At 31.4% G+C, this 72,089-nt stretch overlaps 1 protein-coding gene across 4 annotated transcripts; it reads left to right on the top strand.

Annotated features, from left to right (window-relative positions):
* Nucleotides 1-22,854: 22,854 nt before the first annotated feature.
* Nucleotides 22,855-71,715, top strand: LOC134684270 (paired box protein Pax-6-like). 4 transcript variants are annotated; one of them, XM_063543547.1, is made up of 11 exons: nucleotides 22,855-23,279; nucleotides 33,987-34,074; nucleotides 36,894-36,935; nucleotides 47,466-47,812; nucleotides 54,612-54,828; nucleotides 63,553-63,702; nucleotides 64,429-64,511; nucleotides 64,958-65,124; nucleotides 65,793-65,899; nucleotides 70,077-70,193; nucleotides 70,578-71,715. In XM_063543547.1, exons 2-11 carry the CDS (start codon nucleotides 34,023-34,025, stop codon nucleotides 70,688-70,690), a joined length of 1,395 nt encoding a protein of 464 aa, XP_063399617.1. In that variant the 5' UTR covers nucleotides 22,855-23,279; nucleotides 33,987-34,022; the 3' UTR covers nucleotides 70,691-71,715. The 4 variants fall into 4 exon arrangements, with proteins under 4 accessions (XP_063399617.1, XP_063399614.1, XP_063399618.1 ...); XM_063543544.1 differs by having other exon boundaries at nucleotides 36,894-36,983; XM_063543548.1 differs by lacking the exon at nucleotides 22,855-23,279 and adding an exon at nucleotides 33,081-33,522.
* Nucleotides 71,716-72,089: the final 374 nt, after the last annotated feature.

Here is a 72,089-nt window from a genome sequence, read left to right as displayed (position 1 = left end):
ATACTAGTTTGTCTAGATTTGCTTTTAGAATAAACGTGTTTGATGTCGACATGAATGATGAAACATTATAAACCAGCATTCAATAGTTTTGAAACATCGTTTTCAATAGATACTAGTGATCACTAGTAGGCTGGTAGTTGATATTTGAGTCATCTGCATTTCAAATAGACAACATTAAGCTTCATCAGAACAAATTTACCATCCGAACAGGGCTGATTACCCTCTCCAAATTCAATTGCATGAAATTGTGAAAAATTAGCTTTACATCTTGTAGAAGCCGGGAGAGAAATTTTCCGCCTGGTGAGGAACGATTTAATTTCGGTATCTTGCCCAATAAGACGTGAAATTTGGGATGTAATGAAAACTCATTGATACTGTACGACATCACATCCGCACGTCTTTTCTACGCTTCAGTGCTTATTTCATCTTCAGGCTCACAGAGAAATTTTCTTCAGGCAATTATTTCGTATTTGTAAAATTTCCAAATTATTCCGCAAAAGGTTAGTCGTGAAACGTTTCATGACCATTCATCTTTTAATAGGTTACCCAACGTGATGTTATATACAAAGACTTAATCTCCTCTGGTCATTTGAGTGTTTTACACATTAAGAGATCATTCTCTTGAGTAAAGATCATTTAAACCACGATTAATCAATAACTGTTTTAATCGTAGAGATTTTTCTGTAATATCTTTTCTTCTTTTTAATAAAGAGCTGTGAACTTCCGCGGGACGTAAATCATACCATCTTCCAATTTACAGACTGTAAAATATCGCAGCACATGAAATTAACATGGTTAATAGGTATCAGCGACACAACTGTACAGCAATTTCTACAAAATTTCGATCCCTTAGTAGCGTTCAAATAGCTTCTCAAGTAGTCGTAAATCTTTATTTCAATTGTGTGGAAATTTGTTTTCTTAAGCGAACAACATTAACCATCATAAAACAAATAAATTGCTACATAACTATGGGAATTTATTACATTTCGTCGACTTTCTTGACCAGGAAATGAATATGTTTGGTACCATTGATGGCATTTTATGCAATTTATTTCACTAATTTGTGAGCGTAATTGAAAACGCGTAATTGGGTTGACAACAATCAGAAAAATAAATAGTTTCTCATTTAAACAATAATAAGTGAATGAAAAAAGTCAAAGATGTCATCTAAAACAGTGACCTTTTTAATTGTTTGTCTAGGGATAGAATCAACATTAAACAGCATATCGTTTGTCAAGAATACTTCACCCTTATGAAGTACACGTATTTATATTCTATTTTATGAAACAACGATTAGAATAAGGATGGGGTGATTTAAATTGTAAAATCGTCGAACCCCATTAATGCGTATCAAAGGAGATATTTTCATAATCCTTTATTTCTTTATAAATCTCCTATTAAATGAGAAGTTCTTTGTTTATTGTAATTGTTATTTGTATAAGCTTTCAAATGTTTTGATTGTTAGATGTTATTGCTGAACTTAGTACGTTATACAACATACTGCGGTATGGGCTTTGCTCATTGTTGAAGGCCGTACGGTTACCCATAGTTTTTTTTATGTTTGTGTCATTTTGATCTTTTGTGGATAGTTGTCTCATTGGCACTCATACCACATCTTTTTTTTATATACTATTGCTTTGCTTAACTTAGTGCGTACTACGAGGTAATATTAGCTGAGTTACTGGTCATGACTACTCCGAGAACAAATAACTTAACCAATAAAGAAAGGAAAAATACACTTGCATACATTTTTCTGTCAGATATGACAAATATCTGACCTCATACGGTAAACTATCAATGAAGTGACTTTTCAGCGGGTAAAAAAAATACCATGCTTAATATTTGGCAAAGACGGCAGTTTGGTCTACATAAGACTCATTCTTAGTTCTAGAATCGAGTTGAAAAGCCAAATCAAAAATAAAGTTGGAGAATATTTTGAACCGTGATTTACCAAAAAAAAAGCGCTGTGCAAAGACGACAAAGACAATCAAAATGTGAATGATCCTAGCTGTTTTGAATGTTTGAATATTTTTTTCTAAACGGAAAATAATATTTGTTTACAAACTGTTACATTGGTGTATACTATTTATAAGTTTCTATTTCAAAGTTTATTTTAAAGTTCAACTGTAATGACGGCAGATACATATGGATGTCCATGCAAAACTTGACAACATTTAACCGTTATTCTTTAGTACCACTGCATTTGTTCAAATCTAATTATAATATAAAGGAATAATATGATATATTAATATATATATCAAAATAGTATAAATTTATATGATATGATTTTCATATGTTATTGTCAGAAATATACAATTAAGTATATACAATGATGCTGTTTAATAATTATATGTATTCAGTTCCATTGTTTTGTAAAATAAAATAAAATAAACATAGTGTGTGTGTTCACAATTATTCCAATTGCAAAATGGTTGTTTTCCACCAGTTCAACAGATCACTTGAGTTAGTCTTTATAATTTTTGTTGTAATGTTCTCTTCTATCTATTTTGAAAAAGAATATAAATTAAAGTTCGGAAAAAAATATCAATAAAAAGAAAAAAAAGTAAAAATACCAAGTAAAGTTCAAAGCGAAAAGTTCTTTATCAAAAGTCAAAATAAAAAGCTCATACACATCCTAAAATAATCTCATCATAGATACCAGTACTAAATTTTATATATATGCCAGACGCGCGTTTCGTCTACTTAAGACTCATCAGTGAAGCTCGAATCCAAAAAAATTTAAAAGGCCAAATAAAGTACGAAGCTGAAGAGCATTGAAGACTAAAATTCCTAAACATTTTACCAAATACAGTTAAGGTAATCTATTCCTGAGGTAGAAGCGAATGGAAACCAACTGTCATATTCTGGACTTGATACACACGTTTGATATTTCTTAAAATAGTAAATAAAAAATTATAGCATGTTTTCTATTATTGTTGGCATCTGTGAAGAGAAAAATAACGTTTGCTATGCAGTTCAAAGAGCTTTGAATTATAAATCGTCATCTGGAACGATAAAACCCCTAAAAATAAAAGCACAGAATGTTTTGAACTATCGGATGTACAAATATCTGGATACAAATTACATGAGAACTAATGTGACTGAAAAGAAACACACAATTATAGCATATAGTCATTTTGTCCTGAGGGAGTTTGAACCTTTGTTTTGTAATAATTTCTAAATCTATGAACGAAGGATTTAAGAAAAGTAGGTTATAAATCGTGTTAGTTCCGAAGCCTTGATTGGTGAGCTTTAATAATATTCGATTGGCAAATTGAAATCCCTGCTTTGGTTGTAGCACATACAGATAAATTTGACCTTAATGCTCTTTATAACATAGATCCAATATTTCATATGGCTAAACATATTGTCTTAATGTATCTTGCATTGCCTTAACGATAAAAGTAACACCTTTTTCATGTCTTTTTCATGTCACATAATTACACAATTAAATTCCGGTAAAATATTTTCCATATTTTTAGATGAATAAAATGATTGTCCCTGTTGACCTTTGACGTACGTACACTGTAATTGCACCAACACTCATTTGAATAAATACGTATATACTTACATTAAAATATATGTATGCTGGTTGCTTTTCCCCATGATATTTTGTAAAATAATTGAATGCGTAGGACATATATTTTTGCGTTTTATTATATATTCATGTATTACTAAACGTCTCGTTTATGCACATTGCAATTGCACCTACAATCATTTAAGTTATTACTTATATTTGTACATTAAAGCATATGAATGCTGAATGTTATTTACCATTATAGTTTTCAATACAAACATACGTGGGACATTTATTTCTATGTTTTCTGGTTTTATCCATGTGTTACTAAACTCATGTCTTTTATGCACATACAATTTGTCATGCGCAGGTAATATTTTGTTAGTATTTTTTCAATTGGTTTCTTCTCGTTAAAAAAAACCGTCTCCAAGATTCAAAATGAAACATGTTCCTTTATATGTTCTGTAAAAGCGGGACAAAAGATACAAGAGAGAGAGAGTCAAACTCATAGATAGACAATAAACTGACAACGCCATGGCTAAAAATTAAAGACAAACAGACAAACAATAGAACACCTGACACAACATAGAAAACAATAGAACACATGACATAAAATAGAAAACAAAAGACTAAGCAACACGAACCCCACCAAAAACTGGGGGTGATGTCAGGTGATCCAGAAGGGTAAGCAGATCCTGATCGACATGTGGCACCCGTAAATTTGATAAATCACAAGCAAACGTGGATACAACTTTCCACAAGAGATCAATGACACAGTCATTAACAGCAACAGGTATATACACAGCCTTTATCAATAAGCAAAAAGTAAAATTTCAAAAATACTGAACTTCTCTTACATTTGATTTGTATCCCCCGGTTTTAGCTTGTGACCTATATTTTGATCGATGTAGGACGATTGAACAGCGGTATACTACTGTTGCTTTTATTTGTGATAGTCACATGCAGATTGTTATCATTTATAGGAGCAGGGCGTCGTCTCCTGGAAAAAATCTTTGTAGTGTGATCAGTTATCTTCTAAAGAAGCACATCAATTCTTTTGCCTTTTGATTTTTGATTTTCCTTTTTGAATTTTCCTCGGAGTTTAGTATTTTTGTGTTTTTACTTTTTTTGAATAATCTCTTTCCCCTTTTTCTCTTTTTTTTTTTAACTTTATACATATTGTCGTTTTAAAATTTCAATCTAAGACTTTTAACAAATCTTCCTTTTTTGATCACCAAAAGAGTGTATTTTAAAATAGCGAAAATCAGAAGTTTATACTTTTTCACAGTTTATGTTTGGTAAAAGGTGGATTCAGTAGATAAACGTTTATAGTTTTTCTTCTTTTTTTTTCTGTTAACTGCAAAAAGATTTAGTTTTTCTTCTTTTTTAAATCAATTTTATCTTCAGGTGATTAACTTGTGTATTTAAGAAAAAAAATATTTGAAGGAAATCTTCACATTTTCAATTTCTTTGTATGCCTTGTAAAAACTTTTTCCAAAATTTCTGTTTAATCTTGACATTGGGTAAATATATATTAATGGAACGAAATCATTCTTTAATAGCGGATTAATTGACATCGTAATATATTTTTTGTGTGTCAGTATATATTGTACAAAACCACGAATATAAACAAGAGGCACCAGTTGAAATGACATGTAATCATTGGAAAAGAAAGGCAAAAGATACCAAATACGGTGAAGAAAACACGGTAAATATAGTTTTGGGGCAATGGAGTAACCTAGTCGAAAAAAACCTCAACAAGTCTTAAAATACATGGAATAGTGGGGGGGAAACACGTTATGAAAATATTCGTTTTAAACGCTTTACTTTTTTTAATCGCAATCAGGAAAGCTCAAAGCCGAATATTTAAAAACCAAGGTTGTATAAGAACTTGAAACACAGTTGAAAAGCTATTAAGTAGAAAATCATGTCAGTTCCGAGGTAATGACTACTGAGCTAATAATACGACTGGTAGTCAATCAGCAGATATATTGACTCAGTGATGTGAAAAGGGGTAAAGTTTTGGCTACAGTAGTTTGCTGATGTTCAATTCTTGTTAATCGAGTCAAAAAAGAGAAATCAAAGTAGCAAACTACATTTTTTTGCGACCAGGTGAGTCAACAAGGGTAGAGGACTCGTCTCCTGCTTTACATGCATGATCCACTCTGTGAATTCACATTCTATCAAAAATATAGAACAATCGAACAAATAACAGATCAAACATACCACAATACAAGTATATAAATATCTAAGACTTAAAAAAACATGTCGCCAGAGAGCTGAGATACAAATACATCGTTTTGGTCAACCATATGATACTTATAGATTATCGTTGATTATCTCAACGAGAATGATTTTCTCGCTTGAGCTGGAACAGTGAAAGTGAGAAAGGCAATCGAGTTGAGATGACCAATGATAATCTGTTTATCGCTATTTTACCTATGACGACGTTGTCAATTTCAATGTCAATTTCGTTAACAACGCACGTGGCGTCCTTAGTTTCTAGCGATAATTTTTCCATCTCAAGCGAGTAGCATGATATGAAAATTATCACAAAAAAAGATCAAAGGAAAAATGCACAAAATAGCGATAATAATATTTAATGTGGATTTACGTCGTTCTTTCTCATAACTCTGTTAGATAATTTTTCGTGTAATCGACATACCACCGTTAACGAAGTCTTCATAGCGTAGACATGCATGAACGTTGTGAGATATATACAGACCATACAACGGAGCAGTGGGTCTGTTAATGATGAGAAAAAAGTAAAATTACAAAAATACTGAACTCTAAATTCAAAACAAAAAGTCACTAATCAAACGGCAAAATCAAAAGCTCAAACACATCAAATGAATGGATTACAACTGTCATATTCCTGACTTAATACAGGTATTTGTTTTATTTAGAAAATAGTGGATTGAACCTGGTTTTATAGTTCGCTAAACTTATCACTTGTGTGACACTATAAGCCGATTTGAAAGTAAATAAGGAAGTTGACAATTGGAAAGTTGAAATCCTCACGAAGTCGTCATTTGTACCTTATCTAGGAAAAGAAGCAGATATATGAAGCAGGGCTTTAATTTCCGATAGTATCAGATTTTGTGAGGTAAATGAAATGTAAGTACTCATTGTAATGTGGGTCATTGAGTGACGGTACTTTATCAATATATCTGGAAGTAAAAATAAAGATCTCTCTTTTAAAAACTTGCTGTATAAAGTTTGCTTCATTTGAGAACAAAAGGAAATCGGCTTATAGTGTTCGTATTGAAATACCGACTTTTTTTGGACCCATCAACCTACCAATACCCGACAGTTATTTTCTCGATCAAGCAGTCCATCATTTAATTATATTGTGATGACATCTGATAAAAATTATGTGGGGAATGCTCTCAACTCATATAAAAGAACATGACAAATCTTGTTGGTTTGAAATTTACTTGCTCTTCCAAAAATTTCTTTCTATTCCGGTGACTGATTGACGGTCCTTCATTCTGATAGAGCAACTTAACGTTTTTGGTTGCTATTTTTTTTTAATTTGTGAAGCAGTTATATACTTATCATCATTTATATACATCAACTATTTGCACTTGTACGTTTATCAATCAACACTGTATGTATTATGTGGCATCTTCGTTTTACAACTCTCCTATTGAATTACGTAGTCATTAATGCTTGAAATAGGTATAAAACAGAAATAGCAAAGCCTCTTTATTATAAGTTCCATTTCATTTGTAACAATATTTACATGTGGATTGATCATCTGAGATATTTCCGTTAAATACACGGATGTGTGTAAGTTGGTGTTTAATTAAGAGATTAACGCGCTTTGAATCTCTTTTGTGGTAGAGATTGTGTTCCGTTTCTGCTTTGTGTCAGCAAAAAGCATATTATATTAAATCCTTCAGTTGATAATCATATTATTGGCTTGCCATCTGTGAAATGAAGAGTTATTCAGAGATATATATTTGAACTTTTGATTAAGCTGCTATTATATTGGATGGTTTAAACAATTAGATCAAATAAAACACGGAATACATTAATGCAACTATTGAATTACAGAGGAAATTACCGTTAGTAGGTCTCTATCAGCCTCATTATATATTCTTCACGTACACAATTAAACAAAAACATTCAAAATTCAGACAAACAAAATGCATTGTATTCTTACGATGAGATTTCCCTGCAGAATTAACATGAGAAATGGGAAAGTTGTGTTTAGATTATTTTACCTGTAATTAATTTCACGTCAGGTAGAGTCAGTAGCACAAACAACGGGTTTTATAAGGAAATAGTTAACCAGAATCAGTAACTTTCCCACAAAGATATATCACCTTACTACCAATCAGATGAGTCAAAACTTATATTTTGCAGTGTTTTCGTATATTTTCTGTTACACCACTGTTGGTAGGAGAGGGGAACACTCAAAAACATGTTTAATTTCAATCATTATTTATACACCATTCCTTAATTAGAAGACTGTATTCCAGTGGTTGTCGTTGGCTGCTGTTTATCACAAATGATGTTCGTTCATTGTTTTTTTTAATTATCAAATCTATTATTATTGATTTTCCTGTTTAAAATTGTTTTACACTAGTCATTTTGGGCATTTCATAGATTGTTGTACAATGTAAGCTAAGGCTTCGTGTTGAAAGCCATAACTTGACCTATAATTGTTTTTTTTAACACATTATGACTAGGGAGAAAAGTTGTCTAATTGGCACTCATTCCACATCTACTTATTTCTATAAACGTTCAAGAAGCTTGGCAATTGAGAGGAATTGAATATGAATATTGTATGATATTCTGATGTAAACTTTGACTTAGTTAGAACCACCATAGTTTCTCAATATCTCTAATCAATTAGTAAACAAAATTTGACAACATTTTTGATAACGTATTTGATGTTACCTTAAATAGGCCATTTGCTCTAGACAATTTTGTTATATGTATTCGCAAATGTATTAGAAGCAAAATTGAAACAACCACAGCTTTATTTAAAAATTGCACCGTTTTCTCAATAATATTTTTTCAATAAATTTTACTTCTTTTTGGATATTCATTCAGATTTGACCATTATTGATAATTTTTCAACATTTTACTGTAAATTTTACATTTTTTTGGATAATTGTATATGATGTTACCTTAAATCGTTCATTTGATCAAGATAATAATGTTTACTTATCAACGGATAGTTTAAGATGTGTATGTTATCACTATCAGGAACTCTTATAGGATTGCAAAAGTTCTACTGAATAGAATGTATAGGTATATGGCTATATCCTATCTGAACAGCTTGTAGCAAAGTTTCTGTGGACCAAAAAGACCTAGTTCAACATACAACTTTCAGTAGCATAATGAGTATATCAATTGAGTTTTAATAACAAATTCATTTTTAAAAATTATTTGACGCAATATAACGAATGTCTGCATAGCATAGTTAACCCAAATTCAGATTCTGCGTTTATGAATTATTTTTTTTATTTCATTTTGCAATCTATGTGGACATGGATGAGGTCTTTTTTGTCAATTTCTTGCCAATATAATCATTTTGTAACGGTTTTTTTTACCGCAGGAATACAAGTAAAATAACAAAAATACCGAACTCCGACGTAAATTCAGATCGGAAAGTCTGTGATCAAACGTGAAAATAAAAAAAGGGGATTCGTAGGCTGATTTAGCACTACTTGTTTGTATTTTTGCTTTGTGAGCAATTTTATGATCTGTGTTAATACATTTTTTATTGACATGCATAAAATAGTCAACTATGAAATTTCTTGTGTGTAGATTTATAGTTCGGTTCATGAAATCATTCGATACATTTTATATTCCCAATATCGGCAACAGTAGTAAACTGGTGTTCAAAAGTCAAAAGCCGAGAGAATACAAATCCGGGTTACAAACTAAATGAGGGAAACACATCAAATATAAGAAAAAACAATGGAACAACAGGGACACTGAGGTGCAACAAAAAAAATCCAACATATCTAGACAAAAAACGATTGCATTGGTACAGGATGTTATAAGAACAAAAATGGCAGGTTGGAACTTGTTTAATGGCTAGCCAAACCTCACACTTTTTGTCAATGTTAAAAAGAATATCATCAAATTGACAACACACAAATGTGCAGGAACATTCATTACAGAGAAGCGCACTAATAAATAATGTTATAGTCGACAGTGTAGCGATTACGTAACAAACATTGCAATCTCGAACGTTATAAAATTATCTAATCAATAATCTTCAAAACAATTATTATAACGCTGTGTTATTGAGAGTTAATTTTATGATGTTTTAAAACATTAGGACATAACAGATTATTCAACCAAAACTAGAGCAGAAACATAAAAAAAACATACATGAAGGATGGATGTAGATTGCCTTTGGCAGATCATGCATATTATTTTATCAAGCTTTCCGAAGTTTTCCCACCTCGTCATGATTTGGTCTACCAATTGTTTGTCTTCCATTGATACTTATGAGTTTTAGTGAGCAAAATACAAGCATGGTATCATAGATGTATGTAAATATATAATCAATGCTACAACTTTGCTACAACTTTCCTGTCATCAAATAAAGCGGTCATTCTTGTAAATTTACTGTTCATATAACGTCATAAGCATTCAAAATAATAAGGTTTTTCTATTCCAAGGTATACATTATATGACCTTATATATATTTCTTGACAATATTTCGGAATTCTAATTTTACCATATACTGTCAACCTTCAACCAAATGTTTTTTGAAAAGCAATTATCTTTTCAATGCTGGCATGAGACAGAATTGGAACAACGTTTTGGAACTTAACCTGAACATGCTCTTGAATTTTGATATTGATTCGGTATTTCATGACACAAATGGATTATTCCTCTAAATATATAAGTCTGATATATATCTTTGATTACTTTTTGTAATCACTGTGTCAATTCTACGTTTCTTCTCGGTGATTTCCCTCAACTAAGTAGTCAGTTCTTCTGTGCTGAAACGAAATATCATTTTGTTTACATTAACTGTTCTTTATAGTAAAATCATTCAAAACACGGAGGTATTCAAACGGAGGGCTAAACTAACCATAGGCAGATTGTGTATCACATGTTTTATACCGTTACCATCACGAATTGGTTTACCGATAATATGTGTAGGTGTCTCAAGTCATTTGCGACATGTATTCGTGCTCTTAGATCTGCAAATAGTAATCAATGGTACCAGATTATAAATTAATACGCCAGGTGCGCGTTTCGTCTACATAAGAATCATTATTGGCGCTCATTTCAAAATAGTTATAAAGCCAAACAAGTACAAATTTGAAGGTAATTGAGGACCCAAATTTCCAAAAAAGTTGTGACAAATACGGCTAAGGCCAAACAAGTACAAAGTTGAAAAGTAAAGGCAACAGTAGTATATCGCTGTTCAAAACTCGTAAATCTATGGACAAAAAACAAAATTGGGGTAACAAACTAAAACTGAGGGAAACACATTAAATATAAAAGGAGAACAACGACACAACATTTAAATGTAACACACACAGAAACGGACTAAGCATTTGACAAAATCCGATGAGAATAAAAAATATAACATCAAAACCAAATACATGAATTTGGGATAGAAAAGTACCGTGACACATCTCACACTCAAATATAAGAGAAAACAAACAACACAACGGAAACACAACGTTAAAATGTTACACACATAGAAAAGAACTTTGATATAACAATGGCCATTTTCCTGACTTGGTACAGGACATTTCTAAAGATAAAATGGTGGATTGAACCTGGTTGTGTGGCATGCCAAACCTCGCACTTTAATGGCAATGTTAAATACAACATTGAAATGACAACATAATATTACAGGACTACAATATAAATAAATAGGAGAACGTATTAGACAAAGAAAAACATGATAAATAGATAACAAAAAGCATCAGGTTTAAAATTCAATACGCCAAAAAAAAAAAAACGCGCCTCGTCCACACAAGACTCACCAGTGACGCCCAGATATAAAAGATCGAACGTGAAAAAAGTACAAAGTTGTACAGAACTGAAGTCCAAAAGTCGAAAAAGGCCGCGTCTAACACGGCTATGTCCCCATGCCCGGGACAAGAAAATCCCCACCATTTAGAACAACCTACGCCACTGCAAAAAGCAAATCCCACCAAACGAACACAAAAGACACACAATGAAACAGCATTGAGGACTCAAAATTCCAAAAAGTTGTGCCAAAAACGGCTATGATAATCTATTCCTGGGATAGGAAAATCGTTAGTATTTCGAAAACTTCAAAGTTTTGCAACAGAAATTCATAAAAAAATGTCCATATAATTGATATTCATCTCTACACCGAAGTGCTGACTACTGGGCTGGTGATACCCTCGGGAACGAAAAGTCAGAAGTGGCATCGACCCAGTGGTGTAAATAATTATTAAAGGTACCAGGATTATAATTAAATACGCCAGGCGAGCGGTTCGTCTACATAAGACTCATCGATGACGCTCATATCAAAATAGTTATAAAGCCAAACAAGTACAAAGCGGAAGAGCATCAAGGACCCAAAATTCCAAAAAAATGTGCCAAATACGGCTAAGGTAAATATTTCTGGGATAAGAAAATCCTTAGTATTTCGAAAAATTCAAAGTTTTGTTGCAGGAAAATTTATAAAAATGACCATATAATTGATATTCATGTCAACACCGAAGTGCTGACTACTGGGCAGGTGATAACCTCGGGAACGAAAAGAGACAAGACGCGCGTCATATTACCTGAAAAACATATGTATTATAGTATTCAATATTATCATGGTTCATATTCAACATCACACACCGAATCAACTTTCAACCAATCCAATCCCCCGAGCATAGCTCTTTGTGATACATACTTGTGTTTTGAGTTGATAAGAAGGTGATATTCAAAAAGCCAAACTTGATATACTTGTATTCTCCATTTATTGTACTTTGACAACATGATAATTCATTGCCGCCAACGCTATATAACACTATTGTTTTAGATAAGGGTGAAGATTGGTTCCTTTTTAAAAAATTGAGCCCGCTGCAATTGTTTGCACCTGTCCTAAGTAAGAAATCTGATGTTCAGTAGTTTGTTGATGTGGTTCATGAGTGTTTCTCGTTTCTCGTTTTTATATAGATTAGACCGTTGGTTTTCCCGTTTGAATGGTTTAACACTACCAAGTTTTGGGGCCCTTTATAGCTTGGTGTTCGATGTGAGCCCAGGCTCCGTGACCTATAATAAATATAAAAATGATGAGAATGTTAAATTGTGTCTTTGTCTTTGTCATACTTAACTGAAACCAAAGAATCATATAATTTCGTTAATTTCTGGTTAAATTAAATTAATTCGCTTTTATATGGGTATGCTTGATTTAATGGTTTTATCTGATGAATATATTACTATCAATAAATTGTTAGATATATCCCTCGCCAAAGAAGATGAACAAATTCATGCATCACTCTATATATTTATCTGTTACATTGGTCATCTCTGATTTATCATGTGTTATAATAGAATAAAAGATGATAAAACCTCTAAACACCTGTAGCGCAATCATCAAGTAAAATGTCTCTTTATTGTTAAACAGATCATAATAATTAAACTTATTGAAGAATAAAAATCCGTAAAGCATACCATATTTAGTGCGACAACATATAGTCGTAGATATAAAAATCCTGAAAGCGGAACAAATTCAAAATGCCAGATATCATTAATATCATTTTTGTTTTATTACTTCAGATGATTAGTTCTTATAAATGATAATTCTTTACATCTGAATGTATAAAAACGTTTGAAGTAAAAAAAACACGATTTCAAAGTCTACAAGATAAAGTCTTTTTTTAAGCAAAACAGTTGTTACAGTTTATCTTTTTAATAAGAAAAAATATCTTAAATTACATTATACATCAGTCCAGAAATATTTGTTCATGCAGTGACATCACGGTAGGTCATTTCTTTTACACTATACTGTTTCCATGGTGACTTGCAAAAAAGGGGACAAAGATAAAAAAGGAACATTCTAACTCATAGACCGATAATAAACTGACAACCCCCAGTTTTTGGTGGGGTTCGTGTTGCTAAGTCTTTAATTTTCTATGTTGTGTCTTTTGTACTATTATTTGTCCATTTCATTTTTAGACATGGTATTGTCAGTTAGTTTTCGACCTATAAGTTTGACTGACCCTCTGGTACTGTATGTGTAGTATGTTATAAAATAAATAAGTATTATTTGTATTTTAATAGTCTCTCATAATTCTTTTAATAATGGCACATACATGTATTTAATTATTTTAACTATTATAATTGTATCTTGTTTTAATCATGTTGTATGTGGTGAGACTTTAATAAACTATATATTGAATCTTGAATCTATCTTTTGCTCCTCTTTAAGGTATATTCAAACTTAGCCCAACAATGTTTTTAATTGTGAGTTTTTGTTTTTATCATGAGAAAAAATGTCTTGAAAGCATGTCTTTTCTAAGTTTTACATACTCGAATCAAAATAAAATGTATCTGTCTGTATAGTACTGAAAATGAACTCAAAATACTGAGTAAAACTTTATATCTTATTCAACTAAAGTGATACATGGCAAACTATAAGATTTTTGAACGGACTTTATATAACGCAAGTCAGTTGTACTTTAGAGAGAGGATTGTGACTTTTGTGTGGATCATCCTTTTCAACACTTGTAATGTATGAAAACATGGGAATAAAGAGAAAAGAATTAAGCCAATGTCAATATTATATAGCACGCCTGAGGTGTAAAATCATTTCAAATTCTCACAAACACAATGTTAAAGGCTGGGCTAACATGAAAAAAAGATGAAAATATCATTAAATCAAATAAAAGATGAAAAGTGAAAAGTCTCTATATACCTCACTTAATACCTAAGAAAGAATTCAGAACAGCTACCAGTAATTTGTGCATTTCAGATTACAAAGACACTCTGCACAATGCAGGTTTGGGTGATGTTTTAAAGCTAACAGAAACCTTTGTTGGTAGAAATGAAAAGATATTTTGTAACATTTTTATCACTTAATTAAACTTACAGATTGAAAAGATTTTTTTTATTTAAGAATATGAAACCTTCTATGGTTAATGCTCTTTTTCTATCGGTGGGTTGAACGGATTATTGGAAGATTTTCACTCCTTTTTCAATGTCCCCAATTGACAGATTATCTTTATAGAACTCTTTAGTTTAATAACAATTAAAAGGGGGACGCGTAATTGTTGGTGAGATTTTAGGCAATTCAAATAGGACAATAATTCAACATGTATTTATAAAGTTATTGAAACCCACGGTGTATTTAATTCACTTAAGACTTTATAAGAGAATTAATCCCCTTTCCCTCTCTAAAATAACAATAAACAGATACATGAAAAATTAGCATGTCAAATAGCCCAAAATTTCTTACAGACGCCTGAATTCCGATTTTACGGCGTCAAACAAAATAGAAACTCTCGAGAAAGAGACAGGCTTTTGAAAAGGAACTCTTCTATTGCTCACCCTTTCACATCGCCATTGTAGAGATAAGGCACGAGGACAGTCAACGTCTCAAGAACGTTTATTCACACGGGGATTGAAAGAAATCAAAAGGTAACAGCATTGAATTGGATATTAATGCAGCAAATATAGTGTTTGAATCAAATGCAGGAGACATAAGAATTTTAATTCCGGTTTTATGAGGTGAACGAAATTCAAAAGTTTTCAGACGAACTTTTAAAATTTAGTATTATTTGTCTGCCCCCAGTTAATTGTAACTAATCGACCGCACAGGAAATAATTTCAAAATTATAATTGTGCTTTTAGAAAATAAATAAAATTAATCATTTGTGACATTCCGTGATTAATCTCTTAATAAATTTGACTTTGGTGCTTTTTAGCATTTATAGTGAAAAATTATCGTTACTTAAAAATGCTTAGGAATTTCTGGATTTTTTACTCCTTCTTTTTCTACGAAACCAATTTTCAGGACTTAATTATTATGATACTACTCTCTTTGATGGTTTGCAACAAACTATAAATTATGTCATGCACCATCGATAAAAAAAAGTTATTCTAAACATTAAAATATCTTTTTTTTATCGGAACCAATATCCTAATTATGAATCGAGTACATGAATTATAAGTCAACTTCGTACTTTATAGCAATGTAGCTATTTCTATGTAAATTGCAATTAATATAAGGGTATTGATAAAGTTATTTGGACTAAATATTTGATATAACTTTTCGTTAATCACAAAGCTCTGCAATAAATTGGTATCAAGTCTAAGCGGAAGTTTTAACTTGGATTAGAACGATTTTTAACAAGTGATAATAAAGTTTGGTCTGGTTTTAATTAATTGGCGGAGTGAAATATCCGAGGAAATATGAAAAGCTTCCAAACTCCCTCAGGGTTGAAGCTGAATATGAGAAATTTTCCGCACGAAAGACACAGGTTTCCTCAAACCTTGCGATATCTACATAATGTGATAATTGGATTAGTCCTGGGAAGTTACTCCACCGTAAGCCGTTCTTGCCGATGGATATTTATACATCGATGTTTTAGCGAGTTACCCCAATGTTCGGCATATAGAAGTCTTTAACATGTTCCCAATTAGATACTTTTCGACAGACTGAAATTTGACACTATAAACCAGAAGAGGAATTTTTAAATCTTAAAATTTCTAATTGATTGTTAGAACCATGTTGGTTAAGTAGATATCGTTACCGCAGATATATATACCAGACAAAAATATGTGACGATTTTTCAATTAGGAACGACTGGTATGGGTTGCTTATTTTTAGATATGTTACTTACACACATATAGTATACATGTAATATATGTCGTGAGTAAAAAGAAGAATATTAATATCGAAAATATAAGAATAGATAGGAATATGCATATAGTGTTCTTCACATATCTTGGAACTCCAAGAGGAATATTTGTTAAAATAGGGGGAATTGTTTATAAGTCAAAGACAATTGCATAGGTCGGAACACATTGACCTTGACAATAAAATTAAAACAGTTTGTAGTCCATTGGAATCGTTCGTGTATATATAACCGTCTAGAGATTGACTCCCTTTTAACAGAATTAATAGTATCACCTGAAAGTTACATTCTCATAATTTTTCTTCAATACAAATATAAAAAGACGAAAGAAGTGACTTAGTCTTTACACTGACTACTTATTGATGTGTTTTGACTGACATTTTAATCTATTAAAAAGAACCAGAATCCACGTACACTTTCTGAGTGCAATGTGTCCACATTGCCGGTCTGATCTCTTATTGTGGGTATCGATGACGATGTTATATATAATGGTGAGTATATTGGGAACTATTATCAAAAACAAGATTAAATTTCATTGATATTTGCCAATTTTTTCAATTTATTCTGTTTCCCAAATTTTTTTTCCTATGTCTGTCAAACAGGTGTGCGTTCGATTCTTCAACTTGTGATGAATTCAAATGCAAAATAAGGAAGTGGTTGAAAATTCTAATTTTCCCCACAATATCAATGTGTAATAGTTATAATCAAGAAATCATTACAATTCACGACAAATTCTGATTGTCTCGTTATATCCCTCATTAAAACATAACCCGTAAGGGAAGACGTTTCTTGTCCTAATCTGACTCCGGGCATTATCCACACCTCTTGTTGTGACTTACACGACCAGGTGATATAAGTTTAAATGAAGTGGAATCTTTAATCACCTGAAAAATGAAGAAGTTAAGTGTGGATCTTCCCGTTTTATCTGGATTATATACACCTTAACCAAAGATATAAAGGATCATGACAATGACCGGAACTAGTAAACAACCCCGTGGTCGGTCCGGTACACATCGAATAATATGTAATACATTGGCTTGAATAGTTTATAAGTAGGCTTTTGTGTTTAAGTGTTAACTTTGTAATGTAATTCGTAGTAATATTTTAAATACGGACAACTGGTCAAGCACCACTCGACGTAATTAACGAGAATATTATGACAGCCTTAGTAAATAAAGTACATTTACAAACTGGTCTACAATGAGGGAGCTTTGGATTGAAAATTCTTCAACTTTGATCAATGCAATTACAAAAATGTCCACTCAGTTTTATAGCAGAAGTAGCAATGTCTAAACGGAAATGCATGCACAGAATAACCGACAAAATGCCTTTCCTTCAAAGGAAATACCTATACCTATCTAACCAATATTTAGTAGATAAACCACTTTTATCAATATTTGGTTGTGGGTGTATTGGTTTGTAAATTTTTACCATATTCATATTGTACTATTGTTCATCTTATCACAGGCTGGCAAAATATTTCTCTCGAGTATTTAAAAACGCGTTTTCTCTATCAGTGCAAAATTCGCCAAACTGTCTAGTAAAATGGCAAATTGAAAAAAAAGAATCAACTTGGGGTAAGTGAATCTGTGACATGGCGACATTTGATGGTAAGGTTGCTTAGCTGTTTCGTTTGAACTAATCCTAGTATTAACTGATGACCCCACAAATGTAATGACGGTCGAGTCATAGTCGAAAACAATTCATAAAAAGACTCGGTGCCTTTCTGCATAAACCGACGCAGTCAAAACATCCATTTGAAAGTATAGTGATTGTCTTAATAAAAATCTACACATCCAGTTTTGTCACTTTCAGTTTTTAAGTTATGCCTGTTGGTATAACCCGACAACACCTTGAGTTTTACAGTCTGTAGTATATATTGAAGTATTTTGTGACCTCATGAAAATAGGAATATATTTCCATGCCAAGTGCTAGAAAATCTGAGATACTAGTATTTCATCGAACAGACATGTTCAAACCGTGACAAGTTCTAGGTCATGCTTATGTTTTGCCTGCTTAATTCTTTTCATTGTTCTTAGTGTATTGCTACGTTTTCAGCAAGGCAAGTACTCTCTCCACTTAAAGTGCTTTGTTTTCTAAGTTGAGTTATTGAACTATTTTTTATGCTTTTCTACTGTGCAAAACCTTTTACATTTGCTTTGGTATTTGTACCCCATTATTGCATGCGGCTTATACATATGTGTTTTGTCTGCTTGATAGAAATATTGTGTCTTATGTATGCATGCATACTATGAACCCTTGCTTCCTCTGTGTAATTGTTTGTGTGCATGTGTTTATATGTGCATGTGTTTATTGTGTTTATATGTGCATGTGTTTATTGTGTTTATATGTGCATGTGTTTATATGTGTATGTGTTTATATGTGCATGTGTTTATATGAGTATATGTGTATGCTTTTTTGGATTGTGCTTTTGTTTTGTCTGTTTCAAAAGCTCTATATGGCTTATGATTTTTATTATCTTGCATTTTCTGACTTTAAATAAAGCTTTATGTAAGGAATGGTAAATATTTTTTTACGAAATGTTTAACCCTATGTAATAGTAATTATTGAGTATGCAATATCATTTGTAAGTACGTTCTTTAATGGTTTTAAACCTGAGCAGTTATTATTCCGTGATTGTAACATTTATTGCTGTATGATGATAGTATGGAGTATCATGTAAAACCCTTTGACATAACATTAAACTAGTGGCGAATAGTTTATCCGGTACTTCGACAGTGGAAATTACTGACTTCTTGCTTTTTCATTGGTAATTGTATTTTTATATATTAAACTGAAAACAGATTCAGCATAAAACTATATTTTATCTGACTTCACTTTAAGTTGAATTAAACAAAAGTAAATAAAACTATTGTAAGGATAAAACCCAAAGAAATAAACAGATATTTTGAATATATTTTATTTTGCATTAGTGGTCATCAGGGGGATGAAGAACCTTCATTGGAACAAAAATTGGTTAAATCATGAAATGTCAATTTCTCCTTTTTTGCGTCTGAGTAGAATTATAGTTAATGTAGGAGCCATAAAGGTCAATAGGGCATGAACAAATCTATTGCATTATGCCCCGCTGGTTCTAAATTTTCTTCCAGTTTCTTCGTTAACATTGAAGTTTGAAATTTGTATCATGCATTGGATGTGTACAGAGTTTGTTCTAGTCTTTCTTAGAAAGGAAACTTTCGCCCAATATTTTAAAGCATTGGATATAATTGGATGACATACTCATGACCCCAAGATATATAGTTTGTCCTTACAGCACCCGAAACATGTAAAATATATACATCAGTTTCCAAGCACCTGTTCTTTCTCTTCCGCATAATGAGTTAATTGAGAACTGAAAGAATTAAAATTGATAAAGCAAAACAATCTTCTCAAAAACGAATAAAATAAGAGGAAAATTAACTGAATGGAAAAAGAGCATATGAGATAAAGTAGTGACATGTGTAATTGTGTTACAGATGTGTGACTTTATATATAGAGGATGTAGGGATGTATATAATACACACTACTAAATAGTGTACTTCACAACTTTTTTGTTCATTGGAATACTATTTTTTAAAATAAAAATCCGTGCAGGAACTAGTGACTTTGGAATAAATTTATTATTAGATTTAGAAAAAGGTAAGATTTTGGTGACTTTGGAATAGGTTTATTATTTGGCTTTTAGAGAAAGTAAGAAGTTTCCAATTTTGAAAAAAACAATCACAAAAAATAGCTAACTGCGAGGAATATTCAAAAATAAAAGTTCCTATTCAAAAGGCAAAATAAAAAGCTTAAACACATCAAACCAATGAAAAAAACTTTCCGATATTTCTGACTTGGTCCAGGCAATTTCTTATGTAGAAAATGGTGGCTTAAACCTTGAATTAGTTTCTTAAAAGACTTTTTGATACTGGTAAGAAATGCTTATCTTATCGCATCAGTGTAGGTAGCAATTGTTCCGAATATCTTGGAATTGAACAAATTTATTTAAAAAAAAAACTGCCGTCCAATTTAAGTCTGCTGAGTGTTGGAATAAGAATTATGTTACACTGTATTCTCTTTCTTCTTTTGATTTAATGTTGGTGTGTTAGTAATTAAAAAATAGAAGATGTGGTATGATTGCCAATGAAATAACTCTTCACAAGAGACCAAATGACACAGAAATTAACAACTATAGGTCACCCAAACGGTCTTCAACAATGAGCAAAGCCCATACCGCATAGTCAGCTATAAGAGGTCCCAAAATCACAAATTTAAAATAATTTAAACAAGAAAACTTACAGCCTGATTGATGCAAGTTTGCAGTAAAATTTACAAACAGATAATATTTGTGCTTTTAAAAAAAAAATTCTCAGTTGATTAAAAGAATAAGCCAGCTTTTAGTGTAAAAGAAATTGGAAAATGAATCATATTTATGTATATAAATCTTTAAATTAAAACCTTATGCTGTGGACAAAAGGATATCCAGAATACAATTCTTGTTCTATCTATAAAGTGTATAATATTTAACGTTTAAGAATCAAGGCTAAATTAATTTATTCCATGTTTGTTTTTGATTCTTACTTTCCTCTGACAAACTTGACAATACAAAAAAATATAAGAGTTTGATTGTAGCACACTTCATTTTGCTTTTCTATGTCTAGAATTTTATTTCATGTCATTGTGCTTTTTAATGATATAATTATTTTACTTCTAGTTTATTCATTTCTTTTGTTTATTTATTTCCTTTGAGAGGTTAAACATTCTATGTCTCATTTCTATTGGGAAAACGTTATAATGACTAGATAAAAGAATAAAAATAAGTTGTTTTTCAATACAGATATGTTAATTAATAAATCATTGTTCAAAATTACAAAACTTATGATGAAGTATTAAGCGCGAAAAATTGACGAACATATAAAATGATATTAGTAGTTGAAGAAAGTGTTGCGAGAGAATAAATTTTAAAAACAATATATCTATATGTTTGCACGTATTCTTTCTTTATATAAATTACAAGCTTCATATTATGATGTTTTCTATTTACTTTGTCTCATAAAAATATTTTTAAATGCACAAATTACAGCAATATCACACGAAATAAAATATCATACAATTCACAAACGTTTTGGACGTGTGAACATATTCAAATAAATATATGCACAATTATCAAATTCAAAATAATTTTAAAACTAGATAATATTTGATGTATTGTTTATAAATATTTACACATGTACGTCACAGCCAAAGGAGTATGTTCGATAAGGTCCTAAAATGGCCCCCTTTTTTAGCGTAAATTTCAAATTCAGATTTATCGACCAATATCAAGATAAATTACAGCTAATACATTGACTAGCTGGGATATAAAGATTTTGTTGAAAATTTTACATTTCTGCGTTTCATTATGACGTCACAAGTTGTACTCAGATTGATTTTTCACAAAAAAATCAATGAAAATGGGAAAATTACCATAGATAATTGGACAGGAAACATAGAGCGCATGCGTCGACAACAAAGATCTTTTAAAATAATGTTTATGAAGACATTTCACATGTCTTATTTGAATCTTAAGCTTGTCGACGCCTGCGCTCTATGTTTCCTGGTCCTTCATTTGGTTGAAATGTAGCTGATTTTGTCAAATTTCACCAAAATCCCTTATTTCGACCTTTTTTGGATGTAAAAATCAACGTGTTAGAAGTAAACTTTGACAAAAACAGTTCTGTTTAACTTTCTAACATGTCTTTAAGGCAACTTAAAACATTTTATTGTCTTGTAACTATGAACTTTATAATTGGGGCCAAATATGGCCCTTACCGAACTTACTCCTTTCCAATTTTAAAATACACATTATTTTGTGCTCATAATTCTTTCATTTTATTTTATTTAATCGGAAACTAAAATGAAATTGATGGAAAATTCGTCCATATTAATGAATGAATATTTACATATTAATAAATTAGTCAACGTGTTTCAAATTATTTTAATTAAAATAGAAGTTGATAAAAAGAAAAAATATATATTAATCTTACAACGAAAACATGCAATTTAATAATAAATAACGATGAAACAAAAGAAAAATACGTCGATTAATAAAGACAACCATCAAAGACTTACAGGTATTTAATGACGAAATTAATTATATTCGATCAGAAAATTATTTAATCCAAAAATCAATTCATCAATTCCAAAAATAATCTTCGTTTTTTGTTTAAAATACATTTAAGAAGTTTAAAAGCAATGGATGTTTATGATTGGGCTACTACAAATTCGATTCTCTCATTATCACATAGCAAGCCAATCTCAGCATCTAATATTTTCTCACTAGACCGCCCAATTGGATATTATCTATTTTAATAATTCAATCCGATAGCAATATTATATTTTATAATTTCATCTTTTCATTAATCTTATTTTGATTTAAACACTTCTGATTGCTCAAGCTTAACATAGTTGTAGAAGTCGTAAAATGATTGGTTGAAATTATTCAAGCTCCACCTATTTTTCATGATTTAATAAATATGTGAATTCATGGCTAAAAAGAACTGCTCTACAGAGGTGGCAGTTTTAAATCAGGCGTTATAACGTACCAAAGTAGTGGAAAAAGCAATCGGCCCTGAAATATTCGCTAAAGAATGATTGCAGATTTATAACATTATATAGCAGTAACTTCGCATATACTGTTTCTTTTCGCTCGACAAAAGTAGGAATTTTAACCCAGATATTTTATAACATTTTAAAAGCATATGTAAGCAGTCGCCATTGACTATTACTAGTTATGTTTTAAAAACTTAATGCACGTGTGTTAACTGTCCAGAGGAATTTACCTAAACAAGACGTTATCACTGAATCGTGAAAAATCTAATAAGTTATCTTCAGCGGAGGGACACAATTTGTAATTGATGCGTGAATGGGACAACCATTGTGGAAACTAGACAATTAACTACAAAATTTTTCAAAATTTTCAGGTAAGTCAATTGTAATAATTGTTTAAAATTTTGGAAAATAGCATCCTCCCCCTTTCTACTTGGTCATTTTTCATTTAACATTTCGATAATTCATTCTTTTTTTCATCTCCTCTCTGCGTTTCAAAGTTATATCGCGCATATAAAGGATGCATAATTTTCAGTTATATGTGGGACATAAGGAAATTATTTTTGACAATTATTTATGTTTTTTTACAAACATTCCATACTGACCGATGTTGTATTGTTTACGATGATACTACATATACTTTTCTTCCTGACGGTGGTCTATGTAAGGAAAAACTAACAATTTGACCAACAGACGGACAAACAGTCCGGATTGAAGATGCTGATTTGGAAATAGAGAGAAAAATAAAATAATAAACGTTTACGCAAGTTACATACCAACACGTGTATCTAATATATTTCGCATTTTGGTTTGAGGTTTTGAAGGATTCTAAGACAAAAATAAACAACAATTATACCATCGTAAACTGGATATTGTATGCAATAAATAATATATTTTACAGATTATATTTTAATCTATATATCCAAATTACCACAGATCATGTCACACTAATCTTTAAACAGTCGGTCAAAGATATTTCTCAATATTTTGATGCATGTTCTTTTACTACTTAACGACAGTATATGTATGTAATTCGTGAGTACCTATATAGCTAGTTCTTCATACATCGACTTAAGTTCTGGAATGGACATCTTTATGTAAACACAATATAAAAAATATAAAATGTACACTATATTTTCTATATTTATTTCTATATTTATTTCCTCCCATTGTAGGGTTATGATTGCTGGAGTAATGGCTAGTTAGGCTTTACTTTATAAGTCACAATAATTTAACGGGCCTTCACGGCGCCCAGTGTACTCAATCTTAAATCCGTGTATTGAAAATGTATTAATAATATTTAACCCTTCAGACATTTTTGATAGTATAAAATGGATAAAAATTTTGCTTGTTTTTATTTTATTACATTGTGTGAAATTTACCAGGCATGAAATTGACAGTTGTCATTTTCAAAACACATGATGCTTTTTGAAGATAAACGGATTATCGCCCTGAAGGAAAATATTAAATCTTTATCTGTAATGTATTCGGAAATAACTGGATTAATCATAAGATAATCATATCCATATTTTAAAGAAATATTCACTGGGAGCAGTATTAGTATCCGACGGCTTAGCACACACAGTTTGTAGTTCTTAAATCATGTATCATATTTAGGGAAACACAAATACATACAAGTCACAAAAATATTCCATAATGAAATAGGACGATTTTGCAACACAAATTATAAATAAAACGCTTCTAAAAAAACCAAATTCATTGTTTAAAATAATAATTCTTTTACTTTGCGAGGAACAATATACTTTCCTTTATTATTTGCAGATTACAAAAAAAGATTCCTGTTTCAAGTATATTTTTTCACTCGCCTGTATAAAAATAATGATTATAAATTTATTTTATTTTTATATGTTGCAGTGAATAAAAATGGTAAAATAGTTTTTTAAATAAGCATCTTTTACTTAAAAAATATGAAATCACATGCTTTTCATTCTTTTCTATACTTCGGTTAAATATGCTTTTTTTATATTAAAAATTTTAAATTAAGTTTAACTAACCATAGTCTATATATTTAGTTTTAATACTCTTCAGAATCATTCAACACTCAAAAATCATTAATAAAACAACATAAAACTCCTCAGTTAAAATTTGAAGTAGAACGTAAAATAACATTTCAATTCGATAGTACCTGCTAAATATTATCAAGAACACTTGTTCTAGAAACTCGTTTAAAACACAATAAAATTACATTTCAAATGCTTATTATTATAATTTTATAAATCTCTTAAATGTTTGATTATATACATAACACCTCTTGAATTTAAAGCTTCTCTTATGTCATTCCTCAATTCATTTATAAATTCCCACTTCATCTAAATCTGAACAGATTAAATGACAAAAGTCTAGTTAATTATTAACTAAATTTAACTGGATTAATAGCTTTTCCTACAGCCAGGTAATATCGCCTTAGATTCTCTGCATTGATTTTAGAGTTAGTAATCCTTTAGTCTTAGAAAACATCATAACCGCCTTCTCCGTGGAATACAAGAATTAATGAATATTTTCTTTAAGATCTGTCTACTTTTCTTAAGTAATATTTAGCTCTATATTGATGGAATTAAATTTAAAAATGTAAAGCGATATCTTGAAGATGAAAACATTTATTTAAGGAATAATTCATTTTAAGTGCTAGCGTAGAACTAGTTATAATTAAGGTTTAAGCAGAAAGCTTTCAACATATTTCATTTTTGCATACAATTTATTACTTTTTTGTACAGAATAACTATATGTATATAATTTATTTTTGAACATTTGTACATATATAACATCAGTGCTTTTTTTCATCATCTCAGAAAATATTTTTTTTATCTGAGTCACAAAGGCCATCTGCTGTTTTATAAGATGTCCATTTTTAGAAAGACACAAAATAATGGAAAAGTTTCTAATCTAAAAATTTCCTAAATTAGATCAGATTTTTCTCTCTCTCTTTCTCAATAACACAGAGTGAAAAAGATACACGTGTTAAAACTATTTATTCCATTTGATGAAGTGCGAAGAAAAAATAAAGGTAAAACAGTAATGAATAAAGAGAACACTGGATGTGCATTTTTTTTTAAACAACAAGACTAGTTACTTTGAATAAAAATCTCGCTGCTAATTTCGAAGTATGAATATCTGAATAAATATACAAGATTTTTATATTTTACTTGTTATTAAAAAAAACTATTCATGTTATTCTCATATCTGGCAAAATTCTGTACAGAATATTATAAACAATCAAAACCTAGTTTTACAAGTATGTCAAGTGAAAAAATGTCTAATTAACCACACGTGTAAACAAAAAACGATGTATTAATCCTCCCTATCCAGAGAAAAAATAATTATTCCTCCATAAAAATCAAGTTGTCACATGAATTTCAAGTATTCATAGCTTTTGGCTGTGTATCTAAGACCTGTGACCTGACACCCCGTACCTGTCAGCGGGACACGGACAGTGTCCAGATCGCCGTATTTAATTAATATCACAAAACCACACTCATTTGTCCTCCTAATAGACTTACAGATTTCGGACAGATATCCCGTACATGTTACGTCATGGTGATCATTTCGACCTTCGGGTTATTAGTTGTACCCCAAAGTTACATGATCACGTTGTAGATTTCAGATGTCAAGCAGTCGACATCAGTTGTGTTGTTTGTAGATTGTCTTATTTGTATCTGGAACTAATTACAGGATTTATTTGTGTTAATTTGGGTTTTTGTTGAAGACGCCTCTGACAAAAAACATGCGATGCCAAATGTAACTTTGGCCTCTGACAAAAAACATGCCGATGCCAAGTGTAACTTTGGTGGTGAGCTGTCCTATTGGCAATCATACCACATCTTATTAATTTTAACTGCTTTCAATAAAGAAAACACTAAAGTGAAATGGGTAAAAAATTACTTTAAGAATATTTTGAATAGTAAACAATCAAAATGAGTTAAAAACAAATAAATAATAAGAATAAGTTTGGAATTAGTAAACATTTTACAGATCTTTGGAATAAGTAAATAAATAAATAAGTTTGGAATAAGTAAACCATTGGAATTGGTTTGAATTAAATTATAGCATGCCTTTAGCACTTAAATTTAGAATGGAAATGGGGAAAATGTCAAAGAAATAACAACCCCACCAAAGAGCAGATATCTGTCTGTCAAACTATTTTCTAACTTCGTCACCAATGTCTTAGGATGACATTCTCGAAAGTCAATCAGAAACATAGTTAACAAAACAATTACGGAAACAAATAAATGTTCAAGACGATAGCACCACAATGGAGGGGTATGTCTGCACCGTATTAAAACATTAATAATAAACCAGTTGCTATTCTTTTGATTTAGAAAACATCCGGTTGTTGAACGAATTTTGCGTGGTTTAAATTAATCAACTTGTAAAATTAAACTCTCATTCAAACTAATGCATTTTACTTAATTAATCAAAGTCGTCAACAAAAAGTGCTTCCTATCAAACAAACGTCTAGTTTTCATTTATTCAAAATCATATTTTAAGATATAGGAAAAGTCATCATTTATAATTTCTTTACGATGTACGATTGGGGAACCCTGGCTAAGATCATCAGTTATAATGTTCAAAGGGATATTGAAAGTTAACTTGAATAGAAAACACCCCTAATAGAATCAATGACTTACAATTCGTACTCTTATAAATCTCCTACTGGTTATAAACACGCCGAACTATTTCTCTAAAGCTGACTTTCCCTTAATTGAAGTCAGACCTGCTGAGTTGTTTTGTTGGTCAATGGTTAAGATATTTTGGTGTAAATATGAATATTAAAGGCTGATGATCCTTGCCATATAATTACATGTTTATAAGAGTCTTTTTACAAGAGTAACATCAGTTTTAAAAAAACCAGCTTGTCCTACCAATTAAAATGCCTTCAAACTTTCAACACTGCATTTTACATTTTTCAAAGTTGCCGCATTCAAAGCCAAACTCGCATGATGTCTGTTTTATTTGTCACAAAATGACCAACTATAGCACATTGCAAAAATTCTCATCTCAGCATCATTTCCCTGTGACATTTTATAATAATACACCTCGACATTTAACTTTATGAAGTTTGTTTAAAATCAAATTAAAAAGTAAGAGAAGGGGATATTTGAAATCAAAATAAAAGTTGTCCGTTACCAAGGAGACACTATTTTTTATTTTTTTACACATTGGAGATATTTCTCTCACTATGAACAATTTAATAAATTATGAAGCTTTGTTTGATAATTGTAGACAATATGCAAATTTCTAAGGTGCAAAAATGGAACCATTTAAACAAAATACAACAGGAAAGATAATAAATTTCCTAGATTTTCTTTTTAGTTTCACCATAATTATGAACAACGGAAGTTCAAGACGTGAAATATATGTCAATGAGAGAACACTATATATGTTAAACAATATTTGTAAAAATACCGAACTTCAACATAAATTCAGAAAGGGGGAGTTCTTAATACTAGTGGTCGACTATAGAAAGCAACGGAACGATTCGTGAAGCATTAAAATATCAAAATCATAGATTTCCTCCATACAACATTTCTTTTCCTCCACACGCTTACTTTATTTGTGAATCTATTACTTTAACGCCTATCTGTCCATCTATGATAACATTACATTATAATAGGTACTTCTGGGTGATTAGCGTTGACCACGGTCTTGTTGGTTTTTGTCCACACCGTGTTGATGTTGCCTATACCTGTATAATTAACCCACCAAAGCCATCTTGATACAAGATGAATTGAGATATGTCATATATGTACCTTCGGGATGTTTTATGGAACGCCACGACTGCCTTATGTTAATAATCAGCATTATACGCAGTGTTCACAGCATTATATGAAGTGATCACAGCATTATATGTAGTGCTCACAACATTATATGAAGTGATCACAGCAGTATATGCAGTGCTCACAGCATTATATGCAGTGTTCACAGCATTATATGCAGTGTTCACAACATTATATGAAGTGCTCACAACATTATATTAAGTGCTCACAACACTATATTAAGTGCTCACAACATTATATTAAGTGCTCACAACATTATATTAAGTGTTCACAACATTATACGTTTTTTGTTGTATGATGAGATTGATGTATGATGAGATTTATGAATGATGAGATCATTCGGTAAACTTCGTTTTTTAGCGGAAATTACCGAATCCATAATTGGTAAATTACGGTAATGCCCAGCAAACAATTTTAAAAAGTTATTAAAATCATGTTATCATAAGGTAGCATACAATTTTTAAAACTGATTGAAATAAGTAAGGAAAAGATGAAACTGAGAGGTGAATGATTGAAGTAGTTCTGTTCGTCGTAAGAAATACGAATTGCAAAATGTAAGTTAAATAATAAAAAGTTTATTTAATGAAATATCGTAGGAAAATTTGTATGATATATTCTCGAGTTCATTTCCTACTGAAGAAATTTAGCAAGGTGCCACTTTATAGTCCGTACTCAGTTTTAAAAAGCTTAATTACCTTTTAAATAAAACAGTCAGCTTTCTATAACACATAGGTGCCATATTACGCTAGCTTATATATGTCATGATATCTAGTCATTTTTGGCATCGATTTTCAGAATTTGGCATTTTTACATGAATAAGTATCTAACAGATATGGAAAATGCAGTTTAAAGCATTTCACTGTAGGTGTTAAACATAACTTTACATCAATTATTCCATTTTTTTACAAGCTTTTTAGCACGGCAAGTACTAAGATTGTCTTCTAAATATGATCAGCAGTCTTATATAGAAATTTAAACTTTCATAGAAAAATTTACCCTTTCAAGACCCTGTTTAACATTTTCATTTAAAGTTATCATCTCTTATGAAAATTGAGTTTGTTGGGATGAATAAAACGTTTACTACGTTTGTTCGTCAGTTTGCACGGTACATATATATATAAAAGTGGTATGCTTGCCAATGAAACAACTTTCCACTAGAGACAAAATGACATCACAGAAATTTTAAAACGGCTAAACGGCCACAGTACGACCTTCATCAATGAGGAAAGCCCATACCGGATAGTCAGCTATAGAAGGCCCCGAAGTGATAAACGAAAAATATTCCTAATTTATGTACAAACAAACGATCGAAAAACTAACATGTATATAACACATTAATTAACCACTGAAATAAAGGCTCATCCTGACTTGGGACGGCCACATTTATGCAAATTGTGGCGGGTTTTAACATGTTAGCGGGATGTTGGTATCCTCCCTCTAACCTGGGACAGTGGCGTAACATAACAACATAAGAACGAACTATGAAAATCAGTTGTAAAAGGCTTGTTAGTTTTCTCGTTTGAATTGTTTTACATGGTCGTATCGGGGCCTTTTATAGCTGACTATGTGGTATGGGCTTTGCTCATTGTTGAAGGCCGTACGTTGACCTATAGTTGTTAATGTTTGTGTCATTTTGGTATTTTGTGGATAGTTGTCTCAATGGCAATCATACCACATCTTCTTTTTTTATATTAACTCATTAGATGGGTACAAATATAAGTACATATGATCTAACAAGAAAATAGAGTGAACGTGCATGTGGGCGGGTACTTGTATATCCCAACAATAAAAAGACACTATAAGTACTGATCTGAGAGTATATATAACTAATATAGTACCATGCTGTTGATTAAAAATAACATCACTCCAGACCCTTTTGTTTTCCACATAATTAATATTGCCAATAATTAAGAAGTTCCGGGTCGAATCGATACCAATAATATATTCACCTGTTAACTATTACATTATCTGTACGTTCCGCATCTGACAGGAGTACCACGAAACGCTGTATTTAAGATTTTGCTATATACACGGGTCGTAATCACAGGGTTGAAACTACTTAATTCAATCATTGTCACATTGTTCCCGATTGTAGTACTTTAATCAGTATGACTTTCTAAGATGGCAATACGAATAATAAAAATCTGGACTTAAAATAAGGCGTATAGGTACAGCATGTACAGTTTTCAATTTGTTAGACGTAAAACAGCGAATCAAAGATTAAATTTTATTCATAACTCATAAAGGACAAAACTGTTGATTAAAAAATACTCCTTTCCAGAGACTTTTGTTTTCCAAACAAAATCAATAATACCAATATTAAATTGACAAGTTCCAGGTCGACGGGTTCAAACAGAAAGATGTTAAAAGCAGAGAAAACTTCATCTTATAATCGGCATGACTTTATCAGATGACAATACCAATACTAAAATAAGGCTTACGCATAGTTATATTCTTTAATTCAGTCACAGACCCGCGATATCACGGATGTGTTCTAGTAAATATATATACATATTAAGTTGTGAATATGGTGAAACTAATCCTCAAAATAAGTTTAAAATGCCCTGCATGGTGTGGAATAAACTTGGGTTAAATTGATCATACTTCTTAATTTACTTATTTCAATCCGTTTTAAATATTGTATACTGCCTTAATGATCACATATATAATAATAACTGTTTAAATTTGTTTGCTGGGCATTAATTTACCGTAATTTACCAATCATGTTTTCGGTAATTTCCGCTAAAAACGAAGTTTACCGAATGATCTCATCATTCATAAATCTCATCATACATCAATCTCATCATACAACAAAAAACGTATAATGTTGTGAACACTTAATATAATGTTGTGAGCACTTAATATAATGTTGTGAGCACTTAATATAATGTTGTGAGCACTTCATATAATGTTGTGAACACTGCATATAATGCTGTGAACACTACATATAATGCTGTGAGCACTGCATATAATGCTGTGATCACTTCATATAATGTTGTGAGCACTACATATAATGCTGTGATCACTTCATATAATGCTGTGAACACTGCGTATAATGCTGATTATTAACATAAGGCAGTCGTGGCGTTCCATAATGTTTGTCTTCTCAGTGGTTATAGGATTCACCTACTGGTCCGACTGTGTACCAAAATATTCTGTCATATTACACAAAACCATCATGTCAAACAGAAAGATAATTAGAAATAAATTCTTCCCGCGGTTTACCAAACCTTATTATCCTTTTCGCTTTGAAAACGACCAATTTTACTTTCATTTTCAATTAAAATTTGAGAAGATTCATTCATTACTTTCTCAAAGTTATAACCAATCGAGTGTCTTTTTGTTAAACGACAGTGGCTAATATTTCATGCATTTGTAGCATCCTATAAAATAACACGAGAATATTGTTTGAATGTATGTTCTTATTATGCAAAACACGAGTGATTAATCCAAAACTGTATCTCAATAATGAAGTTTTGAAACAACATATTATTTCATTAATCTTTTTATTGAAGATAAGAGTAAACTATAAATGGCCACCCGCAACGTCAAGGCATTGTTTCAAACTTTCCTAGAAATAAAAAAATAATAAAATGTGCGCAATGAAATGATAACATGAAACCAACATCTGAAGATAGAAAACTCCAACAATATTAAACAAGGTGACACAGATACACCCGACTATCTTATTCTATCTTTTTAACTCTTATTTGAAGCTTCTTACTACACGTAACTTAAAGCTTGATAAAGAATGTGAAGGTTTTGACCTTTAGTTTGTACATAGTTATTTACAATCTGATATTTAACGTCAAGGACATACGGGGACCTTCCGCTATAATGGCGGTATCCCAATTATATTTATAAAACTCACAGAGAGTAATCATCTGTAAGAAATGTCATAAAAGTGAGGTTGTGTTATTTTGAAGCCAACTTGTCGATTTATACATCTAAACCTGAAGCTTTCTCTAATATTAAATCATATGACAACCTTTATTGTTAACTACAATATCTTAATTTATGCTTGAAGAAATAAACTTTATCTCAAATATCACGGAAATACAAATCGTAAGTGTCAGTTTCAGAACTTGCAATGTACATTGGCGTAATTCTTAAAGTTTGTATTGTAACCTTACGTAGCGTGGTAAAATGAACTATATTTTAACTGAATGTGTATTGCGTTTCACAATTGCATGATTTATAAATTGATTTATTTATTCCCTATTAAAATAATACACTCATTCAGCGGGAAAAATATAGAATTGAGTTGATTCATTGGAAAAATAGGGTTGGTCTTTGACGGATCAAGGCTGTGATTGATGGATTCGGTTGGCTTGTCTTCTCTAAGCCAATAGGATTCAAGTCACTTTACACCTAACAGTAGTTTTAACTTGGAGTTTTATTGTGTTCAAAGTCGCGCTGCCTATGTTTTCTGCTCGGTTAGGTGTTCAACAAAGTTATAAGTTAATTGGATTCACTGTACCATAAGGATAATCTACAAGCTTTTGTTTTTGTGGGTCACTCAAATGCAGGACAGAGCATGTTGATGGACAGTGTCCGTGTTTTGTTTTCGGACATTGCTTAAACCTATGAAGACTTTCTGAGAGATGACTATTTCGGAGTGATTTATTGTTACACCATCTCTACTGTACATAAAATATACCATATACACATGCCTAAGATATGGTGCAGTTTAAATATTTAACGCTTGACTGTAACTAAATTATGTACTACACTTAGAATCGCGTGTGGCTATGTATGATCTAGCGTAAAACAATTGGAATACTTCATGTTGAATATTTTACACTTTATAAACTCGTTCTAGGTGAGATAATTTATATGACATCAATTTGTCAACTTTTCTATAACATAACGGCTTTACAGTAAATTGAAGACTTTTATATGTTTTTGATTTATATTTCTAACATAAACAACATAATAACAGGGTGCCATGTACCGGATCGGTTACTGCTGTTAGAATTTTTTTATCTTTTTTTTTCACTTCATCTCATGTTTATTTGTACTCATTTTTTAGTTTAATTATTTTTACTTTATTTTCATTTAAAGTCATAAATATAGACTTTAAAACTATATACTTTTTTGTATTTTTTGTAGATGCTCTAGTTTTTAATTAGTTTTGTGTCTTTTTTATTTACTTATTCAAACTTCCATATTTGACTTCCCTTTTATAATAAAAGTTATAACTTATGACATATCCTCTTTGAATTTTTTAAATAAGCTTAATCATATAATATTTTTAATACATATTTTTATTTTTTTATTTTTCAGGACTTTTAGACAATTTTAATTTGTTAATCAATTTCTATGACAACAGCGATTGAAGATAATACTAACCCTAACGTCATGCCTTCAAAAGGTAAGTTGGTCTCATATTTGTATCTAAGATAACATTTTATAAACTTTTTTTCTAATTTTGTTGTTTCAAATTATTTACCCATTGTCAATGATCTGTTTTTTGTGTTCTTCCTCCCTTTTCACTTCTGAGGATAGAGGGGGTTCTCTTTCATTAAATTTTTTATTTATTTTTGTTTTAAATATGTGTAGTTATTCAATATTTTTATATATGTGCTTCAACGTGTAATCGGCTACAATTCTGTCATTTAGGTTTTAAATAATTCTAAATTTATCATTAACTTCTTTTAACAAATACGACGTCAACTTTTGACAATATTTATAAAGTTAACACCAAATCCATTTACTTTCTTGTTCACCTAAAATTCGTATTTGTAGAGCGAGCTTCATAAATAAGATAATTCTATTCTTCTTTTGAAAACATTCGTCCATAAAACTAAATAAAATCCCAACAATCGCAATAAATGGAGGACATTTCAGTGGTTCCGAATGGTAATGAATCTATAATGCGGACTAATTCTGGTTTTATTTTGGAGAAGTATCCCTTGTTATGAGTCGTTCGGATTATAAATCTCATATAAGAACATCAGCCATTAATGTGAATGTCGGCTAATATTCTGGAAATATTGTCGACAATTTAGCATTTAGACACTAACTGACATTAGATAAGGTCAATTCATTGCCTTCTGACGGGAAGGATTTACTAGGATTTGAGACGCATCGAGTTGTGGATGTTGCTAAAGCCTGGTAATTATTCCCTGATCTCAAACTTCTTCATGTTTATCACATTGATCTGTACAAAGTCAAAATACAAACTTTATCATTGTTCTCAACATTTTATACATAAACAAAAATATTCCCTTGCAACTTTAAATCGACCATTTCAGCATTTAATTGTCTTTTCACATTGGGTCTGTAAGAAACTAAACGTTTTTATTGCAAAACAAAACAAAACTATATAAGATCTGTGTGAAGAAGAATAAAAATGAAGTTTAAAAGGAAAAAATATTGAGGTCTTCGTTTAATGCAGTGTTATTTGCGAATTTATGTGTTGTGAAATTTTACATGATGTTTTTTTTTGTTGTTTTTGCATGTATATAATTTGCAGCAATATTGCTTATTTTTCGTGAAAAACTTCATTTGTATGTAAAGCTATACATTATGATTTGTGTTAAAGGTCGGTGAAAACTTGAAGCTGATCAGTAAAAAACGACAAGATAAGGATGTGTACTTAAATATTTCATTTGAAACATAATTTTTCATGAAAATAATTTTACGTCAGTGGTAAATGGAAAATACATTTCCAACATGACATTTTGACAGCCACTTTGAAACAAAATGTTTTACTACAAAGCAATATCCAAACAAGATCTTTTGTAAAGAAGTCTAAAAAGATGATGTATACCTATTGCTATATGACAAATGAAAACGTTTTAGTGACCCAGGGTCATTCGTTGTGAAGCTTTTCCGTTCGGAACAAAGCTATTACACTTAGTATTATTGTCAACGGACGAGTAATTAATGTGTTAACTATTATGGTCGTGAGAATATAAATTAATTTCTCTTATTTAGTGTCAAAATAAAATATAAATTTTCTTTAATTATCCGTTTAACATGATTCTTAATTGTAACCTTCATCTTTCTCATCAAAATGTTTTATTTCATTTACATGGCATGGATGCCTTGTACGAGCTTCCGTCAATTTTTCATCTTGTTTTATGATTTTTGTTTGCTACACATTACATTGTCAGACACAACATATTCCCATTAAGGAAAATGCACATTCCTTGCAGATATCTAATATATTGTGTTGGATCATACAAAGGTCTCATTGTACTTAAGATATAAACTTTCACTCAAAAGGTATGTTTGTGGATTTTCTCGAGAAAACAGAGTTTCATTTTGAAGGTCTGTTTTTGTTGGGTTACTTGTCCCTCTAGGTGTAACTCGTTTCTATTGTAATAAGATTAATTTGGGAAGAGTGAAAACAACTTTAGATATAAATTATCGCGTGAAATGTTAAAGACTGATTCATAAATAAAAGTATGAGTAATACTTGGAAAATCTTCTTAAAAACACAAAAACAGCAAAAAAGATATCAATTTAGCCACCTGTGCATAAGACTTAACAAACGGTCGATAACTCTGGCCACCTTGTCATTCGGTACAGGTGTAAACTGTTCAGGTAGAAAAATCAGTTTAATTATCGATTTAGGTTCTAATGCCCTGTGAACATTTAAGTATTTGTGTTCAGATGAATGCATCTAAAACAATACCTAACCATCAAATTATTTCTGTAATAAAACATGGAAGGTGATAGGTTTATAGCTCGTACTATTTCCTTTTTATAGCTTTTATAGTAAAACTATTTTCTGCTGAATCATTACGTTACTACGATGTATAGTAAAATGCAACTTTTATTGCTGATTTTTTACATTACAAATGTGAGGAGCAATTTATTTAACTCTGTAAAGTCATAACGTTTCTATAAGGCTGCAAAGCTTACAAGATATAAAAGGTAGGTTTCGCTGTGCATAGGTTTTCAGCTTTGACTTTGTGATGTTGAATATGAAGTTTTACTTTTTTATAAAATGCTTTTTGAGTTCGATTTTTGTTGTTGTTTAGCATGTTTTCTCCATATATGATGGTTTGGCACTGGGGTAATCCCGACTATTGTTATTGTTTTCTACCTGTTTGATGGTTTTGCCACTAAGTACACGACTACTTTCAAGTGCTGTCTTGTAACTATTTAAAACCTATATCCTGTAATGTTGTTGATATAATGTTAGTGTATAGAAATGTTAATGTTATATTGTACTTTCAGACGAAGATTCAAGTGGGAACTCTGTAGGAAGCCCTGACACAGGTAACAACAGTCTAAATAACGGAACAAAGAAACCACGCACCAAAAGAGGTGAGTTTCGTTCGAATACTTTACCAGATTTTAATTTTTTCATCCAAATTAAAAAAAAACTCCAGGTTTTATTTGTTCCGTTGCTTAGGTATACTCTCTTAATTTTCTTGATTCATTAGAAATGTGTAATGAACATAGTGAAAAGCCTGTAATTGTTGCTTAATCTCATACAGTTATCTGTTCGGTGTTTGTCCCCTTTTGTATTTTGCCATTATGTTTTGTGTCTCTATTCCCTTTTTTTATTTTTGATGGCACCTATGTATCTAGAAATCATAATCCGTTTTTCAAGATTTTAAATGTTTGTACATTTGTTTGTTTATTCATTTGTTTGATAGTTCCTTCACCTGTTATCATGGATTCGTCTCACTTCCGGTTTCGATGACGTTAAATATTATGGGTATTTATTTTAGAAACTTCTGCAATTTGAATTTAAAATGTAAATAAGAAGTTAATATAGAGCACCTATTCACTAAACTTAGGTAAAGTAAACACGGAGTACAATTGCTCATTTATCACAAAAGCTTAAGCTTTAAAAAGCCAATTGAGATGAATTTATTTCGGATAATAGATTTGCACTCGAAGGCTTAACGCAATTAAAACAATTGTTGAACAACCTCTAAAAGTAAGATAAATCAATAGACTTGAATGTTCGGTCAATTTGTATTAAGTATCGCTCCTGTCGATAAGTTGTGTTTCAACAATAAATAAATCTGTACGACATCCTATCTTTTCCATTGATCCTACGTTTCATTACTTGATAATCATTTCGTTCAGTATCTCTTCATCAGGACTCAGCTCCAATTTTAAGTTGCAAATTCTTTGCTTTATGTATAGAACAATTCCAGGATATCAAACGATGATGTGTAATTGCTTGTTTCGCGACGGAATGACAACGATTTGATTCCGTTAATTTGTATTGTGTCAACGTCTTTGAATATTTTATTGTAGGTTTCTGTTGATGTGCTATAGGCAAATGTTACTATTTGTCGTTTATAAATATAACATGAAAAGTTCAACGCTCGTATGAAACATTATTTTGGACAGCATTGAGAAAGAATGTGTGCTGCACTGTTTCTGGTAAATGTGGAAAGGAAAAAAAGGGGGGGGGGTGTTTCAATACAAGATTTTTTTAATAGTAAAGAACAGAAATCAATGTGTGTATTCATACAAATAACACAAAGAATTATAAATAGACATATTTCAACAATTATATAAAGACTTCCTCATATTCTAAAATGTTATTTGAAAGTCAATATCTTTATTTTGGTTCTGACTACTAAAGAAACATTTGTTTACTGTTTGTATAAATCCTAACATCAATGCAAATGTCAAAACTTCTCGTTCTATAATCCTTCTAGAAATGTACAATGTGTGAACACTAAGGTCTGGGAGAAATAGGAGGAAGTAATTAGATATTTTATTTATAAAAATTAATAATAAACAATGTAGCTGTTTTAAGATGTAAGTTAAATTATAACCACATGATTACAGAAGATCACAGAATAGAGAGAGGAAATAAAAAGCTTCAGATTAACCTTTCTATTTAAAGTCTTGTAATTTGGTTAAGACTACACGGGTGGCCATGATAAATTTGTATGATTTTTTTTAAAATTTGATTTTTTTGCAATCCAGTTAAGACATTTATAAATTCGATTGCTATCACATACCTATTCGAAGAAGTAATTCGATGTCGGCAGCATTTTTAATTCAACTGAAATAGATGATGAGTGAATTTTGCCTTAAAATTAGGTTTAATAATGAGCATTCTAACAAGCTAGATTGAATGAAACAAAACTTTCAAAAGTGTGATAGGCTTGAGGCTATAACATTCTTATTTCAATTTCTCTCTATGCGAACACGAAAATCAAACAATCAAAATTTACTTATCCAGAAAGACTTATTTTTTAAAGAGGTATGCAGTTCAATGTTATAACATGTTGCCGAAAAGAAAGAGAAAAAAGAAAATGTTTAAGTCACAGTTTTTGGAAAAAAGTAAAAACACAAAAATACCGAACTCCGAGGAAAATTCAAAAAGGAAAATCAAAAATCAAAAGGCAAAATCAAAAGTCCAAACACATCAAACGAATGGATAACAACTGTCATATTCCTGACTTGGTACAGGCATTATCTAATGTAGAAAATGGTGGATTGAACCTGGTTTTATAGCTAGCTAAACCTCTCACTTGTATGACAGTCGGGAGGGTGAAAAATCAGATTGACTTTGACATTATAGGATACGAGTTGCTTCTCGACTCTGTGTGTACATGCTTGGCTATGTATCCTTTTTACAAATTTGGGTCGACCAATTGTACTTTAGGCTTAACTCGTAACTAATATCAAGAGGGGTTCCGATGGTTCAATCTAATACTCGTAACTAATATCAAGAGGGTTACGATGGTTCAATCTAATACTCGTAACTAATATCAAGAGGGTTACGATGGTTCAATCTAATACTCGTAACTAATATCAAGAGGGTTACGATGGTTCAATCTAATACTCGTAACTAATATCAAGAGGGTTACGATGGTTCAATCTAATACTCGTAACTAATATCAAGAGGGTTACGATGGTTCAATCTAATACTCGTAACTAATATCAAGAGGGTTACGATGGTTCAATCTAATACTCGTAACTAATATCAAGAGGGTTACGATGGTTCAATCTAATACTCGTAACTAATATCAAGAGGGTTACGATGGTTCAATCTAATACTCGTAACTAATATCAAGAGGGTTACGATGGTTCAATCTAATACTCGTAACTAATATCAAGAGGGTTACGATGGTTCAATCTAATACTCGTAACTAATATCAAGAGGGTTACGATGGTTCAATCTAATACTCGTAACTAATATCAAGAGGGTTACGATGGTTCAATCTAATACTCGTAACTAATATCAAGAGGGTTACGATGGTTCAATCTAATACTCGTAACTAATATCAAGAGGGTTACGATGGTTCAATCTAATACTCGTAACTAATATCAAGAGGGTTACGATGGTTCAATCTAATACTCGTAACTAATATCAAGAGGGTTACGATGGTTCAATCTAATATCAAGAGGGTTACGATGGTTCAATCTAATATCAAGAGGGTTACGATGGTTCAATCTAATACTCGTAACTAATATCAAGAGGGTTACGATGGTTCAATCTAATACTCGTAACTAATATCAAGAGGGTTACGATGGTTCAATCTAATTTAGATGTTTTGTAGTGAAGTGAATACACAATTGTATGTAGTTCTACGACTACATAAAGTTATAACATTGAGAATACCCATCAAAGAAACTGGGAACAATAGATGGTCAAATTTATCTTCATACGATACATATTTTCACGTTGTAATTGAAAATTACACTTATTGTAATGTAAATGTAAATCGTAGGTAAAAAGAAATTTTCTTTTTAATAGATCTTTCCGGAATAAAAGTGAAAAGAAATGCTCTCATTTCAAATCTTGTTATGAATATTGATTTAATAATAACATAGGAAAACAAATTCAAAAGTATTTCTTAATAATAGTAAATCTGTTCTCGAAATATTGCAATCAATATTCATCCAGGAAGGTGGGAAAATGTAAAATTTCTTGTGAGTTGTAATGCATGCGCCAGAGGACACATCACCTCTACAACAATGTCTTTTCCCGATAACTGAGACCGGAAGCAATTTATATTAAATAACTGACGAAGTCGGATGACGGGTCGCAGCATCCCTTGTAGCGACGGACATCACATTTAATGAATGGTTGACAGTTGAGTTCGGAGGTTGTATTAGGTTATCAATTTTGGCCCATTTAATATCCACGGTGGTCTGACGTTTAAGACAGATAAACACACTTTACCAGCCTTTTTATTTGAGATGTCGTAATGTCTACAGTGGAATCGAGATCACCGTAATAAGATGGTGTTTGCGATGGAGGGTTGACAACAGTGACATGATTTTATCAGCAAACATCCATTAAAGTAAACCCAATGACGTATAATTGGCACTTTACTCTTTCATTATAATTGTCTTCACAAATGTCGTATTGACATATACAGAATGGTTTACATTTTATAAGTAATTGTATGTAGAGGTTCTGAAATCTTTGGAGAATGTACTATAAAACAACATTAATTTAAACAAATTCTATAATCTCTTGGTTTACTTTCATTCGTGAGAAATTTTGATTTTAAATAGCACTTGAAAATTTTATTACGATTTAGGCATGAAAAGACAAACGACGAAACATTTCGGAGTGCCAAAAACACGAATGGTTTCATTGATAGTTTAAAGTTTGTCATAATAGCACGATTTAGACGTGTACAATTATTACATTTCTCATTCCTTTTTCATCCTCATCATAACTCTGTTATTGCAAAATTTTAATGTACAAATTAATCATTCTATCAGTCTGTCTGTTATGCTTTAACTCGTGTCCTTTCACCTTTGATAAAGTGTTCCTAGAAAGGTATTGATGATGTCCCGTTATTGTCTACTGGTTGTAGCTGTTGTATTTATATTATATTGTCAGGTAACGGATGACAGGATTTGAATGAGGATTTTATCAGTTTTATAAAAAATATTACATATATAACTTATATCGATGCTTGAGGCACTCGTGATTTCGGTTTTATTTAGATTTCGTTGTTGTTCAGCCCTAGGTTTTGGTTGGGTTCCTGTTGCTCAGTCTTCAGTTTTCGTTGTTGGTCAGCCCTATATCATCCCTTGTTTTTGGTTGGTTCCTGTTGCTTAGCCTTCAGTTTTCGTTGTTGGTCAGCCCTATATCATCCCTTGTTTTTGGTTGGTTCCTGTTGCTTAGCCTTTAGTTTTCGTTGTTGGTCAGCCCTATATCATCCCTAGTTTTTGGTTGGTTCCTGTTGCTCAGTCTTTAGTTTTCGTTGTTGGTCAGCCCTATATCATCCCTTGTTTTTGGTTGGTTCCTGTTGCTTAGCCTTTAGTTTTCGTTGTTGGTCAGCCCTATATCATCCCTAGGTTTTGGTTGGTTCCTGTTGCTCAGTCTTTAGTTTTCGTTGTTGGTCAGCCCTATATCATCCCTAGTTTTTGGTTGGTTCCTGTTGCTCAGTCTTTAGTTTTCGTTGTTGGTCAGCCCTATATCATCCCTTGTTTTTGGTTGGTTCCTGTTGCTCAGTCTTTAGTTTTCGTTGTTGGTCAACCCTATATCATCCCTAGTTTTTGGTTGGGTTCCTGTTGCTCAGTCTTTAGTTTTCGTTGTTGGTCAGCCCTATATCATCCCTTGTTTTTGGTTGGTTCCTGTTGCTTAGCCTTTAGTTTTCGCTGTTGTGTTTTGTGTTCTGTAGTTTGTCTTTTCTTTTTTCTTTTTTTAAAAATGGCGTTGTCAAGGCAAGGCTCCGTGTTGAAGGCCGTACTTTAACCTATAATGGTTTACTTTTTAAATTGTTATTTGGATGGAGAGTTGTCTCATTGGCACTCACACCACATCTTCCTATATCTATTGTCAGTATATTTTCTCCTTATGAGTCTGACTGTCCAATTGGTATCTTTCGCCTCTCTTTTCCAAGATATAGAACTACAATGCTGTTGGAATGTTCCCAAGAAATATTTTTTTCTGACATGGTCTTGAATTTTTGTCGCGTGCACTTCTGTCCATTGTCCTATATATAGATGTGTATACTGTGCTTTTGTGGTATCATTGACACAATGCCTATCAGCTGAGTGTCATCTGAGAAGTTAACTAATCTTTCCATTCCTTAATGTCACTATCGTCAGCTACTTCTAATGACCTTTGATCCCTCTCAGAGGTCACGATTGATACTAATCTCGTCACCAGAAAACCACATCTGTCGGAGAATGTCGCTGTAGTGGTTAACATCATATTCATCATGTCATGTTCTTGTAGGAGAAAATAAAGAAAAAAAAATAACACAGTATTTATTCAATTTTGAAAAAAAAAGAAATGCTGTTCGATAAAATGCAAGTGCATCAAACGTAGATCCTTCCTAGTATGGCGAAATGTGAAAATGAAAATTAAATTTTGTTACTGTTAAAGAGGGGTGTTATTCACTGTCACTCCCTTTTGTGCAGCCCATAGACATAACGCATAATTTTTGATAACGGAAGACACAAAATATTGCGGCTTTATTATCCAAGTATATGAAAGACATTGTTTACTGCACACTTTGTGCACTATATTTAAGAAAAACTTTACAAAGCAATAAATCCCTTGATGTGACATTTTTCAAGTCCTTGAGAACTGAACGAAATGCATTTACATTAATCATGTTTAAAAAAGGCTTATTTTTACAGAAAATGTCTTCCTTATATACTTTATTTATCCAAAGTCAAAGAATGGTTTTGATTTACATTACATAACGGCATTACCATTAATTGGTATAATTTGCCGAAATAGTCCTTTCACATAAAGCTGACTACCACATGTTACACGATGCGGATTGATTTACGGATCAGAAGTTTGGCCACACACAACAAAACACCCCAGCTTAATCTGTTTATAATCTATTTATAAATATCTTATTAATATACAGAATATACATAGTACTGGTTCTTAATAGACGACACGTGTTCGGGAGTTATCATTGAATAGCCCTTACTCAAGACATTACGTTAATTACACAAAACCTGTCACACAACACATCTTTATGTGAGGTCAATACATTAACCTTATCAACATTCTTTTTATTCCCCACCTATACGATAGTAGAGTGGCATTATGTTTTCTGATCTGTTCGTTCGTTCGTTCGTCTGTCCCGCTTCAGGTTCAAGTTTTTGGTCAAGATAGTATTTGATGAAGTTGAAGTCAAATCAACTTGAAACTAACAAAATATGATATGATCTTTCTAATTTTAAAGCCAAATAAGGGTTTTTACCCAAATTCCACGGTCCACTGAACATAGAAAATAACAGTGGGGATGGAGCATCAGTGTACTGGAGACACATTCTTGTTTTCACTAGTTTGAACGTCCTGCAAATTCAGGAGTTAGAGTTTTGTAAAATTCTTAACTATGACTCTGGATGAGGATTGCAGATTTGAGTAAGATTCGTCAAGAGTTCAGAAAAATAGAACTAAACAAGAATGTGTCCCCAGTCGCACTTTATATTCTATCTGGACCGTCAAAATGAGGGGAAATGTCTAATTTGGCATTAAAATTAGAAAGATCATATGACAGAGCACATGTGTACTAAGTTTCAAGTTGATTGGACTTCCACTTCACCAAAACTACCTCGACCGAAAATTTTAACCTGAAGTGGGACAAACTGACGAACGGACGAACGAACGAATGGACGGACGCACAGACCAGAAAACGAAATGCCCGTACATAGGGCATAAAAATTAACAAAACTATTGACTGCATGACTTAAGAAGATGTGGGGTTCTAGTATTACGACTTAAGAAGATGTGGGGTTCTAGTATAACGACAATAAAACAACAAACGCAAATAGAGAACGCACAGACATAAAAACCAAAAGACTAATTCAGGTTATCCTACAATTTTCGAAACAGAGAAGTTTCTAGAAAGACTCGGAACAAATATGACAGAGACTCTAAGAATTGTCATTGACACATAACTTTACAACACACAATATATTTATATATATTGATATATTTCTAATTTAGTCTTGAAGACAGCTACTCATATATATATACTAGTCAGCGAAGACAGCTACTCATATATAGACTAGTCAGAATGCAAACAGGATTCTGTTTATTTTTAAGAAAAACAAGGGTTATATCTATTTTGTGGTGGACAGGATGTTGTTCAATGGAGAAAAATTTGGTGTAAGGTATACAACATTTGCACAGCAAACTAACAAACAAATACACTTAGAAGAAAGGTTGTAACCGTCAACATTCGGCCTAACATATAGAAAAAAAGTTATGCTAAAAGTAAAGACCATATTTACTCAGTGTCTAGACAGTTATTATTCAAACAGAGATTTCTTCAACCCGGATAATTCAGTCCCTTCCGTAGTCTATCCCCTATACTTGCGAATGTTGACATCGTAGATCAGAGAAATGTAACTGATAAATTATTCGAATCGAAGATATTCAATTTCGGTCAACACGGTCCTTATTAAAAATATAAATCTAGTAGGATGTTAAAAACAAAGTCGGTCAGGGACCGGTTAATAATTACATAACTGAGTTAAAACAATTTTGTTAGTTCTCAACCTATCCCTTTTTCGGTTTTCGACGTCGACCTTGGCTTTATATTTGTTGAATAAGTAAAAACGAAGTCAGCAAAATCTAACATTGAAAGACAAATTTACAATACATGTGCATTTACTATAGATAAACAAAGCGGAACTTTGTTATAAAAGGAGTCTCGTGCAAAAAAATATATAAAATGGGACTGATTTTGTAAATGACCCACTTTTCTTTGTGTAAAATCATACATAAAATTAGCCCTACGTTGAACTCTGTAATTTAACCATTCTAAGCTTAAACCTATAATAAACAATACATTTTAAAACACAAATTAAAAATATGCAAAAAATCATAGTCTTGCTTGACAAGAAATCCTTTTTTCTATAGATATTAAAAAACATCAAACAAGTACATAGTTTTTAAAGGAAGCGACCCATAAATGACTTCTCCCAAACGATACAGGAATTATAAACTTAATATTTCAGATTGCACTTGTAGATAATGTTATCATATAAAACAATTGTTAATTGTTCAGGTGTAGGCGTACAAACTTTTCAATGTCTTACTTTGAAAATACTTTTAAAATATTGTTTTATTTATTTGAATGTTTCCGTGTTTTCTTGTTCAAGTTATTTCGCTTGTTGTATAGTTATTGTACAATGTTTAGAAAAGATAATGTAAAACAAGAAAAAAATAACAAAAACAAAAAAATAAAAAAGCGAAGGCCATTAACTATTGTATTTCATTATATTTTAATCTTTCGTTTGATATGAGGACGTATGTATTTGAAATGAAAAATTAAACCAATATGTCCGAATGTCAAAATGTTACCAAAAAAAAAAACGAATTACGAAAAAAGATAAGAAAAAGCACATGTTTGAATACTATTTTCAAAGTTTACATTTAAATCTGTCATAGTTGAATCTTGAACGAGATACAAATCTTATTACGGAATACAATTACAAAGGTGAATTATCCAACATGGTAGAACTGCAATTCTACATCTTCAATGGTAACCTGTCAAGAAAGTAATTTTAGGTGATCGCTTGTAAAAATCCATGTCAGAATGAACAAAGATATGCACAGAAAATAAATTCAGTATTAATCACTAAATAGGAGAACATGTAATTTATCAGTTTAACGGTGGGTGGGAGTAAAATGTGACATCCAAGTCAGTTTTAATAGGGTGGTAAAGATATCAGCCGACAAAATCACTCAAACGTGACCAAGTATATGAATGAAAAAAATACAATGAAACTTGCCATCAGAAAATTGCAAGCCGTTGTGTGTGCGCTATTTTACATTGTATTAAACCAATTACAGAAATGCTTTCCTTTCTTAAGCGATTCGTTAGAAATCAGATAAAATATATTGTATTTCAAACCCAGCAAAATATTTTGATTTGATCAATCGTTACACAATAATGCTCAACAATTGACTCTTTAAAGAAATGCGAATCTTTGCATGTTTCTGCTAAATCCACCTTTGACAGTGGATGTTTATTACTTAGAAATACAATAACCTATATTCTAAATGAAGGGTTTAGATCTACAGTAATTATATATAAGATTAACATATATAAAATCACAAAAGGTCGGTTTATGTTAAAATTGGATAGCAGGGAGCTATGAACAAGATGTTTATGTGCAAATTATAATTGTTTAAATGAAAGCATTGTGCAACGGGTGTATTATCAAATGTTCAGATGTCATAGTAACTGAATATATCTAAATGTCCAAAATTAACAAGATTGATGTAAACCTGTCACGTCATCCGTGCATAACTTATTACAGATTTAATATTTTATAATTTTTGTTGTGTGTCTCATTGATTATGAGATAAATAGTTATAAAGCCGAGTATCTAATTATTTTTTGCAAATGTAATTTAATTATGTTGTTATGATCCATTTTTGTCATTCATGACTGATTTCTCCAGAACATATTTGTTTATATCAAAACTGTATTTCAACCAATCATACTCAAGTATGACTCTGGATGAGGAATGCAGATTTGAGTAAAATTCGACAAGAGCATAGAAAATAAAACCAAAAAATTATTAATAGGATAAAAATAGGCAAATAAAAGGATAAAGAATATTGGTTCGTACAAATAGCAAAAATAAATAATGAAAAGAAAAAAAATTGGAATAGAGAAAAGCGTATAGAAAATAAAGGACCTTAACCCAAGCCCTTCTTTAAGAATAAGACTTTGCACACTTGAAACAGGGGAGATAATTTATTATAGCATCTCAGTTCCGATTAATTGTCTCTTTACCGAAACCTGCACATGGTAGCTGTAGCATGAGACATAAGAGTAAATAGTGAATTAATAAAGATTTTCTTGTATTTTTCAGGTCACAGTGGAGTTAATCAGTTAGGTGGTGTATTTGTGAACGGGAGACCACTTCCAGATTCAACAAGGCAACGAATTGTTGAACTTGCCCACAGTGGCGCTAGACCATGTGACATTTCTAGAATTCTTCAAGTATCGAATGGTTGCGTAAGCAAAATTCTCGGACGTTATTATGAAACTGGGTCAATACGACCTCGAGCCATTGGTGGCAGTAAACCAAGGGTTGCCACTAATGACGTAGTTACAAAAATTGCTCAATATAAACGCGAGTGTCCATCAATATTCGCCTGGGAAATAAGAGATCGTCTATTATCAGAAGGATGTTGTAACCAAGAAACTATTCCAAGTGTAAGTGCAGTTATTTCTAGATTTAACTCAATTGAATAAGTATTGTTTACAAATATTACACTATGATGTACTAGCAAATCTTTGTGTGTAAATGCTTTTACGACCAACATTTGTAGTACAAAAACAAAGAACGTACATTATTAGTATACAAGTATAAAGTTGCTCGAAATTAATGTCTTTTCGCCTATTTCTAAAGCTGGGACATACAGTCTTCGTTGAAGTCATCGTATAAAAACAGCCTTATTGTTTTCATAATTTGGTGCGTTTTATTCTACTCACAAAATTAAATGATAACTTGGTGTGAAGGTCATATTTCTCAATTGTTGGCGTCCTTGAGAAATATAGATTATCCCACTAAGTCTACAAGTTCCTTTAATATTAATATTGTTAAAAAAAAACATTTCACGTGAAAATTAAAAGTTCAGTTTATGCATATTCAGTGATATTGTTGGTTTTTTTCAAAACTACCTCTACCCTTTTTATTGGGAAAATATGCGTCATTTTTATCAAATTGGGAAATTCATATATATAAACCATGAATTTGACTGAAACTTCAATTTGCAGACCCCCTTTCAGGAGGTAAACCCTCATTTGACCCTTATTATCAGTGATTATACATAGATAGACCCTCAAATCTACACATATAGTCATTTTGAGTGTTTTTCAGTTTGTATGCATGCACAATTACAATTGAGACTGCCCTGTTTGGGGAAAATGTTGTCTTTTTTTTAATAATTTTAAGCCATTATTTTTTCAAATTGGGATTCTTCTCCAGGGGAAAAAGCCTTTATTCTCCGGTAATTTAAGGCAAACAGTATCACTGATATTTCACGCAAAAAAAAACCCACTTTAAGTTAGATTAAAGGAGTTCAGTGTGTTGGGGTGAATGCATTATAAAGTCATCGACGCACTTTCCATGCATCTCTTGACGCACTTTCCATCATCTCTTTTTTTCCAAACTTTTTTTCCAAGGTCGTCTTTTATGAGAATTTAATGTACAACTATTTTATCATTTTGAGAAGCATCTTTGAATGGATTTCACTTTTTCACTTCATTAAATACACTGTGAATATAAACTTCAAATAAATAAACTTCTTAAAATTATTTATTCTGCACAATCTTAATACTTAATAAATCAATGAAATGTGATTTTTATTTGCAGTCGATTTAATAAATGTTTCAATGAAGCAGCATGCAATTTTTAAATTTATTTGTAAAGCAAAAAAAACATATTTGACTTTTAATGAATATAATAACACCAAATTCCTATCATTAAGTCTATTTCACTGTAACCTTTTCTTCGACGTATCATTTTAAATGCTTAATATCTTAATATTTGAAGTATTCATAATGTAACAATTACAGTGGTAAAACCAACGGTTAAATGTTTTCATATCATTTATTTTGCTTAAATTGTGAAACATATTTATTCGTTAAATCACTTTTGTACAATAAAACTCAGTGGAGACTATGAGTTTATTTAACATGTTTGAGGAATCGAGCGCACCTCCTGGTGATTTGATTGAAAGGCTGGTGGTTTTGTAAAGCTTCCTTCCATCTGTCTACAGCTTATAGAAAGGAAGATATCAAAAGTTACCTTCATAAGTTATCCTTTGATATCAACTTAATTCAAATTGATTTTCTTAAAGATTTATTGGAAATTATGACTACTCTATTAAGTAATTGTAAAATCAAAACACGCAAATTTATACAAATAATTTTTTAATACTTGATTTCCAAAAGATAAATTATTCAAAAACGATCTGTGATAAACCTCGGACTATAATACTAACTATATATAATACATGTAGTCCCAGGATAAAAATATCTCTAGAAATATAAATATGAAATTAAAATCTGGATCATTTCAAATATGCATGAAATATTAGCCACTGGACTTTAAATTAGCCAGCAACAATTATCCAATGAAAATCTTGAATTTAAAGAACAGTTACATAGCAGACACGTATTTTCTACATAAGAAATTGCCTATACCAAGTCACGAATATAACATGTTATCCATTCGTTTTATGTGTTTCAGCTTTTGATTTTGACATTTGATAAGGGACTTTCCTTTTTTAATTCTCCTGGGAGTTCAGTATTTTTGTGATTTTATTATTTTCGTAAAAACATCTTCATTTGAATACATTTTTACAAGAAGACTTTCTCCATTCTTATTTTTTCTTTTTTCATTTGAGTTTTATTTTCATCAATCATGCTTACTGTACAACAATTGTGGACCATTATTTCAAATCGTATAAACGTAAATAATTAATTTGTACTAAATTTTGCTAAGATTGTTTATTTATTTCTTACATTGACTGAAAATAAATAGGCCAAATCAAATTTATAGTTACATTTCCAGCTTAGTATATTTATATTCTTATTTAAGAAGGTTTCCTAGTTTCAGTATTTTTTAGATACCCGTCGGAGTTTTATCTTGAATAAAACTTACCTAACCAGTTGATAAAAATACTCTTCTAGTAAAGTTGAGAATGGAAATATTTTAGATAGAAGATATATATATATTTTTAATTACAGAAGAATATTAATAGACGAAAAGGATGTTTCAAACATAATTATTTAATATTAAAGTAAAGATAGAGACACACTAGATAAACTTATGATTGAATGAAAGTTTGTATTGAAAACGAATTATGTTTGTTAAATAGAGACGTCGACCAGTAGAAGTTCACCGACAGTGCACGCTTGTATTTCCCAGTGTTTCAGACAAAAGTCAAATGCTAATTAATTCCCTAAGGTCAGAAGGTTATTCCTGCTTAATTTCACATTTTTTGTCCTTTTTTCGAGTAGTTTTTATCAGAAGTGATGCATCTGTAAAATCGCTCCATAATATCTTAAAAAATCAAATTTCCAAAAGAAATCTATTATCACTAAACTAATTTAGGATGGAAAGAAAAAAGAACATTCTTGACTTATGCCGCTCGAATAAATTCTAAATAATGGCCAAATTAGTCTAAATAGCGGGTTTAATTTTCCTTATGATAAATCTTTTGCAAACTAGTATTGAAACTTCCATATGATTAAAGATCACTCGGCTCTGCCTATTGTAGAATATGGCCGTCTAGCTCTTCTCAGGGTACTAAAATCCAACACCTCTTCAAAATTGTAATATGTCGTCTTTAAAAGCCAATAATAACTGCTTTCAGTGCATTTTGTTGAAGTGTCTGCGCTGCATTGCTGATTCCCGACCATATGGACATTGTGTTTGATGAAGGCTGTCGTCGTAGTGCCGGTTATGATATCACTCCGCCTATTATTCAGGGTTTGCTGTGTAAATATTGAGAGTAAACATCCCTCTTACCCTGAACAAAACTTAATGTTTACTCTTTGGTTGTATCAAAACACAAAATTAACTACTTTCAACAAGATGTTCAAGTGTCTTCAGATTTTGTGTAAATAAATGATTAGAGAAACACGTGTATAATTACTTAGAGTTTTATGTTATAAAAAATCTTAAATATTTTCATTAATGCTGATTCAACGAATTTAATTATAACAGAAATCTGTTATTTTGCCGTTTTTGTGCGTAAAGTCTTTCAAGGATATTCTACATTTCCCATGCAGCGATGGTAAGAAGGGAAAAAGGGGGGGGGGGGAATAGGGAGTCCGTTAACATGTTAACAACACCTCGATTTTGGCAAAAACAGTTAACAATGAATGCAAAAATGCTGAAAACAGTTGACAAAGTGGGTTGAAAACAGTTTTAATTGATCTCAGATATCAGTTAACAACACCTTGGAAAGGAACATAACAGGTTAACACAAAAAGCCTGGTATTGCCCCCCCCCCCCCCCCCCCCCCCCCCTCATGGTATGATTTCCCCTTGAAATACCACTTGTTAAAGTATCGATCATTTGTCAGATCAATCAGTAAAGAGGATTCATAGTTTGTATTCTAAAGAACAAGTTATTAAATATAAAGAATATTTTCTCACTAAAAACCCGTCGAAATGTGATAATAACAAAATGAAACGAAATAATAGATTCAAAATATTTCACTGCTTGCCAGTCATTTTCTTGTTTTATACGAGATATGTTAGTCTGGATGAAATGGATTAATTGGATTTGACGCATCTGCGCCGCCAAAGTACAGAATCTGATTTCGTTTGCATGGCCGCACAAATTCAACTCTTAATCGTTCAACCTATCATATTTGCATTTTTCATCGAATTTGATTTCCCCATCTTGTAGAATGTTCAAACCCTCGACAACCATACAGCCATCGTTTTGACGTACAGAACTATTGTGTGAATCAAAAATGAACTCTTGTGTCGGTATTAGAAAAATGGCGCCATCATTGAAACAAATTTGTTAAACCGTTCATTGACAATAGAATTAACATGAAATGAGTGAAAATGACAATGAAAGGCACATGGACGATGTTCTTTTTTGTGTCTATCGTGTAATTTGTCCAGGACAAGAATAAAAGTACATCCATGATACTCTAACGTTACAATACTAGGAAAGTGATTCAGGAAGAGACATATATAAATATCAATGATCAATCCTGGGGAGCCTGTCACTCAGAAAGGCAAATATAAATAACAATGATCGATCCCGGGGAGGCTGTCATTTAGAAACAGGTTTCCGAGTCTTCATTTGAAGTGATGTATCTCTTTTTGAAGTTAACACCATTGGAAGGCATCTGCTATGAACGCCCAGCAATTCTCCCAAATAATTAGGTTAAGATGTCTACTATTCGTGCAGTTTAAATACGTAAAATAAATGTCTGTTTTGTTTAATTGGTATTGTTGATGCAATGTACGATCCTTCCTTACTGCAAGTGGAAGGTGTGTTCGACTCCAATCTTTATTGACTAACTTTGCTAGTTTTCCAGTCGAAAGTTGGTGGTTCTTTCTTGTTTCCTTTTCTATTACAAACTGACAAATGTACACGAATTAGACAATCGTGTGCTGAAAGTCGCGTTAAAACCAATCTCGCTTACTGATATCAGCATACACCTATGCTTTGTTTTGTAAACTGTTATTTGTCTTTTTGCCATTTCGTGGTATCTTTCTTTTCAACTTACAAATTTTAATGTCCCTTTGGTATCTTCTGACTGTCTTTTTCAATATTTCACTGAAATAAATGTTTACATTACAAGATAAACTTACAACAGCTTCCATTATTAACACAAAAATCCTATTAAACAGTCTTTTACATATTTAACATGAAAAGTTATAAATATGAAACAATAAAACGGGAATAAAATGACAATAGATTAGTTACCTATCGTGTCAAAGGAGTTGTCAAGCCATTAAAACAAGCGATATCTGCTTCACGACTATAATGTTCTACAACCTACCGTCATCAATATTGACTAACTCGTTCTGACAGATTAAATCACTCGACGTCCATTTTATTTCAAATCATTCTCCTGTTTGTCTTCACACCATGCTTACAAATTACATTGGAAGCCATGTTTTTGGTTAATGTTCCATTTCGTCGTTGTAAATTAACTTTCAGTGATTTCATATTTTATTGTGTGTACAAATTTGTCATCAAAACAGTTGAATATAAAAAAGTAAACACAAAGAAAACGATATTTTACTTAAGCAAATATTAAACCTTAATGCTAAATGTTAATCTCAACTGAAATTGGTGACTTGGATGTAAATGATAAGTTTCAAATCATCGATGGCTCTTTTCATGACCTTCAGACAAGGTCACAAGTCTGATCTTTCAAGTTGACCAAAAAAGAATTACTAAATTTATCTTGAGACATTAAATATTGATACTTTATTATTTCTAGATTCATCTAACTTCAACTTTGCCTGATTTACTGATTTGCTTCTTGTCTTGTTGTAAATACCAACATGGTTTTCTCGTTTTCATAAAATTGCGTGAATAACTACTATTAGGATATTTATTGATTTGGAGTTAAACAGGAAATTGTACGCTCATTATTATTGGAAATAAGTATAATATTTATTAACTGACCCACGGTCATTTTACTCGGGTCTGTAGTGCGATCAACGGTAAAGTGTTGAAGTCTGTAGTGTGATCGACGTTAAAGTGTTGTGGTAAATGGCTAACTTGTCAGCGAGTGAATTGCCTTAATTAATTCAGATTAGAACTCGTGTATTGGTATTGTAGAGAATTAATTAAGACGATATTGTTGATCATTTTCTGTCCGGCACGCTACAATGGTCTATTGTAGTGGACCAACCATACCAGTAGATAAATATATATAGTTTTATTTTTATATGAATATTTTCGAGCAGACTTGTGTGGTATAAATCAGTGTTGGTGATAATAACAAGGAGAACTGGCTTTGTACCTGAGTTTATAAAAAATAGCAGGAGGTTATAAATTAACTGGCTATGTACCTGGACTGAAAAATAGCAGGAGGTTATAAATCTTCTGACTATGTACCTGGACTGAAACATAACAAAAAGTTTATAAATCAAGTGAATCTTATACATCAAGTTAACTATGATAAGATGTTTCAAATCCCGTTTGATATTTTTATCATAAGTTGGAACAAATTTGGAAAATAATTCATGCATACTTGCATGTGTAAAGAAAATATATCAAGATTATATAGCCACTGATAAATGTAACTTTACGGAATAATTACACAAATGAAGAGAAATAATGATCACAATATCCAGATTATTAAAACTATTACACTGTTTTAGTTATATACCAGGGTTACTCCATAAACATTGTTAGTTTCCATATAATCTCCCTTATTTTACAGATTTGCTTTTCCTTTCTTGTGCAGCTAGATTGTTAGATAATTGCCAAGATTAATGTTTGTTTTTTGTTTTGTAGGTTTCATCTATAAATCGGGTACTTCGCAATCTTGCTACTGAAAATCAGAAATTTATGGGACAAAGCGCTATGTATGACAAATTAGGACTTATAAATGGACAAGCATGGCATCGGCCTAATCCATGGTATGCTTCTAATATGCATGGCATGCCTGGAATTCATACGCCATCAGTATATCCATCACATCAGAGTGCACCCAGCCTCACGGAAAAGAAAAGTAAGTCCTAAGCAATATAACTATTGTGTACACACATATATTGAAATTTACTTCCTTTTCAAAATTCAGAATGAATTGGATGGAGAGTGTACAGTTGAAGAAAAGATGTGACTTGCTGTGTTGAGTTTATAACTAAGAAAGCTATTGCACCAATATTGATTTTTCTTCAAATGTAAGAAATATTACATTGACCATGAAACTGGTAGTCTGGTTTATCTAATGCATACAATTAATATTTCTTAAAGGTGGGTAAACTGCAATGAGATAAAAGATGAATGTATCTAATCCATATATGCTGCTTAGATCACGTGGTTTATATTAACCTATCAAATCTGTATCAATACAGACATGCAGCCCCCAAAAATTATAGATACGATATATTCAAATTATAAATACATTTTTTTAACTCTTCAAATGTAGTTTTAGTGGTACAGTTTTGCCCATTATATGTGTGTCAAAGAAGGCCGTGGGAAAATCTTCCCTTTCTGAGTAAGCCTGTGAAGGTTTCTGTGTGGGTATACACACTATTTGGCATGTCTTTTTCTTAAGTTTTTTTTATAAAGATAATACCATCTGCGTGTAATTTATATTATGTTTTGAGGTTAAATTGGTTTTCTCTATTTCGTCAGGAGCGGTCGATTTAAATATATAAATTTAAGGTGTAGCTTGTTTTTTTATATTATGCACTAGAAGTCGTTGGTATACTGAACATTCATACATGGAAAAGTTGTTTAAAACAAATTAATTTTCTCTCACGTCTCTATTCCGAATAATATAATGCTAATGCTTTCCTTCCACAAAGAAATGTTAATGCAACAAATCTCATTTTCTACATAAAACATTTTAATCCAATATTTGGGGGAAATTTTAATGTAATTTAGATTGCAATATAATATATAACAATTGCATTATAATCGCCGGGTTTAAGAGACAAGTTCTAATGCATGTAAATCGCTCATTATTGCTATTTTTCAAACTTTCCTAACACGTGTTTTCAATAGTAACTTTTATAACCATGCTCCCGTCAACAATATAAAGAAAACATCATCTTAATTCACATTTTATTAGTACAATTTTACTGACAAGTTATCGGATTATGGTTTTCAAAGGGAGGCTTGCTGTATAAAAACGTTGCAATAGAAGTGATCCTATGTGCATAGGTAAATCCGATAGAACATAAAGGCTCATTGTCAATATTTCTGATCAACTTAAAAAAGTGCACTTTTATAGTGCTATTTAAATGTTGACTTTCTGATATGCTAAAAACATCGTTAATCATAGTCAAATTGGAATTTAACAAATTTGCTACAATTTTAAGGTCAACCCTTTCATAACAAAGCAATTGTATTCAAAAGTTGATGTTAAATTTTTCAATTTGTAAAATACAGAGGCTAATACTTCGAAAATAATTTCTTAATATTTGTTTCGTTCTATATTCCTGTTTTTAGAAAGTTTCCTCCTTTGTGTATTTTTTTCTTTCCGTACATTTTTTATTTCCTGGATAAAAATACAAATATTTTTGTATGGGAACACGTTTTTGCTACTGTTTCATTTATTTTAATACAAACTGGCATTTGGTGATATATTTTTTCTCAGTGTGACACTAATGGCGAATTGCTTTACATGTTCCTTGTATTAGTAATCAACAAAAGTTGCCAAGAAATCATGTCGCAGAGATAGTTTTAGCACGTTTGGTGCGATGTAGAAATAGTATCCTGTCTACAGGTCGAACCTTGTGTGTTAAAATTTTCCGCCCTTTCAAACCGATCAACCAGAAGACGTCACACAACAATTTTGTCCGCCATCACAACTATTAAAAGTGTTAAACATTTACACAAAATTACCAATAAAAGCATTAGCTCCGTATAAGGTTATGTAAAATTGATATAGAAAAACTAGTAACGAACATCGCCAGCCTCCATTGCACACCAGCGATGTCGTATTTCATTTTTCATATCTCATTCTTCTTTCTTGTCATGTTAACAATACAGGAGTAGTGAAGCATACTAATTAATATTAATGCGCGATAACCTAGCGCGTTTTAATCCAACATCAAAGATACGATATAAAAGTGAGGTTTAAGTCTCGCTGTGATATTATACTATTCCTTCCCTTTTCCATAACTCAATGGTGTTGAAAATTAAATACAATTGGACTTATATTATAAAGAAACATATTTACAACTGTATACAAAATCACATTTTAATATGAGTCGGAACTATAACAAATATATGCAGGATCAATGCAGAGTTAAGCTTTAAGCTATTCAAATATACATTTAAGTTTTTTCTTCACAATAGATGCTAGAAGTTTTATTATTCATATATTTCAGAATCATTGCTTAAAATATGAAGATCCTCAAAAATATTCCCATTTTTAAGAATTCATATTCATACACTAAAGAAAAATGAAAAGATATATAACCAAATTAAGTTTTATTTGAACAATGGTGTTTCATTTCATACATTTTTCAAAACTTATTGTTTCTACCATAATTCCGGGAAATATTCTAGATGTAATATTTCTTACAAGATTCTCTTTTGATAAAGGAAGATTAATAATATTATGTACTCTTTTTGTTTGAAAAAATGCAAGATTTAAAATGGCGTCATAGAACAATATTAGAATGTTAAATGACTTCCAACTGATTGAGATAGAGGCTATTATCGTTTCCAATCCAAATTACATTATCAGTCTAGGATGTTCGCGATGCTACACCCATCATTAGTGAAATTTTCCAATTCGATGCATGCTTAAAAGTTAGTCTGGTTAACGTAGTCATCCGTTTTCCTTTGGGTTTCTGTCGATACCAAGCCTTGTGGCAAGTTTGTATTAAAGAGTAATTACCAACCTTAACCCTAACATTAAAATCTAAAAACCTTACAAATAGTTATAGTGGTAATCTAAGAAATGATAGGGCACAAATAATTTAAGTAATTGTGGTTAGGAGTCCGTTGTTGAGAATTGATTCCGTTGCTGTTTTGTTTTCGATTCGCGTGTTTAAGACAGATCATTTGTCTACGGTTTTTTTCTAAGAAAATAAGGATATGAACGGTCTTTGATAAATCATTGCTAATGAAGTAGAATTACTTTGTCTGTCTCGAAAACGTTTTATTGCAGGCTTGTTTTTTCTTCTTCTCTGTGGCTTGCACTTAGTTGATTTAAATACATTGCTGATTTCCAATATCTTTCAATTTCTCATAATAGTATATTACAATACTATTTAACATCACAAAATTAAGATTAAAATTTCACACCATTTTCCTATACTACCGTTCATTTTCATTTCTAGTTAATCAAATCATTTGAAAATTTCGATTGTCATCGTAGAATAAATTGTCAAATTTAACAATACGCGGAATAATCCGGCCGGATAACTTCATTAAATCTTCAGTTACATTTTATTGGACTTAAATGTGGAAATCTGGACAATTGAAAGTGTTAAGATTGAATTAAATGATTTTATTTGTAGAATGAAACACTTGATACTATTATGGACAGTAGTCAGATAGTCTGTTCGCTCATTCAAACCTTCTTATTTAATCTTCCTCATATACAACATAGCCCATCTTAAAACATCGCACATTCAGTCCTTACGCTCTTTCAAAAACCATGTTTTTAAATCTGCCACATATATAAAATAGCTCGTATTTAAACATCACAGATTAACACATTTTCAAAATGCAGAATCGTTAGTCGCATTTAATTGGGTCATTCTGGTCAAATTGTCTGTCCATTTATCAGAAAAGGAAACGAAACCTTTCAAAAAAGAATTGAAAACAGAAAAATACCAACCACCCAAATCCAGTGAAGAATTTTCATTCCTCAAAATGTTGTGAGTGGGATATAAAAATAATGTTAATTCTGTTACATCAACAGCCCTACAGCATCAATGTAGGGAAGGAAACGAGACCACTAATTTGGAATAAAAAATGAGCGAACACCAAAATACCAAACACTACACTTATTTGTCAGTCTTTATCAATACCTACTTGATATGAATTGTAATAACACTTGATGAATTATTAAGAAGATTTGTTTATTGGTGAAAGTTAAAATCCGTTTAAAGTGATATTTTTAATAGGAAACGTAAATGTTTTTGAATGAAAATTTGAATTTTAATCTTTTCGAAAAATATTTGCGGATCGCATTAGATTTAACAAACCATAAGGCGCCAAGAAGACTAGTAACTTGTGAAGTTTTCTATATGATTGTAACTTGTACTTGTCTTAAGGATACAGTGTAACGTTACAATGTGATAAGTACTACTGAGTGAAGGTGTCCATTCGAATAGTCACTCCGGCCATGTTTATTTACTGCATAATAATCAATGTCTGAAAGTCAAAGAATGATAGTCATGCTCCGGCCATGTTTATTTACTGCATAATACTCAATGTTTGAAAGTCAAAGAATGATAGTCATGCTCCGGCCATGTTTATTTACTACATGATATTCAATGTCTGAAAGTCAAAGAATTATAGTCATTGATTTAGACAGCGACAAAAATAGAAGAGGTGTTCATAGAAGAGGAATATGTCGTTGATTTGGAATTCATAAAAAATAAATAAAAGGTCATTACAGGTTAGGAGTTTGTCATTGATTTGGAATGTAAAAATGAAGAGGAGGTCCCAGGAAATGAATATACATCGATGATTGATGTCTTATTTCCATCTAACATGTATCTTCTTCTGTCCTTCTTTAAATATATACAAAGAAAATTCTAACCTAAATGGAAAAGACTATTTAGGCCATAATAAATAATAGGTTTGTTTGCCCAAACGCTACCTACCCAGAAAAAAACTGCCTACTCAAATTCTTTTATTGTTCTGATTTGAAGATTTTTTTTTTAATTAAATAGGCATGAAGACTAATAAACATCTGATACTTCAATTTCTTTTTTTGAAAAAAATATAAAATGCCTGCCTACCTATCCACTGTCACAACCTTTGGGTAGGGTTTGGGCAAACCAAAATATTTTTAAGTGTGGCCTTATTATTAAGAGAAAAAAACCAAATGCCGCGACAGAATGAGATACACGTTGGTTTAGTACTGTAGAGATATTTTCCACAAAAAAGCACTGCAGCAAAACATTACAAATAAATATTTATTAATCTTCAAAAGTAAAAGCTTTTTTTCCTAATTTTAATAAAATTTCTATTCGTCTTAATTCAATTTTTAATATGACATTGGATTTTCTGCATTTATGTATATTTATATTTATCATCAACGTTGGGGTCTGAAAAGTTGGAAATACGTAGAAAAGGCACATTACCGAAGGGCCCCTCAAATAATGGACTGAATCTTAAACGTGTTGACCTGCTGCATCTTAAATTGTGTTACAAGGTTGCACAAAATGTAAACTAAAAATATAACAATGTGACTAAAAAAATCATAAGAAAATTGATTGATACGTTTGAGTATATTTATTGGTAGTATAAAGCATTATATGGGTTAAAATCATTCGCCTCAACGATTTGTTTTTTCTACCGTATAGTAATGTTATGAATGGAACTACACTTAAATCACGTGACATTTAAATGTAAATTGTTTCCACAATACGGATCAACTTTATAATGATATTATTTTTTTGTTTGTTAGAATTGTTGAGTTGTAAAATTGAATACATTTATTTAGTAAAAAATGATATACGGCATTTTATATTTGTTTCGGAAACTTTAAAACCAATTTCAAAGGTTCATTGATAATTTTGACATTTAATTTCCTGTACAATTTCAATTTACTCATTGAGGGAGTGTACTTTTTTTTATCTGAACATTAAATATTCAAAATAAATACAGGATGTGTTGGGTAAAAAACAGAAGTTAGTAGCCAAACAATACTGATTCTCTTTCGTTACACCTCTCATTTCAAGTTTTCTATTTTTTGGCTTTGAATTTTGGAAATAACCAAAAAAATCCCAAAAAATCCAAAAAGATCCTTGAGATTATTATACATGTAGTAACAAACTGTCAACCAATTTAGTTTGTTGAAATTTAAAATTGTGGAATGTTTGACTTTTTCCTAATAAATAGACATTATGAGTACACAGTGATTCGTTCTTATGAACTTATAAATTTAAGGCAGTTCCAAAATATCTGATTACCATTTTTTATGTAAGAGACATTATAAAGCTATATATCGACTTTCTATTTGATCTGAACAAGTTACAACCTATATTTAAAATAATATGTGATTTTTTTTGTTAAAAAAAGTCTTTTTGGTGGAGTTGAACAGTGTAACCCATTCAGTGAGCATGGTGAAAACAGAACCATTAAAATGTATACGCCCAATAATTTGTCCGAGGTTTTTCTGGTACAGTCTAGCTGTAAATCTGATCCTAATCATTGTCAAACTTATTTTTTATGTTAAAAGCTATTGTTTGTTTAACAACAAAGACGTTTACTATGAACGATGACAACTTTTGACTTACAACTGCATGTAATCATTTTTCTCAAAGTCAATTTTAAAATATAGCAGGTACAAAATTAAAAGCTTCTATATATAATGGATAATAATGAACAAGTATTAAGACTTTTATAAATTTTGGGAAGTGACTAAAACTGTGATAACTGTTTCCGTGCTCTGTGACACTAGAATCATTTTATAGCTTATAGTTTTGACCTTATCCAAAATGAAGTGAAGAAAACAATTTTCAGACCAATTAAAGAACTTAAATTGGATGTTCCTATCTTAAATAGTTAAGAAAGTTACAAAATGGAACTATAGATGGTATCAGAGCACACCATTGAACTCTTACTGAAATATTTTGTTTCCTCATTACTATAATGATTTTTTGGGTTACATTTTAACAACTTAAAATTATTTGATCGTACTTAAAAGCTTGTATAATGAACGCAATGGTTTACAGGAGTTATCAAGAATACCATATACCACAACAAATAAGTCCCCTTATGCTCATTCCGTGGTCAACAATCTCCCTAATCAAGATTAAAATTTTCTTGCTAGAGGAACTGTTTTTTATTGGATGCAACTGAAATATCAGTTCAACCGAAAAATCCATAGTCGGTTATTGTAACATGGAAGTGAAGGCTCATTGTGTATGTAAGTGTCTCATTAAATTCAATATCAAATATTATCTAGTTATAATCATTTCATTTGTTAGTCTCAGTTCTTTAGACCTTGTTTGTCCCACTTCTTAAGGCCTTGTTTGTGCCAGTCCCGATGCAAGTTAACATATGAAGGTTCAAAGTAAAGCATTGTAATAAAAGACTTATACTAGATTATAGACAGTCTTTCTTGTCAATGGTTTAATCATACCTCAATGCTAACGATAATTGGTAGATTCTTTTGCACATTTCACCGAATGATTACGTCTTTTGTTGGTGAGATGAAATGGAATCAAAGCTACCTTGATTAATTGAGTGTTTCAACATGAAACATATATAATTGAATTAAAAAGTGGTATAGTTATATCCAGTAATAAAAATATCGATTATTTAATCCGAAAAGTAGCAAAAATATCAATTGATTAATAAATTAAGCAGACGTTTTCAGGACCAGTTATCACAGAAATCAAGCACTACAACAAAATTGTAAGAAAATATGGCAATCACTTTACTTCTTTTAAACATCGTCCCAGAATAGGAAATGATGCCTCAACTCTGTAGGATTGTGAGTTCCGGGAAAAAATCTGTCCTGGGCGGTCATTGATTCTTCATCCTTTGATTATTGTAACTTTGATGAAGAGTAAACTGCACCATGATCGCTATTAAATCAGTATTGAAGACATATCGCACACTCCATTGGATAATAATAAAAGCGCACGTGGGACAGGCTCTTTGATGTTAAGTGAAATTTTCTGTTGTAATTTTGATAGGAATGAAAACTATATATTCATTGTGTATATTTTATAGTATTAATCATAACCAGCTTGTAAGCGTATCGACCCGCCAGGACTAAATACAATAGTATCCTATTGATGTGGTCCAAGGCTTTACAACATTTGGTAACATTCCTAATAAAATAATAAAATAAGCACAATTCCTCTGTTCTGCCTTATATTGAATTCCAAACTCTTAATATCAAACAATTTCAATAAATATTGTACATTTATTATGCATCTGGGTCATTTTAAAACCACACCATAACAATGTAAAGTGTAATTTCAAAGAGTTTTGATCCGGTTAACAAGTACGTGTTATTGAGATCAGATCCACACAAACCGGTATACTTGCATTATTTGCACGTAAAAACTCCCAAATGGTGTAGAAGTTTATTTTATAATGATAATAAATGCAATATCGAGTACTTTTAACGGTTTACGTTATTTAAAACCTTCATGAATCAAAATGTTTGCACTTAATTGCATGTATGATGCATTTTAAATTTTAAATTTCAAATCTAATGAGGTTGTTGCATGTTGCCAAATTAACAATCGTATATACACCCTTTACAATTTGATAGCATGTCCCGTACATTTTTCCAAGAGTAATTGCTTTTGGATATTTCAATAGCCTGAATATGACTCAAAAACAGAAACCTCGACAGACATTTGATAGCAGCTAATTCCGTTGCTTGTTCCGTAGTCAATCGGGCATAAGTTTATTGATTTTAATTTGAGCAGTACTGTTTCTGCATTAAATACAATAAAACCCCGATTGATCTACAAAGATATTCTGATTTCACATTTCATTACTCTAAATGGTAAACACGAATAAAAGTTTTATAGCATATTACATAAATGTTTGTTTTGTTATGTTACAGATATCGATGGCGTCCATTCGAGTTCAGAAAGCAATAATAGTGAAGGACAGAACGGTGAAGCCGATGAACAATTACGCATGCGTCTTAAAAGAAAACTTCAACGCAACAGAACGTCGTTTACAGCCACGCAAATAGAAGCCTTGGAAAAAGGTAAATAATTTAAAGCTGCTTTTTATTTCTGTGTTTTTTAAATATTGTTTTCTGTAATATTGACTTTGAGTGAAGAGTATCTGCCCGAAATGTTCTCACAAACTTGATTTGTTTGTTTGACTCAATCGATTTATGACTTCCGAACAGCGGTATACTACTGTTGCCTTTATTTACCTACATGAAATAACGAGATGTTGTATAAATGCCAACAAGACAACTAATAACCAATGTTCAGATGAAGTGGATTTAAGCAAATTTCGGCAACCGAACAGACACCAATAAAGGGGGAAAAACCCGTATCGTTTTGGGAATAGTATAAATTTAATCTTATTCATTGTGTCCAAATATTCAATACATTATGGATTATTAAAATAAAAATAAAAGCAATATTAGATTACGTCAGCATACTTAAGAAAAAAAAAATGTTATTATTATTGTTGTTTTAAAATATTTAAAAAGTAAAAAAAAACCAAACGTTTCGGGCATATCTACAATATTTGTTGCTTCTTTTTCATTGTATGTGTGTGTGTCTTTATGCCTGTTGAGTCTTGGTGTTAAAGACAGATATTTGATGTCTCTTTTCAATTAAGTGTTAGACTGAACGATTTAGATTTTGTTTTCTTGCATTTAATGCTTCTACATTGCTCTCCAAATCATTTATACTCTTAACCTCCTTTTGGTTTGTTGTAGCATATTTTTAAAACATTTTTATTAATTGAATTGTAGAATTTGAAAGAACACATTATCCAGATGTTTTTGCAAGAGAACGATTAGCACAGAAAATAGATTTACCAGAAGCAAGGATACAGGTGAGCCTCGATGAGAACATGTACAAACTAATTTTTTAATATGTTTTCGAGAAAATATTTTCCATTTTGCTGTTTAGTTAATTATTATTTATAGGAAATAACGTATTGAAATTTGTATTGGGATTATATGATTGGACAGGTGCATCAGTAGTGCAATGATTGCTGTAACATTTTTTTATATCAATTAATTATGATCCATGCATATAAATAGCGTTTAATGTATAACAACATAAAAGTATCATAACTAAACGGTACAACTTGCATGACTGTAAATGAATAGCTGATTCAATGCTGAATGGTTTGTTACAAAACTAAAATTATAAAAAGTGAAATGATACACGTGTATCGATTCGTAGGTATTGAGATCTATAGAAATGGTAATTTTAATTTTATAGCTACAGAAAAATTGTTTAAAAATATTGAAAAGTTTATCGTTCAATTTACAGGTTTGGTTTTCAAACAGAAGAGCGAAATGGCGTCGAGAGGAAAAACTACGCAATCAAAGACGAGATATTCCAAATGGAGCCCCCAGATTACAAGTAAATGGAGGTTTTCCGAATGGAATGTATCCATCTATACACCAACCAATAGGAACAATGGCAGACTCTTATAGGTAGGAAATGTTTTCATTTGTATTAGCGCTAGGTTTGACTAGCCACAAAATCAGGTTCAACCCACCATTTTTTTCTTAAAATGTCCTGTACCAAGTCAGGAATATTGCAGTTGTTATCTAATAGTTCGTTTCTATGTATTTTGCATTGTCGTTTGTGTTTTGTTGCACTTCAGTGTTCTATTGTTGCGTTGTTTTCCTCTTATAGTTGATGTGTTCCCATCGGTTTTAGTTTGTAACCATGATTTGATTTTTCTCAATCAATTTATGACTTTTGAACAGCGGTATACTTTTGTTGCCTTTATTTAACAGTTTTCATTATAATCTGTGAAAGAAATCTGTTGTTTTATTTGAATTTTAAATTGTCTTACTTCTTCATAAAAGTGAGAAAAGAAATGGTGAATGTGTCAAAGCGACAACAACCCGACCATAGAGCAGACATAGTATGAGTTTACTGTAAAACGATTACTGTTTTATTTATTTTTTATTTTTTTAAACACGGTAGATCTATAGAAATCAAACTATTATGAAATTATTCTCATTACTTGTAGCTGGTTATTCCATTGTGAAAGTTTTCTCTATGTACTTTATGCAGTTTACAATAATTTCTATTTTAACTTTTTGTTAAATTGCAATGTTCCTAAACTGACTTCTGGACTAATTATTTTCAGCTCAATGACAATGCCCACCGCCAGTTATTCACTATCCAATAACCTCTCAGCAAATCCAGCCTGCTTACAGTCCAGTAACGCATCATCATACTCATGTATGATACCAGGTTAGTGATCTTCGACTTAGATATTCATTATCTTTTGAAAAATTAAAACCACAAAAATACTGAGCTCAGAGGAAAATTTAAAAGAGAAAGACACAAATTAAATGTCAAAATCAATAGCTCAAACACCTCGTACGAATAGTGCTTTATGACATGTTGTATTCATACCTTTTTCTTTTCCGTTATACATTTAATTACGGTAACATGCCACATATTACACTTATGATTTGGTGTTTAGCTAAAGTTGAGTAAAAGATCTCAACAATTATTTGACATTTCCAAATATATACGTTTAAAAGGAAGATGCACTTGAAATTCTTATTTGTTTTATTAAAAATTTCTACATGAAAAAAATGTAAAGCTATTTAGGGGTAATTGTATGCACCGTAGATGTTAATGATTCACTGGGGTAAAGCTGATGACCGTAACTGCATTCACGGTCATCCCAAGATGTCGGATGAAAAATTAGGTCAGTATTTGTATTGTCTGTTAAGGTGTTTCTACATCATTTTCTTTAAAAAGCATACATTGGTACAAGGTAAATTTATAAAAGATTCACACGGAAGTCACAAATCTCTACCGAGGAACGTGTATAGAACGGGAAATTGGATTTGAAAAATTCGCTAAGATGACCGTAAATCATCTTTAAAATATTTTCAAGATGACCGTAACATATAATAAGGATGACCGTGATTGGTAAAATGATGACCGTAATTTCGAAAGGATGACCGTAATTTATAAAGGATGACCGTACCTTTCATAGTATAACCAACATTTCTACGAAATATCCGTATTTGTATTACCTTTTTTGTATCAAATAATTAATCGTGTTGGTGTAAGACGTATTTATAAGACAACATTATCCTAAAGGTAGACAAAATTAAGACGTGCTTCAAATACATGGTTCGTCATATGTAGCATCCAACTACAAGCCAAAGGATTCTTTTTATTTGTGAGATTCCTATTAGTTTTAAACATGTAAATATATTTCAATAAAATATTAACCCCAAAAAAAGAAGGTTTTACTTACCACAACCATTGTCTCTGTTGATTGGTCTTACATTTTCTCTTGTAAGTAAAATAACAGAAAATGTTTTTAAAATACTCCGACCAAACTCTTGAAGGTGAGCTCCAGCAAAATAGATCCTTAAAATAGTCTTGTATGAATAGCGAATTTCAAGGGGGAGCCTTGTAAATTGTATTAACAGAAAACAGAATTGGTTTTTTTTTATATATCAAGACAAATCAAGATTTTATTCTGCACCTCTGGAACCATACACATGGGCTCAATTACCGGATATTCATAATGTTTAAGGTTCATCTGAGGGAATTGAAAAATATGGCCGTTTTTACACACACATATCTATTGAGAGAACAGACAAACTTATGCATTTAGGAAAGTATTAAAGCATGGCAGACCCTTTAGATATGTAAAAGTATATAAAGTCTATGTTTCAGAAAAAAAAATAACTTACCTGGTTTTTGAGGTGCATTTTTTCTTAATATGCAGAAGATAGCAAAATTAACAGTCATACGAGTTTTATTTGATACGGTCCACTCACACAGTTAAAATCACCTATTGTTTGCAGGTGTCTATTCAGTCAGGATTCTACTTCGTCAAAATTATCTCCCCATTACGCCAGTTCATTTTCACGATAGTAGAAATGGAAGCCATTGTAGGGATGACGCGCTACCAATTTTGCTCTTGGAAACCGATAAATTTATCCACATTGCACCATTTCGATCCTTATATGTCAGTTGTATTTTAAAAGACAAATGTATCAACTAGCTAATGAGCATCAGTTAATAATCGTGTATGCATTGATTCAACTGAAAACTGTTGTCTGATCGGTTGTCAGGTGGAATTTTCGAAAATTCATAAACATGTAAAAAATGTCTAATGAAATATTTCGTGGAAGGGCAGACTTTCAAAGATGTGCATTTTCATCATCCAACTTGAAAGACTGTCGTCAAGTACTTTCAGTAAAAAAAAATAGCTATCGAACACACATTCTCTGTTTTTGTGACTCATTAGATAGGTATTTAACTTGACCAATATATTTCGTCTTTTATTACTGTGATTTTTTTGGGTTATAAAGTCAACCTATAGCTTTAATATACAAAAATGATAGAATCTGAAGCGAGACGATGTATGAAATATTCTTACTTTGTACGATATCAAGACAAAATACTCAACTCAAACACGCCCTAACATAAAAAGGTGCACTCCATTTTCTCTTTTCGGTACAATTGTTACCCATTTTTTTGGATTTTTTTCTTCAGTCACATAATGGAAGGGCAGACACGAAAATTACTGAACTAATAGATTGATATGTTTTCCGTCCGTGGTATTTTTTTCAAAAAAATAGGAGGTTATGCATTTTCTTCATTCAACTTGAAAGATACCCATGTCGTCGACCTGATATCTAATTGTTCTGCTCAACTATGTACTAGATAAATTGAAAACCTATGCAAATGGTGTTTTTAAAATAAAACACCTCGTAATTGAGAAGAAAATTGCAATTTTGTTTGTTTCTATTAACTTTTAAAAATTTTGTCACTATAGTAAACAATACAGTAAACATTTATCGCCTTCTCTAACAAAGAGCTTCGATTCTTTTGTTAGAATTAGTGCCCATGAACTTGAAATAGAAAAGGGAAGACATAAGGGAATACCCCCAGATAAAAGATTTTGTAAATTATGTAATAATGACATTGTTGAGGATGAAATTCATTTTTTTCTTCAATGTCCATCACTTAAAACTGAACGGTCCAGTTTTATTTTAGATTTATCCTCTAAATTTACTAATTTTTAAAACTTTAAATGACCAATCTAAATTTGTATGGTTGATGTCAAATGAAGATCCGTTTGTTAATAACATAATGATTAAATTAATAGATAGTTTAATAAAGACTAGAAGAGTTAAATTAAGCATTAACACATGAGTAGTCCACAGCTCTTCTTCTAATTATAAAACGGTACTGATTGTGTTCACTCACTCATTATCTTTGAGAAAATATACTGTATTTGTTGTCGTCCTTCTCTTATATGACTTATACAATTTCTTATATGACTTATACAATATAGTTTTAGTTTTATTGTCATGTATTGTAATTTCAATGAAAAAAATCACCACAATTATTTGTACACTTCAATTTAAACTGTAATTGTACTGCTCCTCGGGGCGTCTTGATTGACAAATAAAAATTGTTGTTGTTGTTTGTTCTATTTCAACCTGGTTTCCGACTGTATTGTCCATCTATTGTCCATTTAAATCAAAACTACTCACAACATCGATTATACTATTTACTATCATTTTCATGTTAACTCAAAATACGCCAAATAGTTAAAAAGAACTAACCGAGGCCTTATTGCGACAAACTCAACAAATTAAAAAACAATGCATACACATATGGACATTTATTTCAATTGACGGTCATTATTTATAAATTACGGTCATTCTTTAAAAATTACGGTAATCCTTAACAATTTACGGTCATCTTTTAACCAATTACGGTCAGCCTTGTTATGAAACGCTAATCCTGTTACGGTCATCTCGATTACGATTTACGGTCATCCTAGCGATTTTTTAAAATCCAAATTCCCGTTTTATACACGTTTCTCGATAGAAATTTGCGATTTCCGTGTGAATCTTGTATAACTTAACATCGTATCAAAGTATGCTTTGAAAAGAAAATGATGTAGAAACACCTTAACAGACAATACAAATACTGACCTAATTTTTCATCCGACATCTTGGGATGACCGTGAATGGCATTATGCAGTTACGGTCATCAGCTTTACTCCAGTGATGATTATCCCAAATCATCTTTATTTTTCATTTTCCTCATCCTTGTATTTTCTGATGTGATAGAAATACAGAACATTGTTTATTTTCATCTCATACAAAACATAAAATAAGCACACTATAACTGGTAATTTTGATACATCCAATGCGAATATTTATTTACAACTAAGTAGATGCTTGCGTTTAAATCAAGTAGTTTGAAGTGGTTGTATCTAATGAAGGTTTATTGCATATATTATTCTTGCGTAAATCAATTTTATCGTTAACAATTGCTACGTAAATAAACACGACACTATTGTTATATCTGAAACAATCAAGCTGTGCTATAAAAATATAAGTAGAAACTAATCTTAAACCATGTTTATTTACAGAATACTCATCACGAGGCTACGATCCTTTGTCTTTAAGTTACTCCCGTCCATCATGCAATCCTGCTTCCGGTATGCAAAGCCAATTAACGCACAGTTCTCATAATGGTGCATCAACGGGTAAGTCAAATGGTTTGTTGTTAGAAAAAGCATCAAATGCGCAGGAAACAGACCATTTAAACATGAAGACAGATATCTACAAAATGAAAATAACCGAATATATAATAGAATAAAATACTCTAGAACAAGTGAAGAATGACAAAAAAGACGTCAATATACTTTTATATTCATAGCTTGAAAAATGTTGATTGCAAGTACCGAAGTGTAGTGATATATCGGTTCTTCTCTGCAGCTTTTATTTTATTTTATGAAATACCTTCAAGATATAGTCATATCTGTACAATTTATTTACTGTGAATCAATTACTTATTTATACGAAAACAATTACAATTACAATCCTATTTTATAGTTGGAATGTTGTATGACAATGTATTTATCTTCCAGGTTTAATTTCACCGGGTGTGTCAGTTCCCATACAAGTACCAGGTGGTGGACATCCGGACATGGGATCACATATGGGCGCAATGACGTCACAATATTGGCCTAGATTGCAATGACGGTGACAACCGTAGACTTTCTAATTAACCCATAAGGAAATCCAGTTTAGACGGTCAATGACTGCATAGTTTCTCCCGTACTGATTTGGACCTCATAGGGGAATGTGAATTACACAAGGGAGATAACTAAGAAAGCGTTTTGTTCCTGGTATTTATTGTGCAAGTCGGATACTAAAACAATGTCTACGACGGTTAAATATAAACCTTTCATTGCCAGTTCTAGTGCTCAGGAAATAAAAACTCAATTAAACATTCAGCGCTACTAGTGCTCCAACATATGCTATTTGTGCAGCACATGCTATATGTAGTTCACAAACATTTCGTAGCATCACGCATCACATGACAGTCACATGATCACATGACAGTCACATGATATGAAATCCAGTATGTTATCTGTTATTTGTAAATGGTTAATGTTAATTTTTACTTCGCTTTTAATTGTTGTTATTGGTTGTTATAATGTACATCATTTTTCTTACATTGTGTAAATTGCTTTGGGGCATTTATTTTAGCCTGATATCTCAATTTCTTTAGTCATAATTAACTGGTCAGTAGAATATTTGCTCTGAACATGATCTAAGATATGAATAATCACTATATAAGTATTGTTTCTAAAACATCTGTTTGTAACAGCTTATTGTATATCAAAGGTTGTTATCAATAAGACGATATTATATAAGGTATTTTTTCCATTTATCTCACACAAGATGTGTCCTTGATCATACACGTTTAATTATATCATAGTGTTAAAACTATGATAATGGCTTGTTAACTGCAAATAAACTATTTCTTTGAAGACCACAAACAGAACCGGAAGTAAAGTATTGTAACATTGGATCTTTGGATGCACTCCTTGTACTTGGATATTTCTCACCAACGTTATGTAAGGTGTATGAATGTTGTGTATCAATAATTTGAAGATCTCAACCTATTTACCTCGCCTAGTATTTTAGTGTTCATCCGCACAATTTTTCTTTGCATTACATGTCATAAAGTTGAGTAAATAAATAAATAAATATTAATAACTTTGTTTTCTGTTTAATGTTTGTGAATTCATATTTTTGTTTTTATATATGAAAAAAGACATTTGTCGAAGAAGTACATACCGAGACAACAGCCATTACAAAACAAAAACAAAATAAAATTTTGACATAAGTGATTAACTCTTTAGACATAAGATGAAGAAAAATCCAAAAGATTTTTTGTGTTTGTGATCATATCGCATATGACGCGTTTTGTTATTAACAACATCAGGGTTGATGCTGATGCTAGTCGATTTATCCCCGATGAAATCATCAGTGTAGTTGCCAGCGCCTCTGTGTTGGCATGTTATACCTACTGTTATACAATTCCGAGGATTAGCTAGATTTCAAACCAGGTTTAATAACCATTTTCTACA

The sequence above is a fragment of the Mytilus trossulus genome, chromosome 9 (genome assembly GCF_036588685.1).
Source record: "Mytilus trossulus isolate FHL-02 chromosome 9, PNRI_Mtr1.1.1.hap1, whole genome shotgun sequence".
Classification (NCBI taxonomy): Eukaryota; Metazoa; Mollusca; class Bivalvia; order Mytilida; family Mytilidae; genus Mytilus; species Mytilus trossulus.
This window is presented reverse-complemented; position numbering and strand designations above follow the sequence as displayed.

Bases quoted from the DNA above. Each gene is read 5' to 3' on its own strand.
- LOC134684270 (XM_063543544.1), top strand. From the start codon at position 34,023: ATGACAACAGCGATTGAAGATAATACTAACCCTAACGTCATGCCTTCA. The intron at 63,703-64,428 runs GTAAATAATTTA...ATTGAATTGTAG, and splicing joins AATAGAAGCCTTGGAAAAAG to AATTTGAAAGAACACATTAT. The intron at 70,194-70,577 runs GTAAGTCAAATG...TTTATCTTCCAG, and splicing joins TCATAATGGTGCATCAACGG to GTTTAATTTCACCGGGTGTG.